The sequence below is a fragment of the Camellia sinensis genome, chromosome 4 (assembly GCF_055761805.1).
Source record: "Camellia sinensis isolate YWXY chromosome 4, ASM5576180v1, whole genome shotgun sequence".
Taxonomy (NCBI): Eukaryota; Viridiplantae; Streptophyta; class Magnoliopsida; order Ericales; family Theaceae; genus Camellia; species Camellia sinensis.
In genome coordinates, this window is record NC_138964.1 from 215,190,297 (window position 1) to 215,262,385 (window position 72,089).

The following is a 72,089-nucleotide window of genomic DNA, read 5'->3' on the forward strand; positions in this document are numbered from 1 at the left end:
AAATTGCTTGCATTTGTTCAAAATAGGTTGCATATACGTATCACCAATGGATCACTAAAATTAAATGATGCTAGCTCTACAATGAGAACGAATGAAGGTAGTGAAAATGTCTTTCAAGCGAAGGGACTGAAGAAAAAGATTGACCCCATTCGTGGAAGGAAACAAATTAGCTTGGAAAAGGCACTGGAGACTTCAAGAAAGAAAAAGCAACGCGTTCAGGTATTATTTAATTTTTTTTGTGATCTTTACATTCTTTAATTTTTTCAATTTTTGCTACTTGGCTTCATCTAAGTTCTTATCTTTATAAGATGTACAAACATCTTCAAATATTCTTCCGCATATGATGCCACGATATATTTAAGTACCAACTTCAATGTAGGTAATATTTAATTTTTTGTGTTCTTATCTTTACATTTTAAAATTTATTCGAGTTCTTTTGAAGAAATTTTAATTGATAGGATGTACATATATCTTTGAATATACTCCCACATATGAGGCAACAATATGCTAAAGTACCAAATTCAATGCCTTGGACATGGAATGGAGAGCCTCAATATACCAACTTCCAAGCCTTACTTTAAGGATCTACTTTGCTTAAGTCATTGCAATGCTCGACTAGCACACATTACAATCAGGTATGTAACATGAATTATGGTGGGTATCCTTCAATTCTATGCTTTGAACTCATTCTGATTATGTTTTTTACTTCATAGGTTCCCAATCTAAACATTATTTGAAATTCCCCTACACCAATATATCTAGAAATTCTTAGAGACCGATGAAGATTGTTGCAAGTGAAAGATTTTTGTTAACATTAAATTTGGGAATGTTTATTGTCAACACTAAATTTGGGAATGTTTATTGTCAATTTGGATTGTGAATTTTTCTATTGCTATATGGTCGATTGAATCGTAGAAGTGATTTTTTTTTGGTATGGAATTTTATTTTTGGGACAATGAGGAATATCTCGCAAGAGTTGATTTTGTAGATATTGTTGTTGATAAGCATATTTGATGAGGTGGGTATGAGATTGTTTACAGGGATGTATTGCAGGACAACACTAATGTGGTTGAGTTAAATTCACTAGGATTGTGCAGTTGGATTGTGCAGTTGGATTGTTTACAAGGGTTATTTACAGGGATGTGTTGTTTACAAGGATATATTGATAAGCATTTATGTCTGAATATATGGCTTCCAAATTTTAATAACAAAGGAGCATCTAACTTACATATCACTGGATCCAACATAAAAAGAGTTATCAGCCACAAGTGAAACAGAGCAAAAATAATTTTTTCATTTGTAAAATACCATATTGAAAATCCCTCCAATGCTTAAATCATTTGAAGACTTCTTCCTTAGAACAAACAGTTTACAAAATAGTTTGGCATCTTAAAATTAGAAAGCTGGATAAATGAGCCATTTATAATAAACAAGTAACAAAATATGAAACATTAACACCACCAAGGGGACACCCCATTGACTTGGGTCATATAAGCTGAGTATAGAATTCATTAATGTTATACAAATAAATTTTAGATATATATATATATATATGTATATAAAGTTTAGAGTGACTAATAACAGTGGTTCGTTCATTCATTCGTCAACCATTCTATAAAACCATCCGTCCATTCCAAAACCAAATGTATAAGTTTACAACATTCACTTGAACATTAAACAAATTAACACCATTAGCATGTTAAAACCAACACACACTATGCTTGTCATTGAAAGCAATTTCATTGCTCCTTGGTTTGCCTCAAGCAGCTCTAATCTTTGCTCCAATTTATCCAAAGCTTCCTTGTTTCTTTTAGAATCATTCCTCCTCTCATCTTCATTCCTCCCCACATTTGCAACTTCGATTTTCGAAAAGGCGAACATTGTTGCTTAAACTAATGGAGGTGTAAGCCATTGACATGTTACTCCTACTAGTAGCATTTTATCAAATAATTAGTATATAAAAAAAAAACAATGTCAATGTGTAAATTAATGCTCTACTTAGAAATGGAGGACCCTACTTGTCACACCCTAAACCTAGGCATAACCGGCCGTGGCCCCCAGGGCCTTAGCCCAAGGCACACGTAAGCCTAAATATGAATCCATAATCACATTAAACAACTAAACAATAGTCCAATAATAAATAACCAAACTCAATCCAGTGACATACCACAAGTATAAACGGCAAAACCAACCGTAATCAATACCATCCAAACATATGGGATATAAACAGTCCACATATCAAAATAATCCTAAATGAACCTCAATAAAAATAAAAATAAATATGCACAACCTTGACATGACAATCTAAAACAAAATAAATGAATGTCCTACAGGTCCATGCAATTGAGTCCCCACTATGCCATGAGTCCACTTTAAGTCCTTCTAACGCCTGGAAATGATAAACAACTAAGTCAGCTGATAGCTTAGTGAGTAGCAACATGGATAGTAAATACAGTTTTGAAAACAAGGTTCAATTCCAAAATAAGATATATGTCATAGAAACTAGATTGACATACAGTTTGGTAAAGACAATCTGTTTCAAAAAGAAAGTTTCACAGTTCAACAGTTAAAATACTCATGTCTCTCAAGAACATGATAAATGATATTTTTCACTTAAAACAGATTACAACATGAACACCAATAATTTTCTGGGTACCAAAAAATAACAAATAATATGCCACACAGTTCTCAAAGCTATAAGCCCCGTTGGATCCAATACCGAACTAAAAGTCATCCTCAGGGTGGTAACCTGGGCCTTTTCTCTAAGACGACCCGATTGAAGGTCACCTAGCTTAACCTAGGTCTTTTCCTTACAATCGTTGAGCACTAGAGTCATTACGGTCTAACCTGGATCTGTTCCCTAGTGGCTAGAGTCACCACATACAGTGGAATAATTTTCCTGGACTAAATACACAGATGGTCCCAATAATCAATACACATCAGTTTCGCAAAACATGGTAGTTCATCATTATAAACATGAGACCAAAAAAAAATAGTTTACAGTATGCCAAGTTCACATATGTTTCAGAAATAATTTGATTCTATTGATAATATAATAATTTATCAAAACAGTTTAATCCTGAAACAATAATTTAATTTTTCAACAGTTCAGGATAGGGGAACATTTATAAAAATATGTAGCATGAAACTACTCACCTGAAAATGAAATAATATAATCCTCGAATAGAGTATGAAAGTCCAACTGGTGCCCTGAACCAAGTATGAAAACTACATGTCACTACTAATTTAAAAATATTAAAGAATAAGAACTAAGTAACCCCAAACTAAAGCGCACTAACACAACTCAATTCAACTCACCGTTACTCTTAAATATTACCTAAGTTCATGTTCTTCAAGGTCTAAAATCACCCAAGACATGGGTTCCGATCGAAACTTAACTAAAAGTGACTTTGAGATAAAATAGAGTTTTAAATAAGTTTTTTCAATCTATTCGCTAACTTTGAAAATTAAAAACCCACTCCACGTTGTTCAAAAAATTCTAAAACCCTCCAGATATCAACTAATATATCCTGAGTTTCAAACCCAAATGGTTTCACTTGATTTGCTTATCAAAATAATTATCTACAATTAATTATATCTAAATAGGTTATTTTCTGCAGCACTTTAAAGAAATTAATGGTTCTCTTAGTATACATGAGCAATCAATGCAAGGCCAAAAAGGTACGAAACTAGACTTGTAACCGGTTCTAATGACGCTCATTTGATAATTTTTGGATTTATACCCAAAGAGAACAACACTCCCGAATTTACTGTTTAAACCAGTTTTCTGGACAGATTTGAACACATCAGTTTATATGGATTTTGACTCCCAAAAATTATGAAAAAATTCATATATGCAATTCAATATGTAATTGATCTACTGTAAAAAAAATTCATTCGTTTGATATGGTTTCTTGATTTTTAAAGTTCGTGATTATGTACAGAATTTTTGAACTAAGAATAATACCTATTCTTTTTACATGAATTTAACTCCTCAGATTTCTTAACAGTATATATATATATATAGACACAAAATATATACACCTACAACTTCTCCATCAATGAATTATACAGCAATAGAATAAGGACAAAGAACAAAGAAAGAAGAGAAGAAAATCTAAGAGGCCACAAGGCACAACACACACAAAGTTCTCCTTCTTGGCTACAACAATAATCTTGATGATTGAATCATCCCTCACTTTCCTTCATAACCCACGGCTGCTAGGGCATCTAGTGTTGTGGAAAACAATTATAACAAGAGTTAGAGTTTTTGTTATCCTTATATACATATGTATCTAACCAAAAGGCTCTAATTTACTATCTCTTTATATTATTTTAATTTTTATCTCCATTAAAATATAAATATTATTAGATCAAAATATGCTTACTAATTTGACACTTAAATTTATTTATTTATTTTTTAAATAATAAATCTTACATCTAAATTAAAGACTTTTACTATAAATTTATTTAGGTTTAAAAATTAATTAAAAGACCTTCCAAATATTTAATTTACACTTTAGGATTCACCACCAAAATATTTTGAGAACGTAATATTATTATTATTTAATTATTTACTTGATTTGTATATTCGGTTTTTCACACTACTAAGGATGGAGAATCTCTCTATATTAATAATGTCAAATTGCCCATAGAATGAAAAAGAAACCAAGAAAATGGAAAATGGAGGACTCTAATATTCAGTCATAAGCATTTCACAGAGGCATAAGTACTAAGTTCCCCAGTCAATAGGCATTTCATCACACACAATTCATTTTTCAAAATCATAAAGTATTTCATTGGGACATTTTATCATACACTTGTAATGCAAAATGTGAGTATAGACAGAATCACACATTTTTCAATTTAAATAACATTTTTCAAAATCACAACACATTTCAACAAGTCTATTTTCATAATCACACAGGTTTTTATCATGGTGATTAAATAGAGAGGATTTATAAAAATAAAAAACATAAACTTATTGAAATGCCTACCACTAAACAACTTGTTTCATAGTCACACAGGTTTTCATCATGGCGTGGACAGTTATAACACCAAAAACAAAAACAAAAAAAAATTACTGAAATGCCTACCCACCAAATAGCTTGTTTCATAATCACACAGATTTCTTCATGGGGATTAAACGTAAACGGATAGTTATAAAATTTAAAAAAAAAAAAACCTTATTGAAATGCCTACCCATCAAACAACTTGTTTCATAATCATGGGGAATGGAGAGGGTTTATATATATATAAAAAAAAAAAAAAAACAAAGAAAACAAAAAAATCTGTCCTTTTCTTGGTTGTTATTGGAGGAGATTTGGGGACTTAGGACTTCTAGAGAGAGAGAGAGAGAGAGAGAGGGGGTTCAGTTTTCGATCTGGTCTACAGAAAAAGAGTGTATATGAAGGGTTCCAGTTACTTACACTCTATTTGGCCAAAATGACAAAAATTAGCGTCATTTTGTTTGTCTCTTGAGCTTCAAAGATATGGCTCCCTTCTCACTCGTCGGATCTATTGTCGTCACGCGTCTCCATTTAGTAGATATGGCTAGAGGGTGTCGGATTGTAAAGGACTGGAGAGGAGGTGAATCCCAAAAAACTACTTTTAATCTCTTTGTCAAAAGAAACCTAAGTGAATGTCTCAGTCATATCAATTAGGGTATGATAATGGGTCAGATAATTTTAGGTTTTGTGTGCAAATTTATAATTTCAAATATAACTAATTTTGTGATACAATTTCATATTTTAGTCTAATCTTAACAATTTTGACTTATCTAGTTATATATTAGAAATTAATTTTACCCCTTTTAATATTTCCTCAAATCTTTTCTTTTAAAATTAAATTAAAATAAATATAATTGAATTGAGTATTTTGACATCCCTAAGTGGGGTCCTGAAATTTCAAAACCTCACATGATAATGGTCGAGAGAGACAAATGGATGGGGGTTTTAATTACATTGCCTCTCTCTCTTATTAATAGGAAAGTCTCTTTCCCATATAAATGTACCAGATTTTGGACACGACACGTGCCCTGTCTGGCAAGGCACGTGACATGGGAGATTCTTAAGTCAGTGATGGTTGTGACACTCTCGTGGTCATGTCCCTGCCACGGAGGAAATTACACACAATTATTTGAGTTTGTGACTCCACCCTATACATTATTAATTTTTCCAAAGTCACCACACTCACAAAATATATTATATATTAAAATAATTTTTTTTAGATAAATTACATTCACTTTTTTAAAAATTTGATAATATTATTTTTTTAAATGTATATTTATTTTGTTTATTTCAGTATCTAAACACCATATGTATTAATTTTATCTATTTTAGTTTTACAAAAAAAAAAAAAATAGTATAATTACATCAAAAATATAAAACAAATTGTATTTTTTTTAAATTTCAAAAACACTTCACGTAAATTAATTTATCCTAATTTCTCAAAGATTTATTAAAATTTGGTCCAACTTGATTTGTAGCTTGAACTTACTTGCATAAGCCCAAACTCAATTTTTGCTCCATTTTTTTTGAGATTTACCAAAATTCAATACCCACCCCCCCCCCCCCCCCCCCAAAAAAAAAAAAAACTTTTTGTCCTAAATTAATGTATTGAATTTGTTTTTATAAAAAATATCTCATAAAATTACAAATATAGAACATAATAAGAAAATTTGTTCAGGTATGCCTACCAAACAATAAAATATATTACATTGCAAGATGGTTTAATCTAATGAAAAGTTAATTAGTATTTTATATGTATATTTCATGTTTATTATATTAATATTATACTTAAAAGTTGGGTTGTTTGAATTATGAGAATTTGAGCTAAAATTTTGAATTTGATTCGGGTCAGAAAAATTTAACCAAAGTTTTGATCAAATTTTAAATTCTGCAATTCAAATCTTAAAATTTTGCAATTTAGACTTCAGTAGTTTAGATTGTGTCCACTCAATTTGCATCCTTAAATAATAACAAGAGATACCTAAAATTAAAAATACTCAAAACATGAAATGTATAGATGAAATTTAAATATATATATATATATATATATAACCCATGTGGGATAACATAAAAGAACATGATCTTGATGTTAACATAAATTTCAGAACTTCATGTTTCGGATCATTTACCATGTGTATTATCAAGAGATCAAGACAAAATGACATACCTGAATCCATTGATGAACGGTTAAACGGAAGCGTCTGATTGTCAATAAAACCTTAATATTGACTTTGTTAGAGCCTTCTAATCCTTTCCCTTATGTGCCTTATGTTTCTCCTTGAGAGGATTTAGAAAACAAAACAGTATTCTTGTTTTTTTCACTCTTGGGAAGGAATAGGGACCATAACCTTTTAAAGGTTGTAATTGGTTTTCATAACTGAAAGGTAATGAAAACCAATAAATTAACCATTATTGGTTTCATAACTGAAAGGTAATAAAAACTAATAAATTAACCATTAGTTTCATAACTGAAAGGTAATAAAAACTAATAAATTAACCATTATTATTATTGGTTTTAAAACTGAAAGGTAATGAAAACCAACTTTAACCAATATGTTTTAATTTCTATTTCTGCCCCTCATAGAAATAGAAATTATACAACTAGTATCTACACATTAGGTCCATAACACATATATACCCTTAAGCCTATTAACTAAATTGAATCACTTAAATTGTAGGCTTCTTATAAATGATAACACCACATTTAATTATGTGGTCCCATTGAGACATTATCTAACAATCTCCCACTGGACCACATATGTATCCTGAAAAATGTGCTTAACTTTAGTGAGCTCAGAAATTTGTTATCATAACTTGAGGGTATCCAAACAATCTTGTCCATTAACTATATTAATATAGGATCAAAGCGGTTTTCGTTACATTAATCGTAACTCGACCCACCAATGGTCACGTATACGAATACAGCTAAATGACATAGATCAATCATGGATGCGTAGCATGGAAATTACATGTGATGTGATCCGTACATGCCTATTTCCAACTGGTCCTACTTAACTTTATTAAGATCAATACTTCACAGTACGTAACAGAGTGTAATAAACTGAATACCTCATTTCTGCAGAAATTAATCTAATTACATAGATAAAACTCAAGGCTGACATAAAGCAGTAATATAAATACAAACTCCCACTAAACCAGAATGTTCTCAAATAGAACAACACCCATATGAGCAGTGTGCTCATGAAAGACCTTGGGTGGTAGTCCCTTCGTAAGTGGATCTGCTATCATGGAGTTTGTCCCAATGTGCTCTATGGAAATCTGTCCACTCTGCACTCTTTCTTTTACAACTAGGAACTTGATATCAATATGCTTTGATTTTGTCGAGCTCCTGTTGTTATTGGAATATAAAACTGCAGACTTATTGTCACAATATATCTTAAGTGGTCTATCAGTGCCTTCCAAAATACGCAACCCAGTGACAAAATTCCGCAGCCATATCCCTTGGTTTGATGCCTCATAACATGCTACAAATTCTGCAGCCATGGTGGATGAAGCTATGAGCGTCTGCTTTGCAGACCTCCAAGAAATTGCTCCGCCAGCTAACAGATAAATATAGCCTGATGTGGATTTCCTACTGTCTTGGCATCCAGCAAAATCGGAGTCGGAATATCCAATGACCTCTAACTTATCTGATCTCCTATATGTGAGCATATATTCCTTTGTTCTCTGTAAATATCGCATAACACGCTTGACTGCTTTCCAATGATCCATGCCAGGATTACTTAAATATCTGCCTAACATGCCAACTATAAACGCAATATCCGGACGCGTACATACTTGAGCATACATTAGACTCCCTACAGCCGAGGCATAAGGAATCTTCTGCATTTCTTGAATTTCAAGACTGTTCTTCGGGCATTGGCTGAGACTAAACTTGTCTCCCTTAGCAACCGGGGTTTCACCTGATTTACAATTTTGCATGCCAAATCTAATGAGTATTTTTTCTATATAGCTCCTTTGTGATAATCCCAGAATACCTCGAGAACGATCTCGGAGTATTTCGATTCCTAATACAAAGGAAGCATCACCAAGATCTTTCATTTCAAAATTCTTAGATAGAAATCTCTTGGTGTCATGCAATAAGTTTATATCGTTTGTGGCAAGCAATATGTCGTCAACATATAAAACCAAAAATATGTGTTTACTCCCACTGAACTTGTGATACACACATTCATCAACAACGTTAGTTTCAAAACCATACGAAGTGAGAACTTGATGAAATTTGAAGTACCACTGACGAGAAGCTTGTTTGAGTCCATAGATGGATTTAGTCAATTTGCAAACCATATTCTTTGGGTCTCCTGACACAAAGTTTTCTGGCTGCACCATATAAATTGTTTCTTTAATGTCACCATTAAGAAAAGCTGTTTTGACATCCATCTGATGCAACTCAAGATCAAAATATGCAACAAGCGCCATAATTGTCCTAAAAGAATCTTTCGAAGAAACTGGAGAGAAAGTTTCTTTAAAGTCAATTCCTTCTTTTTGAGTAAAGCCTTTGGCTACAAGACGTGCCTTATACCTCTCCACATTACCATTTGAATCCCTTTTGGTTTTAAATATCCATTTACAACCTACGGGTTTCGCACCAACTGGTAATGAGACAAGTTCCCAAACTTTATTGTCTTGCATAGACTTATATTCTTCATTCATGGCTTCTATCCACTTATGAGAGTTGGAACTTTCCATGGCTTGACGAAAGTTGATTGGATCATCTTTCGACATTCCATTTTTTACCTCATGTTCCTGGAGATATACAATATAATCATCTGAAAATGCAAATCTCCTTTCTCTGGTGGATCGCCTTAATGGCACAGATTCTTGAGGTTGAGGTTGTAGAGTTTGTTCCTCAGGAACAATTACCTCATCTTGAATGGGGGTTTGAACTATATTATCTTGAACAACATTGTCTGGTTGAGGATCCGAAATTACTTCTCGAGCAATGACAGGTATAGGAATAGGAACCTGTGATTGGTCAAAAGTAGTAGGAAGTGGGATTACTCCTGCTTCCTCCTCAAAGACAATATCTCTAACTGGATTTCTCCCCCCAAACTCAACATCCTCAAAAAATGTTGCAATTCCCGTCTCAAATATTGACCTATTTGTGGGATCATAAAACTTGTAACCCCGTAAATAAAAGGAATAAATAATTATGCTCACATTAAGTTACCAAACAGATAATCTCTAAATAAATTAATTTAATGACAACATCTCAAGATACCTAGCACAACATTAATACCAAGCCTTTGGGCAGTGATATTAACTGTAAGTGGTATTCTTGTTGTAATGATCAAACATTGACAATAAGTTATGTCAAATAACAAATCTATCTTTTGATGGATTTATTATTCACATTAGGTTTCCTTGACAATTGGCACATGTTTATCACCACAAAATGTGTGTGTAATTCTGCCAAGTATTAATCATGTCTTTGGACTGATAAATACCCGCATGAGATACACAGACATGAACTTCAAAACATTCCATATAAAACAATCAAGACAAGAGAGATCACTTTTGTGACATCTTGTTTGAATTGACTTATATTGAGAATGTTAGAAAATTAAATTTCTGTAGACGTTGTATGAAATTACATTAAATTTAAAGATTTCTAAATTTGTTACCCCGTATATGTTATATAATCTGCAGCAATCCCAATTATATATATATACATATATAAAAAAAAACTGCCCACCGAATCATTTTACAATTCCAGAAAACAGATTGCCATTTTCACAGAACAAAATAGGAAAAAACAGAATTTACATCCATAAGAAAATTCAGAATCTGATTCTAGGAAACTAAATAGAATGAATAAAGCATATCAATTCTGACAATACACATGATATAACCGCTCTGATACCACTTGTTAACATAAATTTCAGAACTTCATGTTTCGGATCATTTACCATGTGTATTATCAAGAGATCAAGACAAAATGACATACCTGAATCCATTGATGAACGGTTAAACGGAAGCGTCTGATTGTCAATAAAACCTTAATATTGACTTTGTTAGAGCCTTCTAATCCTTTCCCTTATGTGCCTTATGTTTCTCCTTGAGAGGATTTAGAAAACAAAACAGTATTCTTGTTTTTTTCACTCTTGGGAAGGAATAGGGACCATAACCTTTTAAAGGTTGTAATTGGTTTTCATAACTGAAAGGTAATGAAAACCAATAAATTAACCATTATTGGTTTCATAACTGAAAGGTAATAAAAACTAATAAATTAACCATTAGTTTCATAACTGAAAGGTAATAAAAACTAATAAATTAACCATTATTATTATTGGTTTTAAAACTGAAAGGTAATGAAAACCAACTTTAACCAATATGTTTTAATTTCTATTTCTGCCCCTCATAGAAATAGAAATTATACAACTAGTATCTACACATTAGGTCCATAACACATATATACCCTTAAGCCTATTAACTAAATTGAATCACTTAAATTGTAGGCTTCTTATAAATGATAACACCACATTTAATTATGTGGTTCCATTGAGACATTATCTAACACTTGAACCCCACACATTATGGGATTCATACCCATGTTTTTTAAAAACAAAAATTTTTTAGGCAGTTAGAATTGTAAAATTGCTGAGAGATTTCTTATTTGGTGACGAAGCTTCGACAGGTAATAGTGTTGTCGCTGTTTTAATGCATGTTTAGGGTTTGTATAATACAACATAATCATGAAATGTTATATTATTAGATCATGTTTACGACAAACAGAATAATATTAATATATGGTGTTAGATTTGTTGTTGTGGGTAATTTATTATGTGAAAGTGCCAGTTGCGATTTCAACTGTCATTGTGTACAACAAGGAACAACATGACATGTGATCTAGATTTATGACTAGTCTAAAGTCCATGCAATTTGCACATATGAAATTAATTGACATCCGAAGCCAATTTGGCATATTCTCATTTGGGGATCAAAAAGTAGCAAAGAATTAACCACATAAATATATAGATAAAGTAATTTGAGTGAAATTATATATTTTATGATATGTCTCATTTTGTGATACTGCCAGATGATATAATCGTTATATTTAATATTTATTTTTTTAGACTACGGATGAGAAAGCGTCCCGCACCTCTTCACTCCATGTTGTTTTCTTGCCTTGATGAGACAGCAGAAAAATTTGCATATCTATCCAGTCTCATTCTAATTATATATATATATATATATATATTTCTCATCTTAAATATTTTTTCAAAAATCTTTACTACTCTGCCTATCTTTTAAAATTTATTACCATTTTTCATTGACCAACTTCATCGTATAAAAAATGTTGTTACCATTCCCCATAGTATTTTGTTTAAATTGGGAGAAGAAGTTAACTAGTACCCAATGATCACATGGTCATGTATATTGAAAGAAATACACGAAGGCCCACTTTGCTATCACTCGAACAAACACTCTCACTTCAAATCTAACCCCAACTTGGGAGCACACAGGAAAAAAGAAGTTATGCTTCTCCCTCTCTCTCTCTCTCACACAAACATAACAAGTGTAGTCCACTGCTTTCTCCCATGCAATTGTCTTCTTCACATCCAACATCACTGTCTACGTTATGTACTCTCTCTTTCTCTCTTCCCCCTCCCCTCTCTCTCTCTTCTCTTCTTGTGGTCCTTCCTCTTTATATTTCTCTCTCTTAATTATCATTTTTTCATGTCATTCCATATCTAACACTAGTTCTTCTTTCTTCCTACAAGCCAGTGAAGATTCCTTTCTCTCCATATTAAACTACATAGGGTCAATTTTTGACACAGCCAAATACTCCCTATATTGCAAACAAACTATGTCTAGCAGAAGATCAAGGCAGTCCTCAGGTGGGACTTCGAGGATCACAGATGATCAGATCGTTGATCTTGTCTCCAAGTTACAACAACTTCTTCCCGAGATTCGCAACCGGCGCGCCAACAAGGTTCGCTCTCTCTCCTCTCTCTCTCTCTCTCTCTCTCTAAATGTATATACAAGTTTGTGTATGCATGTGTTTTAGTGTTTGTACGTGCGTGTATTTATATATATATATATATATATATGCGTGTCTTAGAGTTAAAATTCTTTTATGGAGCAATTTCAAAACAGTAGTATAGACACACAAAAAAAAAAAAAAAAAAATTACAAAAACATGTGGGGGTGCGATGGGGGCGTAAGTGAAAATTGTGAGAGTGCAGTGTGACTTGTATCCTTTTATATTTGTGTAATTTTTTTTTTCCTGATTGGGATGTAATTTCATTTTCTTTTATTTCTTGTAAATACAGTAATATTAAACATACAAATGTATATTAATACTATTTAAAAAAAATATATATATACCATTTATCTTCTTAAACACATATTAATGTATATTAATTGGTTATTATTCTTTTTTATATTGATCATTTACCATATATGTAGTTATGTAATTTTTGACCGTAGGCAACAAGAAAGTACACATGAGGTTAAGGGTCTTTATTACAGTCGCGTATATGGTTGGTCCATGGAGTGGGTGCCAACTCATGTTATGTCAAAAGAATTCACACGTAGCGCATCTTGACCATGTTCTCAACATAATCATATTAAAATTCAGGATCAAAAAATAAAAAATAAAAAGGAAAAGAAAAGAGAATCATATTAAAATCACTAATTATATGAATTTTAAGATATGCTTATATAGTTAGGGTGCAAAATTTCATACTTACAAGAAATGATTATCCTAAAAGGTAAGTCTAATTTTTCTTGTCATAATTTTTTTACAGTGATTTTGTGATACTTTTTTATTATTATTATTTTTTTTATCACATATGTTAGTAAAACACATAATTCGATTGCTCCACTTAAAATACTAGTTTAATGACTTTAAAATCACACAACCTAATCCTAACTACATAACTTTAAGCATAAGCCATCTAAAATCATATTCATCGTCTATTTTTTAAGATTGGGTTCTCTACAATGATATGATAATTCTAAACATTATTGCACAATTAGGTAAGTATATCAAGAAAAGGCCAAGATCCCCACCCCCTCCTCCCTGCCCTCTGTCTCTCTCTCTCTCAATACTGTTGAATCATATTAAAATATCCAATTACATGAATTTTAAGACATGATCAAATGATTATGTTGCATTAGGATAAGAGACATATGTTTGTAATTAAGTTGATTATTCTCATTATTGCCTATATCACACATTTTCCATTTAAATTGTTCTTATTATGTCTACTCAAATTTCAAATTTTAAATTTCATCTCCTTAATTCATCTACATTCAAAATTTTCTTTTTCTAGATGAGGGTTCTAACCTTCAACTATTTCTGTACATGCGATGCAGATATGCTTATAGTTTACATATATATGTGTGTATGTAGGTTTCAGCTCCAAAGGTGTTACAGGAGACATGCAACTACATAAGGAACTTGCACAAAGAGGTGGATGATCTAAGCGACCGACTCTCTCAATTGTTGGCAACCATTGATGCTAATAGTCCTGAAGCTGCCATTATTAGGAGTTTGATTATTCAATGAACTTTTCTACATTGCTCTATAGCTAGCTTGTTCTTCTTTCAAGGATTTAGTTAGTACTAGGCCAATCATGGGTTAGAAATTTAATTATTATACATGTATGATATGGGGTGATAAGGAAAAAGGTTGAGACCCCTTTTTTCTTGAGATTGATCAAATTTTTGTTTTTTGTTTTTTTTTTCCTCCTATCACTCACTGACATGTGTCTGTGGGAGTTGTGGGGTCAAGAAAAAAAAGGAGTCTATCATTTCTGAGGTGATAATAATATGAGTAGTGTTCCCTTTGAATACATGTAGTAACAATAAAAGGCTTTTGTACTTGCAAATTCTTCAATATATAAAGTTTAATTCAGTTATTGCTAGATTTAACTTTAATTTTTGATAAAGGCTATGAGGTGTTTTGTAAAATATAACTAACATTTTGCCATATTGAACAAGAGGGGCCACTGGACATCTTTTTGCGAAATTGATAGAAACCTTTACAAGTAACAGACACACACATCAATCTTGGCAAGGAGTACAAAAAATAGGTACAATCATATTGAAGAAGAGAGGAAAAAAAAGCTTGGTTGTCATTAATTAAAAACATAACTCAATTTACATGAAAAAAATATTGACAGTAATACTTTTTTAACTTCTAAAAAATTCAAAAGCTAAAAAAACTAATGTCAAGCTCACTTGTTAGACTTTTGACTCATTTTGTTCACCTAATTTTTATATACATATATTTTACATTTTTTTTTTCCTGCTAGGATGTATAACATGGTCAACATTAATCTAAATCTCTAACATCAAGGTTAACCCAAAGACTAATACGTGAAGTCCTACTTAATCAGTCTTGTTACATATTTAGAAAATTTATTTACAATTATACCTCCAATTAAAATATGTGAATAAAATTTATTCTAAATATGACCAACAGCACATTACCTTTAAATTTAAAAGTCAATTTTTTGATTTTTTTAGGTCATATTACATGGCTATTTTTTTACATATTTTTTCTTAAAAAAAAAACCAAAAAGCTAACTTTAACGAAGTATTGTCTACTTAATTGTCATGGCTAACTGATTTTTTTTAATTTTTTTTTCTCTCTCTCTTTATTTTTTGCATCCCTTTTTTATTTCATTTAAATTGTCAAGATTGAGAATCTGACACCTAAGGCCAACTTCACTCCACCCGATAGCCCAGGTGTGGTGGTGATTGCTTTAATTTGTTTGAATTATCATTTTCCAAATATACACACTATCATATTTGTGTTTGAATCAATAAATAGAGCGTCAGGATCCTCTGGAGTTTCAATCCTAGAGTCATCTCCTAAAGTGATCCATCCAACGGTTGAAATTAAATCTCACCAAAACGACGTCGTTTTGGTGAGTAATTTAAAAAAAAAAAAAAAAAAATCAGATCTACTTCTTCGTTCCTGTGATTGTGAAGCAGAGCATTAGAGAGACAGAAAGAGGGAAAGAGAAGGGTTGAGAGAAGAGGAGGATCCAAACAGGTATTGGTTTGTATGCATTGATTGAATACAAATAAACGATTGACAAACCTAACAAAAATTCAAACAGGTATTGGTTTGTATGCATTGATTGAATACCTTACCAGAAAAACTTGGTTTTCGATTCCATTGAGGGAATGCTTTTGTGTATACAAAAATATATATATATATATATATATATTTTCTTCACTACCCATACAAACCTCCATAGCCCAACAACAAAGTGAATATTTTTGTGTATACATATATATATATATATATATATCAGAATAGGTATCTATAGAATTAGTCAAACCTCACAACCCACAAAGACAACAATAATGTTTCAGGAATTGAACTTGGGTAGATGGGTTTGAGATTGAGAGATCTCTCAAAGTCCCAAAGAAGAGAGAGAGAGAGAGAGAGAGAGACTCTGTAACTCAAACCTTACAACCCACACACAAGTGAGATAGAAAGGAATAATAAACCTTAAATAAAGTCAGGTACTTCACCTTCTTGCCCTGCTGTCTGGTTAGTCGATTCCGATGCGAAATCGGATGGTTCGATCGAAAAAGAGAGAGAACAACGATGATTTCCGGCGAAGAAATATTTTTTCTTTCTGTCTCTCTAATACTCTGCTTCACAATCACAAGAACAAGAAATAGATCTGATTTTTTTTTTCCAAATTACTCACCAAAACGACGTCGTTTTGGTGAGGTTTAATTTCGACCGTCGGATGAATCACTTTAGGAGATTACTTCAGGATTTAAACTTCAGACGATCCTGACGCATCTATTTATGCGTCAGGATCGTCTGAAGTTTAAATCCTGAAGTAATCTCCTAAAGTGATTCATCCGACGGTCGAAATTAAACCTCACCAAAACGACGTCGACTTTTAGGCGAAACCAAACGGTGAACATTTATAGTAATTAATTTTTTCTTTTTTTTGTCTGGGTCTTCACAGGCAATGACAAAGGAGTTGACTAAGACACCTGTTGAGTTAAATTGTCGAATTCAGTAAAATGTTATAAGAATATATATATATTTTCTAGGTCAGGTTCTTAAATGCAATTAAAAAAAAAAAATTTATTCCCAACACAGCCTTGTTGAGTTTAGCATTTTAAACAGTTTTTCTTTTTCTTTTTTAATATGTTTTAGTTTTAACTTTTGGAAAAAAAAAAAAAAACTAAAAATTAAACCCACCCCAAAAGCTAATTGAAAAATGATAATAACCACCAAAAAAAAAAAAAAAAAAAAAAAAAAACCTCATTACAAACATGACTTTTTAAGCTGAGAAATTTCCGAGACCATATATGATTATGTTGGGTCGTAACCAATCACATTAAATAATAATTCAACTTTTGACGTAACAAAAGGAAAAATGTTGATTAGGTGTGATTATGCCTCATACATCCTTTTAAGAGATATTCATTTTATTAAATACGTACTAATTAGTCAAATCTTGATATGTCACTTAGTACATTTGGATTGAAACTTTTTTGTGTGATCAAAACTCGCTTTTTGTGTTTAAATCTCATTTTTGAAGTCTCTCTCTTGCTAAACATCAATTCTACCTAAATTTTGTACAATCAAGAATTGCTATCAGATTGAATACAAACCCTTTTTTTTTGGGTGTTTCCTGTCGATTTTGTTGCACATCTGCATTTGCATTTCTAGAGACATGAATAAGAAAAGAAAGGGACTACGCTTTTCACTCAAAACGTAAGGTCTTAATCCAAATACAACATCTAGATATTAAACATGAGGTGTTCATTGCTAGAAAATTTCTTGGTTTGTGTAGCAAGTAGACCATACAACAGTGAAAATTACAGTATGCGAAACAATTGACAACGAGACTCAACATTGGGACAACATTAACAAAGCAAACCTTTTTGAAAAAATAAAATAAAATTAAAGAAATCTCAGTATTTATTGACTTCTCCCAACTCACAAATAATTTGAAATTAATATGGAAAAAAAATAAAAAGAAAGATAACACAACAAATTTGGATAAATTAGGTATCAAGTTTCAGCTGTTATTTTGATAGGTCACACTACACTACAAGAAATAACACTTTTGGCAACAAAAAAATTGGTCGCTAAAAGTCTATTTTTGATCGGCAAAAGTTATCTGCGACCAATTTTTTTGGTCGCTACTTTGGTCGCCAATTGAGGGTCGGCAAAAGTAATTCGCGACCAAAATTTTAGTTGGTCGGCAAAAGTTGGATTTGCCGACTAAATTTTTGGTCGCTAATTATTTAATTACCGCAACTAATTTATTTTGTCGCTAAAACACTTTGGTCGCAAAAAGTCACCTTTTGCCGACCAAATTTCTTAGTCGCCAATTGATACATTTCGCGACCAAAAAGTTTGGTCGCCAATTATCACATTCAACGATCAAAAAGTTTGGTCGCCAATTGTGACATTCCACAACCAAAAAATTTGGTCGCCATTTGTTACTTTTCGCGACCAAAACTTTTGGTCAGCAAAAGTGAGTTTCCACGACCAAGAGCTGTTTTAGTCGGCAATAGATGTATTTTTTGCGACCAAAACTCTTGGTCGGCAATTGTCATTTTTTGCGAAAAAAAAATTATTTATTTGTCGCGACTAATAAATTGGTCGCCAAAGCAGGAAAACAATACACCTGTAATTCCTAAGAATTCATTTAATCCATAATAAACCTATAATTTTAATGCATCATTCAAATTAACTGAATCATTAACATTCGACACAATACAATTATTCTAAGTTTTCATTCACAAGTCACATCCATCTAGCATAACAATTTGAAACATAACTATTTGTTATCCATGCGCAGCTATCAACAAATAAAATTATTAATATTTGTTATCCATACACATCCATCCAAAAATATTTAATCCTCTCAAAAATGCTTATACTGCCAAGTAGTCTTGTACAATTTAGCTTCGTGAACTTGTTAAGAAATATGTTGGGGAGGGTGCTCGTCTAGTTCGTGAACTTTTGATCCACTTTTCCCAACTTTTGATCCACTTTTCAATGATGGCCCCATCGATATTGTTTTAGCCACTTCAAATGTTTCTGGGAACAAAAGGCCAACAGAGTGGTTCAATGTCCTTATATCAGGTGAATATCCAGGTAATAGTCTTGCAAGCAAAGGTGAAACAGCAGTCCTTGCTGTAACAGTGTCAGAACTCAGAATACGAGAAGCCGAATTCACCTGTGCACAAAGTTTAATAAGTTCAAATGGAGAGCTTACAACTGATTCCACGGCACCAGCTGCAATTCCTGCCATAAAGGCCTCAGACATGCACATAATTGTCTTCTCGACCATCTGCAAGGACAATATGCATATTACCACTTAAGGGGTTGAAAACGAAAGGTTGAATGTTTAGCAAGAGGACAATCAACTATCCTTATTAATTGGATGTTCAGCAAGTGTATAATCCACTATCCCTATAAACAGCAGTCCTTGCTGATTTTTCCTATATATAAATACAAAACCAAGCAATTAAATAAAGTGATAAAAAAAATGGAGAGCCATCTGTCAAGAGAGTGTAAAGCAAAGTTCCCAGCATCAAAAAACCCAGAGCAGTGAAGATCATTCTTGTAGTTATAACAGAAAACCTCCTCGTGTTCCATTCTATCCCTAAAATAACAAAATTACTTAATGCAGGAGAAAATCACATTATATGAGAATGAGTGCCAAAAAAGAAAGAGGAAACATGTAAATATCAGGATGTTGCCCAGCGATAAAACAGAAAGGGGGATGTTCACACAATAATATGCAGTCATCTTATTCATTTTTAAAATCCTTGCATATATTCCTCTCATAAGTTCATAACCAAACAAGGGACTTTTGAGGCAATATGACCGAAAAAGGTAACTAAGAAACGAGTTACCTTGATATGCTTGAAAGATTACCAAATGCAGCAAACAACATTGTCTCTAGCGTTGATGATATATTTCCAACTTCCATGATTACATCTAACAATATGTTTATACAACACTGTTCAAACTGATGCAAATACACATATAGAAATAGATTCAGAACATAAAATTTTCTCACTTTCTTAACTCAATGTGGTAGAGAATTGTTTGTGGATTATTTATGAAATTTGGGCAGCAAATTAACCCAAAATGTGATTCGACTTCAAAAATATAACAATCCACATTTCTCTATTCTCATTCACTGATAGCAAGATAATTCCTACATTCAACCAGTCAGGACCAATGTTACTAGAAAGATGATTGTTTTGGTATGTGGAATTCTAATAACCATGGCTAAACCTCAACAAGCAGGTCAATATACCCAATGAGGATATTACATCATGTTTCTCCTACTCAATGCAAATAACTAAATACGGTCTATTGAAAGATAACGGAGAAAAGCTTCACTCTCAAATACTATGAAAGACAATAGAAGAGAAATCAATAATTGAATCCCAAACCCTGCTGCAAAGCAGGAGTCTTGTGCTGAGTACGACCTTTATTTAATTGACAATAAGCTATGATCTAAATATGAATCAACCACTAATTTTCGTTTTTTCATTATTAATCAAAGTTTTTGGTACTTACTTGTTAGGGCGTCGCATTAAAACGTAATATATTGGATCTTCTGAAGATTCTCCATTTGACAATTTCAGCAATTGCAAAACAATGTAACAACATGTTGTAATGCTGTAAAAAAACAAGCAACTTCACATCAAATCTGTAACAAAGATCTAGATGTCACTCTGCAAGGAATATTACAGAAGTATACGATGAGGCAACATTGGTCTATTGCATTGACTATCTCAAAAATAAAATACGGTAATAATCAAAATTTATAAGTTGTGGGCAACTTAGAACAACATCATTTGGGAAATGAAAGATTTATTAATGCATGTTTAATAGTGAAAATGAAAATGTAATGTCAAATCAATTCAAATTAAAGATAGAAGATTTCTATATTAGCACCATATCAGAACATTTAGCACCATATCAGAACATTTACTAGGGGGAAAAAAGGATAGAACATAACATAAAATTGAAACTAATTTCTAATAATTGGAACAAATCGATGACTGAAAAATGCTGAAACAGAAGTGAGCATTTACCTCATGTTGGGGTGTGTTTCTGATTTGGGAAATGAAACGCTGCTTCTTCCTATGAATTTGTTGGACCTATTTAGTCAGTCATAGATTCTTTTGTAAATTTTTTATGTTTTAAATGTAATTTAAAGAACTTATATATGAGGAATCTAGTTGGACAAAACTGGTGTAGTTTGTCAACTTAAGTAAATTTTGTTCCAGTGTCTTTTATCCAGTTTAGTTCTCTTGGCACAAACAACACAATTGGGGAAGAATCAGATAGATAAATATTATAAAAGCAAATACCTTTTTCTTCTCTTCTTTGTCAAAAGGCTGTAAAGCCTTGAACACTCGGCAAAAAGAACCATCCTATATATAAATGCAAAACCAAGCAATTAAATAAAGTGATAAAAAAAATGATGAGTTATTTGCCCTGAAATTATTTTTCTGAAAATTTCAAATTTTTTAACTTGGGCACATTACAAGCATAATCCTCCGCTGCCAATTTTTTAACTTTACTTCACATGTATGCACCAGAAGGTATACCTCACCATAGTTCAGGAGATCGTTCTTCAAATTATTCCACCACTTCACAAATTCACATTAAATCAAGAGACCACCAGAGGGTAAAGTAACCAAACGTTATATTCAGGGGTATTTTGTTAAAGATGGCACAAATTCAGGTGGTTGCATTAGCACTACTACACAAGTTCAATTGTGATAACACTCGAAGGCAAGCAGCTCCATGAATCATTCAATATGCAAAATGAAGATGTGTTCACCTGGTACATAATTCGGCTCCTTAGATTGTAACGTATAAGTTTGATATGCAACTACTTTTTTTAAGTAAGAATGTATGTATTATTATAATAAAAAAGGAGCACCGAGGAGGTGTCCATGTACAAAAAGTGAACCTACACATCAAACTACAGTAAAAGCTTTACAAAGTCCAAAAATTGGTCCAAGAATGTATCATCCCCACCTGAAAACCAACTAATTCAAGATGGCAAAAATTCTACTTTTCAAAACTTACATATGAAACTATAAATAGACTACTCAAGATTTTAACTTAAAAAAAATAATATATTCATGATTTAACCCTAAAATAGTGTTATCTAAAATTATGAATCCACCTAAATCAGGAGCAAAACAAATATAATTTCAAGCATAAGTTACACTTTTACTCCTTTAATTCTTTTTATCAGCATTTTCACTCCTTAATTCACTTATAAATGTTTAAGAATAATGGCATACAGCCAAAAGGAAGAAAAGCATAGGTAATGGAAGAAATTGCAAAACTACCACCCATTGTATCATATGAGATGCAAAGGGAAGATATTTCTTAAAGGACGATGGACATTGGTCACTAAGAAAGGAGAACATGGAACTCACCATGTCACGCATACTGAAAATGGAGATTGTTCACTGAATCACCTCTACCAAGTTCTTCATTCATCCCATAAGAAATAAAAATCTTAGGGCCCACATCATTCTGCAGGGAATAATGAGGCAATTTGGCAGCAACATTTAATAGACCCCACTTGGAATGGATGTACTCAAGCAATGGTAGTTTACTAATGAAATTGGGTCTCTGATACAACAAAAAATCTTCAGGAGCAGTTGGGGAAGGCCAGTCCTTCAACTTTAACATTTGTGGCCAACCATTTTCATGGATTCGACCCTTTGAGTATCCCATGATAAACTGACCAAGCTCAATATTTACCTACTAACACATCAAGCACAACAGGCAGATATCAGAGCATTTGGCATAGCATAATAGGAAATTATCAACCCAACCCAATAATATGAAGAGAAAAAATAAAAAAATAAAACACAATAAATGAGATCCAGATACAATAGATGAAACAATATACAAAATATAAACAATCAGGGGTCAGTTTTATCCATTCCATAATTGGGAGTTTGATGAAGGCTACCTCAAACCAGTCTAAGAAATCTGTAGCCTTCACATTTCTGCTATCATCCTTCATTTTCTCTTCTGTTGTCTCTCGAATTCTTTTCCATATAACCATTGGATCCCAGCTTGACATTAACAAGCCATCACAAACCTCCTTGACAATAACAGGTTCACCCCGGATCCAACGCTTTCTAAAATCTGCAATCCCATCAACTTTTATATCTTCAGAAGTTGGACAGTACAAGAAATTGTCATTGCAGTTCTCTCTATTTGCATATTCGAAGAGCCTAGAGTTAAACCCAATTTCTCGTGAACTACCAGTAACATAAACCTTACAGCCAATAACCATTTCTTCGTAATTTTTTACCAGTTTTGCAACCCAATTCATTTTAAAATTTCGTTTTAAGGTGAATGACAGGCAACCACAACTGCCATACTCCTTTGGTGGGCACGGAATACTGCCATTGATGTTGGCTTTCCAATTAAAGAACTTGTCTAATAACTTCAACCAAAGTTTTGATTGTTTAACTTGCTCTATTACAGTTATTTTATACTCTATTCTCCCATTAAGCTGATTTTCCAACTCTCCTTTAACACCATGGATAGATGCTTCCCTAAGATCTTGGCAGCAACTACTTACAAAATAATGACAGCCAAAGAATCCAACAACACCTTTCTAAACTGTCAAACAACCTACTTCTAAAATTTATTAAATTTCCCAAAACATAAAAAGTATGAAGACCTGTAGTCTGTAAATCCTATTAAATTCTACCAAAAAATTATCCACAAACCTAAAAATGACCAAACAATGTCACTAATGGAACAGTATAAAATCTATCTAGATATCTCTATAAATTGAATGCACAAACTGTAAAATTCAATCAAGTTCTATATCCTAAAAACCATTATCATATATATGATAAACTCAAACACAAAACCCACAAGTTCTCTCCTTTAAAGTCGTGAGTGAATTTGGGGAATGAGAGATCGATTTCAAATTTCCCTTGCATCCCTCCGATTCAAAGCAATGATAAAAACTCATAAGTGCACACTCAGATTATCTCAAATCGTGACAAATCAAACATGATATAGAAAGAAATAAAGATGCCATTGATTGAAGATCCGAGAGAGACTCCGAATGATTATTTCTCAACAACCAAACATGTGAAAAATCAAGAACGAAATAAAGAGCAAGATATTGATTACCAGATCAAGACGCCATTGATTGAAGATCCAAGAGAGACTCCGAATGATTGATTCAATGTGCCTAGGGTTCGAATCGAACGCAAAGACGAGAGAGAGAGAAAGTGGTTCGGTGTTGTTTGTTGGCTTGTGTCGCACCTATTTCAAAGAGAGATGAGAGAGGAGAAAATGAAAATGTGTGAGCTAACAGATTGCTAAAGATAAAAAATTTCAATTCCCGCCCCACGTTTCAAATTTCCCCCCGAACTTTTGGCGACCAAACTCTCAAATTAGTCGCAAAAACAGGTTCTTTCGCTGACAAATTTTTTTAGTCGCCAAATCTCAATCAACGGCGACTAAAATATTAGTCGGCAAAAGTACTAATTTGGCGACTAATTTTTTTTGATCGCTGAAAATAAGTTTTTCGCGACCAAATTTTTGGTCGCCAAAAAATATGTGACCTTCCGCGACCAAATTTGTTGTTGGTCGGCAAAAGTATACCCCTTTTTACAACCAACATATTTTTTGGTCGCCAAAATATAACCTTCTGCGACCAATAATATTTGGTCGCCAAAAATAATGATCATTCGTGACTAATTAATATTTGGTCGCCAAATGTCATTTTTTTGCGACCAAAATTTTTTTGGTCGGCAAATGTGTGAATTCTTGTAGTGCTATTGCATTGGTTTAATTATATCTCTCTCACCTTTATTGACATTTAATAATATATATTGGTGATATTTTAAATGATATTTAAAATTCAGTAACCATACCATATTCAAAGTAAAAAATTAGAATACTTTGTTAAATGGGTGAGATTGGAGTAGGGTAGTTTTTTTTTTTTTCATAATTTGAAGAAAAATTAAAAAATATGATTAATCAAATACATCAGTTTTATTTACTTTTTTCAACAAAAATATTAGAGTATGTTGTAGGCCACATTATTTTGTATAAATTATAATTAAATTAAATGCTATACAAATTAAAAGAAAAAAAATTAAAATTATAAGTCTAACTATGGCCACATTATTTTTATGGCTATTTATTTTGGGAGGACTCACATATGATGTGAGCTCACCACACCCATTGTGAATGCGCTAGAAATATAGTAATAGAAAATAGTGTGTACCTAATTTTTCTTTAAAATTATGTACAAAATATTGGGTTAAGAATTTAACACTTAAAACACAGTATCAGACTCATCTATGTGATCCCGATTCAGGCCCATGATCAATCGGCCCCACTTGGCCCTACTTGGATGGTAGATCACCCAACTCACTTTTAAATGAATTGTTGGCCCACCATCTAAAACAATATTGGACCATTGACAGTTAGCCCACCTGAGGACATACAACTATAAAACCTCCAATGAACAAGCGAAACAAACTAAACAATTAACTAGTTTGATTTAAAATTTTAATGAGTTAATTTTTTTAAGTTTAATTTGTAAAATTTTTAGGTTAATTTCAAATAATTTTTTGTTTAGCCAAAAATTTTAATATTTTTATATAAATTTAGACTTATTAAATCAAGTAAAATAAGTAATTAATTATTTAAATTTAAGTAATTAATTATTTAAATTTAATTTATTTACTTACTATTGCAAATAAGTGAAATAGAAATCAATTCGAGTTTGTTTATCCGTAATGGGTGATTATTTAGTATTTTCGGAGTATGGATATGTGGTGTTTTATAAAATTTTGATTGGTGAAAAGATACAACAATTTATATTGATAATAGAAGAATAACATGAGATTAAATTATTGATGATTAACTTAGAGTAGGGACACACAAGAATATTGAATAATTTTCCCGTAATGCCTACATGCGAGTCATTCGGTTACACACTCACATAGTCTCATCTCATTGGTCTGTGTTTAATAATCTTTGCGCGCGCGCGAGTCACTCGATGGGTAGATTGTTAAGATCAGTATTGTGAGAGAGTAAGGATCCTCTAAAGTGATTTTTTTTTAAAATTTCTTAGAGTGCTACATTGTGTGGTTAAAATTTATTGACAAGTTACATTAATTTTTCTGATGTAACTTGTCAATAAATCTCAACCACACAATATAACTCTAGAAAACTTTAGAAAAATTTTAACCACACAATATAACTCTAGGAAACTTTAGACAAATTTTACTCAACAGTATCCTTGGTGATTGTGAGAAAGGTTATCGGAAAGTAATTGGTCCTCAAGCACGATATTCCAACTAGCCACACACCCACTCTCTCTCTCTCTCTCTCTTCTCTGCTTCGTCAAAGCGATTCAAGCTCCGATCAGAGACAGGTCGTACGTTGTGTTTTGTTGTTAATTTTTCTATAATTAGACTATTCAAATCGTCTTTTTGAGTTAGATTTTCTGGGGGAAATGTTTGTTTTGATTGAAATTCATTGAATTGATAGGTTGCAAACTGGTTTATGTTTATCTTTCAATCGTTTGGTTCATGAATTGCTTCTTGAAAACTGCATGGATCAGTTTGTAGATTTCTTTCGTTGTACACATATTTATCTCAGATTTTACCTAGTTTTTTATATGACCAAGGCTCGAAATATAGGTTACCACGGAAAAATGTTTGAGGAATTGGGATTCTCTCTTTGTAATATATACCGAATTTCACATAATTGCACTAACTAAACACTAACCGAATTTCATAGTTATGCCATGTTCTAGTTGAAGTACCAAATTCTGTATATCATAGTGAAACCGTAACAACCGTGGATGTAATTCTATTATGAGGTGAACCATGTATATCTTTGTGTTTTTGTTGATTCTTGTTTGTGTTTCATGTCTCATCGATCCTGATCCTGATCCTGATCCTGATTAGGTGTGTCAATTCCAAACAATGACAACAAACACAATTGTAGCCCCATTGAGTCTTTCTTATGAAATACAAGGGTAACTTCTTGTAAAATGCATCCTCAATTGTAGTTGAAATTTTTTTTACTTATTCAATGAGAAAAAGTAAGAACCAAAAACAGTGGCACCACAAAATGTGGCTTAATGTCTTTTAAAAATGAAAAAAATAAATATAATAATTAAAAACAACATTTATATAGAAGCCATTTACGCACTCATATACATACATATATGTACAGAGAGAGAGAGAGAGAGAGAGAGAGAGAGAGAGATTTATTTGGTGTGCGAGTTTTCTACTATTGCATCATGAAAACATTGTACTGAAGGAAAATTTAGAGGGACTGAACTTCTAATCTAAAGCTAAACGAGAAAAAAATTACTATGTTAATGGTGGAAGATACATGATGCATTTAAGGTTTGTGTGTTATGTTAGGTTATTTTGATTGTTTCAATTTGTCATTGAAATGGAATTTGATAGATTAAGACCACTTGGGACATTGATCTTAGAATCATGGGCTTGCACAAAGATGATGATGTTTGCTATCTCTTTCTGACATATGTGTTACCTCTTCTGTTTCCTCCAAAACTGGTCTTATTCGAGCAAGAAATTAAATTTTATAGTCTTATTCATAGGACGAAGTATCTAATGGTCAAGTATGATTCTTAAATGATTTTAATACCTTTGTGTGTATGATTTTTTGACATTTTCTATTTTTCATCAAACAGGTTCAACAGTTGGGCAACTTTTTCTTGGTTGAACTTTGAAACAATGTACCCCGGTGGCTATACTGCAGAAGTAACGTGTCTATCTCCTAGAGCAACGGAGAAGGATGTTTATGATTTTTTTGCTCACTGTGGTGTAGTTGAACATGTGGAAATCATCAGGTAGTTTTCAACAAATTAGTTTTTGGTTACTGGATTTGAATCTGCTATGTAGTTCTTGTCATAATTTGATCTGTTTTCCATTTTATTCTTCAAACTCTTTGGAAAATGGTTTGTTGTGAAAAGTCAAAATTTGGATCTTTGCTTTATGTACTTTTGGCTGTCTGGTTTGAAAGCAGATGTTGCACAAATTCCAGTTGCTTAATAAAAGGTGGGTTTAGGCACAGATTCATTTCAAAATTTGTGCCTTTTCAGGCAAAGTTCATGCTTTAATACAAGGCCATTTGAGCATTGTGAGGCATTGCACAATTTTTGATGTGAGATCTGTCATAGGATATTACTGAAGGGTATGAAGTTAATGTTCTGCTTTCATTTGTGTTTATAGATGGGAAAAGCTATAGTTGATGCGTTAAAGATGTTGAATTTCTCCACAAAATGATATATAGAATGTTGAAAAATTAAATTGCCACCTGACAACTAAGTGCACTCTTAACCGCAAAATGTGTCTTGTTTTGATCTGTTGTATAGTTTAATTAATTGAGAAGATTTTAAGAAAGCATATATCAGCTGGTGTTTGTCATTAATTGTAAATTATAATTTCTTTTCTTTTATCTCCTTGGTCATAAAATTAAGCATTTCATATTTACAACTGGGAGAAAAAAAAAAAAAAAAAAAAACGAGGTACTTTTATTAGAGAACAGGATGCCCTACTGGCTTTCCTTGTTTATCTATATGCTCAACTATTTGGTTGTGTCAAGTTTCTGATTGGAGAATTTCTATTTTGCTAAAATCAGATCTGGCGAGTATTCTTGCACTGCCTATGTGACATTTAAAGATGCCTATGCTCTGGAAACTGCTGTCTTGCTCAGTGTAAGTTTCTTACACTCCCCTCCCCTGGATATGGGAAAGTAAGGGTAACTTTAGAAGGAATTGATTTTCAAGATGTTTTTCAGCCTCAGCAGTTTCAATATTACAAGTCATTGATCTGCTCTTTGTTTTGTCCTTTTGTTCCTTAGATAAAAAGGTGATTGTAGAACTTATGGTATTAGCTCATTGGATCTGCTAAATATATAGCATTAATGAAGAATCTTTTTCATGTTGTGTTTGGAAGCTCTAGTTGTTATGAAGTGATGTTCCTATAATCTAGATATCTAGTGTGATATTTGAATTTTGATTTGATGATTCGTCCTGCTCAGGGAGCTAAAATTGCAGATCAACATGTATGCATATCATGCTGGGGGACATATATTGATGAATCAGATCCTTGGAATAACCCGTCATGGAAGCTTGGAGATGAAAATAGCTCAATGGTATGAACCTTCTCTTTCCCCTATTGGTACGTAAAGTCATGAATTGTCTAGTCTTGCTTAAAAGAGTTCCATTAAAGAGGTAAAGCAAGTATCTTTGGCCATCTTTTACAACATAGTGAATAAACATTCAATATTTGGGAATCACTAGATATTATGAAATTTGGAAATTAATCCGCAAATAGTAGCTTGTAGAAGTAGCTAACATAATTCTTATATCACTAAGTAAAAAGAGGTTATTTTTTCATTATTGAGCTATGTTACATAAGTTCAAAAAAAAAAAGAAAAAAAGCCATGTTACATGGAGCATACGAGTATTGCGTGCACATGCATGTCTAAGTATCAAATCTTCCTAAACCTAAATCTTAGGAGATTAGAATATGCATCCAAAAGTTGGGTGTGGGTACTGGGACACATCTTAAACACTTATATATATATATATGTATTACATATTGTGTAATATTCTTAGATAAAATGTAAATTATTTAGAAATGTACTTTGAATTAAATAGGATTTAGAGAGAACATGAAATTTCTAACTCCCATTCGTGTAACAAGCTAGAAAATTTTCTTTACTTGCAAATGTGAGTGTCTTCTCTTCAAGTGTCTAAAATGGGTACGGGTGTCGGACACCTATATCATACACTTACTCATCATATTTGGTGGACACAGATATACTGGAGGAAGTAGAAGAGTCCATGCAACATAGTTATTGAGTCAGTTCTCGCATAAAAATCAGTCAAGTTCATAAACTCCTTTTTCCTTTTTTTTTTTTTTTTCTTTTGTGGGTTGCCTTGTTACATTTCTGTGCCACTTTACCTGGGTAGGGCACTCAAATCAATCAGTTTGCTTCCACTCCTGCGGAAGCCATAACTGTGGCACAAGAAGTAGTCAAGACCATGGTAGCAAAGGGATATGTATTGGGAAAAGATGCATTAACCAAAGCCAAAGCTTTGGATGAGTCCTATCAAGTCTCATCTACTGCAGCCTCCAAAGTTGTGGAGCTTAGCAACAGAATCGGGCTCACTGAAAAGATTTATTCAGGCATGGAGGCTGTTAAATCCATGGATGGAAAATACCACGTTTCAGAGACCACCATGACAGCTGCGTCATATACAGGGAGAACAGCAGTAGCAGCTGCAAATGCTGTAGTCAACAGCAGTTACTTTGCCAAGGGAGCTCTTTGGGTTTCAGATGTTCTCACTCGTGCAGCCAGTGTTGCAGCTGATTTGGGTAGTCACGGTGTTAAAAAGTGAACTTTTTTGGTCAAGAAAACCCGTTTTCCGGTAATGATTCTTGACTTCTTTAAATTGTTCATGTTAGATAGATTTACATATAAATCAGGAGAGTTTTGTTGTACATCAACAAAGTATTTTGTTTGATAATGAGTTACTAATTGTGCTTAATGTGATATGATCATTTGGGTTCATTTGCAGCACTACAAGAAGCAATCCTTTTGCTACATTCATAACTTTAGAATTGTTATATCACAAGGGTGGTGGCCTGGTGGGTAGTAGGCGGCATATTTGTCCTGTTGTTATTGTGACCTCTGGTTCCTTATGAAAATGCCCTTTATGGGGTTGGGTTATGTTATGATTTGTTGTGAGGTGTCTCGTATTTATTGTGCACTAAAAGATTATCGTAAGAGAGCTTTTATTGAGGCCGAGGCCAGGAGATTAGGTGATATAGATTGTAATTTTTTGGTAAGGTTTTAGAGTGTGTTCTAGGAAAGAGGGCCGAGGCCAGGAGATTAGGTGATATAGATTGTAATTTTTTGGTAGGGTTTTAGAGTGTGTTCTAGGAAAGAGAGCTGCTTCAAAAGGTTTAGATTTTTTTTGTAAGCCTTATTGAGCATAGTGAATTTGTTCTCCCTCTTTGCTGTAGAAGTAGGCAAAACCCACCGAACCATGTATATTTATGTTATTGTTTTTATGTGTGCAATTGTTCTATTATTTATTACTCTATTGTCCGGTTGGAACCATGGTTAAAATCGAGATCCTACGTGGGATCAATGAGAGGATCTCTTAGATCAAATGGAGAATCTGAAGTTTCTGCTTTTTATAATAAAAAAAAAGAAAAAAAAGAAGGTAAAATTACCAATAAGAATAATGTATATTAAAAGTAAGGTGAAAAATCACCTGCCCAAAGATCGTAACTATGATCTTACCTACTTACGTGATCATACTTATATGATCCTGCTATAATATCAATTTTACAATGATTTAGATTGTTTTGATAATTTAAGATTGTAGGACTCTGATCACAATTTGGATAACCTTAATTGAAACCATGATTCTGCACAACATAACTCAAACTCGATTTGAGTGAGCAATTATGGATGCCCGTGTCTGCAGCCTCCCATACAGCTTGTCTATGGGTAGGGGGCCACTAGGGTCTGCCATGCTTTGCTAACCCCCAAAGTGTATAAAGTGGTTTATGGGCTGGTGATGTACAATCCTATAGTTGGCAAAGAGGGGCCTATTTTGGTTCAAGAGGAAGAGTTTAGTGTGAAATGAGGGCTTGTGCCTCTTGACCTGAATTTTTCAGGACAAGACAACGGGACATAATGGTCTGCATATGACAGACGGGTGATAGTTCAGTAGGTAAATTAATGCCCTAGTTCACTCTGAAAAGAACAACCATTGTTAATCACAAAAATATAAGTTTCAATATCAAATTGTATGTAATACAGTCGAACCATGAAGGGATTGAGCACCTGTCAACTTGAAGTCTAGATGCAGGGTGGTACTCTTTCTTCCACTATGTTGTAAATGGTCCAAGCATATGTTTGGAGGGTCAGGTTGTGCATACTCTTCCATGACTGACAGGTCTCTCTCATGGGCTGAGGGAGAGGAACCAGCTACGGTCTTGGCCTCCAAAATTCTTAAAAACCCTTACATTTTAGGAGAGTTTTATTGAAATCTTAATGGTTTTGCTTGGCTCTCTCAACACCAGAATTCTAGTTTCATCTCTGGTTTCCCTGTCTAACATGTATGACCATATATATTTTCTGTGATCGATTCTTTGCATTACTAGAATTACTAACTATATATCTATCTACCAATTGACTTGAAACGTGCATTTTTACTAGTAGAGCAAGTTGATTTCAAATTAAAAAGAAGCGGTGATAGTTTTTTGTCATTTGCGATTTAATATTAGGGCAAACTTCACTATACTCCTTTGTGATTTGGGCCGGGTGCAGATTACTTCCTTGATATTTGAAAATCACCACATAACTCTCATGTGGTTTATAAATTAAAGCGCACACTAACTTCTGTTAACAGAATGTGTAAATTTACCCTTATGCCCCTATCTTCTTCCTCTTATCTCTTTTAAATTAAACGTGAAAATATACATACATACATATATACACACACACTTATTTTCTTTCTTCTTCCTTCTTCCTTTCATGCTACCAACTCTAACATATTTCATTCCAACTTGTATAAGAAATCCAAGAAGCACACACATCTCCACACCAAAAAACCAATCACTTATTCTCACCATCAACAGTAAATGCATATATATTATTCAATTTATATAATAAAGTAAGATGGTTTTTAAATTTGTCCTACACACATTTTTCCTACTAGGATATTTGGACGGCTCAAATTTATTCAAATTATAAAACAACGGTTGAGATATATTTTTAAAAAAATATCCTACATGTACATTTTCTATTTTCTTACTTTTCTCTCTTAATTTTTCCTTTTCTCACCCATCATTTTGTGATCACATGATCCCCTGTTCCTCTCTCTTTTCTTTTTCTTTTTTTATTTTCTCTCATTTTTATTTTTCTCTTTATTTGTTTTTTTTTCTGCTTTTTGTTCACTTATTTTTATTCATATTATATGAAAAAGTCTGTGATCTCAGAATTAAGAGCCAAATTTTACTGTGCGTAATAAAGATTATATTAATGAATTTTATAGTCTACAAATTAAATGAATTTGAACAATTAATTATTATTTTTAAATATATTGAATATCTGATGACTTTATAAATTTAGACCTCATATGAATCTTCAACATATTTTAATAAAGCAGGACAGTTTTTGAATCTTCAACATATGTTTGTCCTATTAGGACATTTGGATGACTTAGATCTGTTCAAATTATAAAACAATGGTTAAGATATATTTTTCAAAAAATGTCGTACATATACATTTTTTACTCCCTGCTTCTCTCTCTCTTACTTTTTCTTTTTCTGATCCATCTTTCCAGGATCCCATGATCCCGTCTTCCTTCCTCTTTTACTTTTATTTTTTTATTTTCTCCTGTTTTTATTTTTCTCTCTATTTTTTTAATCTTTTTATTCAATATATTTTACACATATTTCCATACAATATATGTATGTTCGTAATACACTAGGACATCACGGGCATACATACAATTTTTATATAATTATATAAGCAAAAGTAGTATTGTATGTATGCTCGTGAAAATTGTATGCATACTAGGCACATCTATCTATCTAACTATATATTATATAAGTAAAAGCGAGTTTTCGTGAGGAGTTTTGTAAGAACTCCAAAATTTTATAATAAATTTGTGATTTTATCAAATTAAAAAATAAATTTAAATAATGTTGGGATTACAATGATATTCTAATCCTAATATTATTTATACCGTGCCTTCAGATACAGGCATACGCTAGTCATTCAATATTTTACAAATCAATTTAAAATCTAAATACGAAGGCATTGTTTGTCATAACCTAAAAAAGTCAAAAAGTCACTTTCCTATTTAAGTCACATCATTTTATTTAAGTCACATCACCTCTCTATCACATCACTTCAAATCCAACCCATACCTAATTTATATTTCATAAAAAGTTAAAAAATATGTTTATTTATATCATCCCAAACCAATCCTAAATTCCTAAAATCATTCATAGTAGCTATCCATTATATTGGCACAAATCATTCACAGTAACTATTTCTCAAAAAAAAAAAAAAAAGTTTATGAATATATACTTTTTCATCCTAAAAGACTTTATCTCATCCATTACCACTCAACTACCCAAATTTCATTCATATATGCCTATATAATGTAAATATATACACGGAACATAAGGTCCCTTCAAAAGACAGATCCGTTAGTCAGTGGATATTAATTTTTAGCTTCAAAAAATTTTAATTGATGCAAACTTAACATTTTCTTCCAAGTTTTATTATTTTTCTTATTTGAAGTGGCCATAGAGTTGTAGAGAAGGACGGTGGTATGGCCATGTAAATGGAAGGAAAATATAAAGAGAGGGAAGATTGGTGAGGGGAGAGGAAGTTGGTGTGGTATAGTAGATTGGAGTTAAGAAATATAAAGAGAAATAGTAGATAGAGAAGGATGGCATACCTTTGCAAATTTAAAGATGTTCAAGGGTATTTTGGTTTAAAAATGTAGCTTACTCTTTTTATGGGCGTTTGAACTACATAGTCAATTATCAGTTAATTTGGATGGAAAAGTGAACGGTGCGTTTTAGTTCACAAACCACATGGAGATTATATGATGATTTCTGAATGTCAAGAATAATCCGCGCCTAACCCAAGCCACAGAGTTAAACTGAAGTTTGTCCATAATATTATTACTATTATTTTAGTTTTAAAAAATCTTAAAAGCTTTTTATTGTCTGCCAACCACATATGTAAAATAGTTACTGAGCCGCTCACAACTAACAACCACTGCTTAGCAAACCTTTGTTAAAAAGTTCCACAATCCAACTTCAACTTCAAATTTGCAACGGCCAGAGTTCTACGCGAACAACACTATGCAATTAATTCATTAATTAATTATTTATGTTTCTGGTTGTTATATTATATATATCATCTATTCATTTATGCGGCGACAATGCTAGGTAGCTCAAATTTTTGTGGCTCAAATGGCTCAAATCTGTCAAAACGACGTCGTTTTGACAGATTTTGAGTGTAAAACGACGTCGTTTTAACAGATTTGAGCCATTTGAGCCACAAAAATTTGAACTACCAAACATTTTCCTTTATCCGGCTATGTGTTGTTCCCTGACCCACTGTTGAATCTTTTTTTCCACCTGTCTCGAAAACTCTCTGATATTGTCCATCTGCACAATGTGATACTGATACATACATATATATATATATATATATATATATATTTTTTTTTTGATTTAAAATAATTATTTAGATACATTGTTCAGTTGAGGGTAGGGTTGAGACACAGAGACGTGGGAATTTTCAGATCACAGAGGTGGTTTTGAGTGTTCACAGCAAATTCACTTCTTTTTTGCTTTTGCTTTTGTTTGTTTGATTACACTAAACGAACCCAGTTGTGGCATGAATCTCGTGCACATTAATGCTATGTTTGGTTGAGAGATTTGAGAAGGGATTTGAAAAAAGAAAGAGAAAAAGTGTGTGAAATTAGGTGTAATATAGGTATATTTTATTCACATTTAATCTATTTTTTTTCTTTCTTTCTTTCTTTTTTTTTTCCCTTCAAATTTCTTCTTAAATCCCTCAATTAAACACAGCATAATAGTACATTTTTCATTTGTTTCATTAGTTAGGAAAAAAAATTCTCGTTTTGTGATTTTCTGGGTTCAAATGCCCCATTAGGTAATAGAGTATTGTTTAAAAAATATTCGATGATTTCTTGATGAGCAGGTAAATATAGACAGGTGGCTCTACCTTATGTCCTTGACTTACAATTAAGGCTGCAAACGAACTGAACTGAGCCAAGCTTTCGTTTATTTATCGAGCTCATTTATTGAGCTCGAACTCGGCTCAATAAGAAATTAGACTTGAGTTTGGCTCGGCTCGTTAACATTAATAGTACTCAAGCTCGGCTCGATAATTTTTTTTTAATATTATTTAATATATAAATAATGTATTTGTACTATTATTTATATATATATATATATATATTTATATATAATTTAAATAAACATAAACGAGCTGAACTTGACGAGCCAAGCTTATGTGAGTTTGAATTAGGTTCGTTTATTAAACGAGCTTAATATTTGAATTTGAGTTCGAGCTCGGCTCGTTTACTAAACGAACCGAGCCGAGCTTTTAATGAGCCAAACCAAGCTTATTCATGAACAATTTGATTCATTTACAGCCTTATTTACAATACTAGTAACCTTTTTTTTGGGTGCTAATACTTGTACCATTTGAATGTCCCTCAATGACACCACTTTCCTCAGTTCACACCAACTTTTATCAATGTCAATTATGTACTAAATGCTTTAAGGTGAGGCAATTTAATTTTTTATATATTTTTTTTAATAATCAAATGAGTAATTGAACATGGGGTTGGAGATATTTTTAATGCCTTCAAATGAAGTGGTCGTTTGGTTAAAACTTTGAAGGATTGAGAGCTACTCCACACCTTTGCCCCATCTTTGTTTACTCTGAAAATTTCAGAGAAAACAATATTTGACCATATTACCATATCAATATATTATGGTGATCAAATTTGAATATTAAAATTTTGATATTATCTAATATCTCATTTATTTATTATAAGACTTCATAAAACTCAAATTTTTTTTTACCTAAATTTAATCTTTGTAATCTCTGTAGCATTATTGCTCTTTTATTTGGTCACAAAACCTGGGTTGACTGGAACCTTTCTCCACCTAATTTTCTTGGAGAGGACTTTATTGACCCTATTTTTTATTTATTTATTTATTTTCATTAACAAAAAGTTATTAATACTAATTAAATGGTATAGTGTTATTCTATTAAAAATGAATCGGCCTGGCACCGGCGCAAGCATAATTGAGCTGAACTGCTCTCCTTAAAAAAAGAAACTGCTTTTTCTCCGTCGAATAAACTATTGACTTTTTCATTCTTTCTAATTTGTTTTCTTCCTCTTCTTTTGTGTGCAAAAGTCGCCTCATAATTCAAGGCTCATTATCATGACCAATGAGTTTGTCGGGTCTACCCTTGCTTTTTGGGTTTAATTTTTTCTTATGTGAGATTCAATTTTTATAAAAACGAGTTTAAATTGTTAATGATTTGTTTGATGCAATATTTTTTATATTTATAATTATTTTTTTATCAACTAACTAAAAAGTATAAATTTTAACCCAAAAGTATTCACCCAAAAAAAAAAAAAAAAAAACTAACAAAAAAGTACAAATTTTAATTTTTTTAAAGAATTTTTGAAAAAAAAGAAAGAAAAAGAAAAGAATTTATGAAAAAGAATACTTTCTATTTTATTCACAAACCCCTTCTTTTCTTTTCTTATTTTAAATTTTATACAAATTTAAAATCTAAATACAAGTCTTAAATCTTAATAGTGACAATTCTCTTGCCGACCCAATTTGACTATGAGTTTGTTTTTTGTTATCATTTTTATGAGTTCATGACAATAAGAGCTTAACTGATTTACAAAGTTAGGAAACAACTATCATGCTACTTCCATGGGGTAATTGATGTTAAAGTTTCAACCATCAAGTATCAATTATGTCTGTTTAAAGATAATAGTTGACATTAAAGGCTCTTAACTTAGGGATTGTTTGGGATGTCTTAAATAAGTATATTTTTTGACTTTTTTGACTAAAAAGTTGAGAAAAAAAATATGGTTGTTTCGGTTAACTTTTTGACTTTTTATGAAAAAATGTGTAATAAAAAATTGTATAAATTAGTATGTAAGGGAAAATTAAGATTGAGAATTGTACAGCCATACTTTTTGACCTTTAGTGAATAATGATAACTTTTTAACTTTTTGAGTAACGTTTTGACTTTTTGGGCACATGCCAAACTTGGCCTAAAAATAAAAGAATATGAGAGAATTCAAACAGAGATTTTAAGTTTATATTACATTTCTCATATGGTGATTCAAATCGATGGTATAGTAAAAAATTTTACAAGTGTAACATGATGATCTATTTAGTGTGAATTGTGATTGTAGACAAATACATATATGGTGGTGCTACATACACTAATTAATGTACACACTAGTATACCAACTAGTGTTATATTATTGTTACTGACCTTACATATTATATAAATTACAAATACTCAAAACCTCTAAAGTTATATCATATCATCTGTTAATATACTAGTTAATACATTAATTAGTACATCTAGCATTATTCATACACATAATATAATTTTGCTCTCGATAATCTTCTCTTCTGACTCTCTCTTATCTTGTTCGTGACCTGAACTATGTGCTATGCGAGATGGACTAAAACTTGCTCTTGACCTGAATCTCTTAGGAATAGAAGTGGAAACAAATGCAACCATCATGAAAAATCTCATTCTTAGTAACTCCAACTATTGTCATCAACTTAATAATCTAATTTATGACTGCAGATACCTCTTGAATCAGCTCGGAACCTTGACTATTAGCCATACTTATCGCGAGGAAAACAAATGTGCGGACTTGCTTGCCAACGAATGATTTAATCATGAGGGTCTATTTGTTTTTTCTTCTATTCCTAACTGTATTTCCTTTTAAGTATTTGAAGATGATAGGGGTACCTTTTACCCTAGAAATGTAACCGCTTAATTCTTTATTTACCTAAGTTCGATCTTCATTACCAAAAAAAAAAAAAAAGAGAGACGACAGTAAGCAAACTAAAAACAGAATACAACCCTTGTTTATGAGGCACCAATATCAAATAGACAACTACTTCCTATAATTCATGTGTTGCAGAAACCACATTGGCAGAAATTAGCTTCAAAACCTAACTACAACACGCTAATCACCATTTTCACCATCAGTTAGTTAATAAATCTCCTTTTAATTTTGAATACATACAATCAATTATAAAAAATAATTCAATTTATACATATCAAGGTCCTTCATGAAAAAAATTATTTTACTCTGTGTCATGTCTATTCGTATCATCTTTTCATAAATCACCACTTGAAGAAAACAAAAGAAGTAGAAGCGAAAAAATAAAAAAATTGTTAATACGTTATGAAATTAATCACAACAAACTGGGCAACGAGTGATCCCATTCTCATTGCAATCAGGACATCTATGAAATCCACAATCACTCTCATCACCAAATTCTTGATCATCGTCATCATAATCAACTTCATGGTAAATCTTGCAACTCCCTGAACATGTCTCACATGGCACAAACCTAATATCCCCACAAGCTTCACAAACACCACCACCACCACCACCACCACCAACCACCCATTCACAACCATCTAATACCTTCTCCAGCCTCCCTTCTTCATGCAGCCGCCGTATTTCCTCCGCCCCACCGATATACTTCTTCCCTACAAATACCCTTGGCAATCCACCACCATAGAATCCATCTCCCAGTAGCTCTCTCAGCTCCTCTTTGAAGCCCGAATGCATCGAAACGTCTCTCTCGTCGACACGAACACCAATTCCCTTCAAAATGACTCGAACATGGCAACAATCTTCATATGTCTTCCTCACACCTCTTAGGCTTGTGAAGTATAAGACTACTCTGTCTTTGAAACCCTTGTAGTCCGGGAAATCAACATCAATTTTCTTCACATCTGTGCAATCCAATGGGTTGAGGTGAATTGGGTTCTCCGGAGGGAGATCTTCAAGTGCTTCCCGGAATTTGGAAATGACATCGGGATCAAACTCGGAGATTATAGATGTTGCATTCGAATTATCAGCGATCTGGAGCCACATTGGCTTTGATTCCTCAGTTTCTTGTAGTTTTGAATCGGGAATTGAATTCACTGGAAATGAAAAGCTACGGTGGTGATGATGAACAGGTCGAAGAGGGCTTGTATCTTCAAGACCCGCCATTAATTCCCAAATATTGATCGTCTCTGGCTCTCCAGGCGGCGTTGTGATCGGAGTTTTGGGGACAATTTTGGGTATCTTTCGGTTGATCATCTGAGACCATGTCTTCGCCTCAATCACTCCCATTGAGAACTCGGTTTTTCTCTTGTAATCTTCATCATCCTTCAATGGAGCTATAGCTTCTTCTTCTTCTTCTTCGCAGGTAAGGTGTTTGCGATTGAGCTTGAGAGAACCCAATGTTGTGGAAGTGAGAGCTACGACATGGTAACTGTCTCCTTCTTGCTGCGGCGGATGGTGGACGTTTATTGAGTAGCTTCGTTGTGGCACCGGCGGAGGTGGCTCGCAGTTCCGGCAGACCCGTGGCTTTGAAGTGGCACAACCCATCGAGAAACAAAGAAGACCAAATTAAAAACAACCCAATAAACAAGAGATGAATTTTGTATATATGTTTATAGGAATTGAGGAGGAATAAGAGATTAAAAGAACATTCCCAAGGGAATTGGGTAGAGATTCCAAGATTAAAATATATGTATATGAAATTGAGGGATTAAAAAAACGGAATTATGCCAGTTATGCCTGAATTGCATAGACTTAATTATGAAAACAACAATGGTATGGATGAATTAGAAAGAGAATTGGGTTGAAGAGAGGTTCTTGAACAAAATAGAATAACTCGTTTTCAACAGAAAACCCAGATGGATATAGAACGAAAGAAAAAAGAAAAAAGAAAAAAACACTCTTTTGAGTGAAGAAGAATGGTTCAAAAAAGATTAAATTAAAAGGAAAGAGAAGGGAATTGGAGATGATGGAATTTCCAAAGTCAAAGAATGAGGGGGGTGAAGAGAAGAAGACTAATTCCTTTGTTCTGAAGTGCCTGTAGAGGAGGGGAGTTGATTGAGTCCACCACCTCCACTATTCGGTCTGTGAATCTATGTATGTTAGATTTTACTCTTTAGAAATACACTTTACACAGTATACAGATGGGATCATCAAAGTCACAACCAACAACCGAAGTGAACAGGGGATGAGAGTGAGACTCAAAATTCAAAACAACACAACTGTTATAGGAATGTGTTTGATATATGTGATGTGTTGAAAGAGTGGAGAAGGATCGGCGAAACCGAGAATTATGAATGTTATTTGTTTTCTGCGGTGACCACCCCACTCCAACCCAATAACACAAAGACAAATAGAAGAAATGGGTGGTGATGCTCGTGTCCTTGGTGTGTGGTGTGCTCAATTTTGATTGCCTGTCTTTTTTTAAGATCAAGACCCCCGCCAGCCACCTAGGCGCGTCAGTGACGCAAATGAACTTCGACGCGCTTACGAAGGGGTCCGGGTTGTGGGACCCGTTCTTGGATCTTCTGTCTTTTTCTTTAAAAAAAAAAATTTAGAAAAATTTACCCATAAGTCTTAATTTTTGAAAAGTTGAACTATTTAGTCTTAAAAGTTTTCTTATACTCCATTTAGTCCCATTTGCACATCAATCTAATATTTGAAACATTAATCTGATGTTCGAAATCTAATGTTCGAAACATTAATATGATGTTTGAAACATTGTAATGGGACCTTTTAGTCTATAAGAAAATTTTTAGGACTAAACCATGTATAAGTTATTAATTTGGGATTTATTGGTGCATTCCCCAAAAATTTATTTAATAAATTATAAATATGTTATTACATTTGTTCAAAATATGAAGTGCATCTGGTTATAGAAATTATGGTGAATTAAATTGGCACTCTTGATGTTTATATTTATTATATTTTTTTTTTATATTTGAAAAATTACATTAATTCTTCTTGTTCATTTAATATTATGTATGATGATCATTACTGTGAAGGGGAGAATTGTTATAAAACTTTAAATATCAGGGAGCAATCTGTAATGAGACTTTAAACCTCAGGGAGGGGATGTAATTTTGAAAAGATGAGGGGAGAACTGTAATAAATATAAATCTCAGGGAGTGTCAATGTAATTTACCCTAGAAATTATATCACGTCTCTTTTATTAATAAGTTATTAAATTAATTAATAATTTTTAATCATATCATAAAATTATGAGTTAATTATTTAAAAATATTATGGTAATTTAGGTGCTATTTAAAAAATTTGGAATCAATAAGTCATATTTAATAAAACTGAGAATATTATCAGTGTGTTTGGTTTGAATTTTTCGAATTAAGTTTTTTTTAAAATTGAGTTTTTTGTTTTTAGTGAATATTTTTAAAATTTTAAGTATTTTTTTTTTTTTTTGCTTTTTTAGATATATCTTACTTAGATGTATCTAAAAAGTAAAGTATTTGTGAAAAAATATTTTAAAAAATTAATAAATACACAAAAAATATGAAAAATATATTAAATTTTTGTATTTTTTTTTATATTTTTGGTATTTAGCGAATTGTTTAAAGACTTTTTTCATAAAAATTATACTTTTTAAGTGTATTTATGTTAGGTGTGCCTAAAAATTAAAAAGTTGCTTAAAAAATTAAAAAAATCAATAAAAACAAAAAAATACAAAAAACAAGAAAGCAGAATTTTCTTAAAATCGTTTTTGGAAAACTCAAACCAAACAAAGTGAGCTTTTGTCCAATTTTTAAAATTAAGAACATTATCAATTTTGTATAGTAATGTTTCAGATAATTGTGTTTACTAACTGATTAAAAAAACTAGAGCATAAGAGATTAAACGTTTTTGCTTTTCTACTTATTGGTTTGATTCAACTATCCAATAAAATCAAGAACATTATCAGTTTTTTCATTAAATTTTTTTTTTCTTTTAATTTTGCATATCAATGTTCCATCATCATGGTACTTTATTATAGACACAAAATTTTCAGTTTTGCACAAAAAAATAATTCAGTTTTATTTATTTATTTAAATAATTAGTTTTTTTTTTCTTTTGCACATAATTTTTTTTTTTTCGATTTTCAAGTTGATATTTTAAAATTTTGAAAATCAAAATAAATGTCAAATCATTATATTCCTTTATGGATAATCATAAATGATGAATAATCAATATTTGAAAATGTTGGCTATATATTTTGTAAAAGTTAATCATAGCTTGACACGTGGTACATGAGAGGCAATTCGGTGAGTTAATACAAGTCTCTAGTCAACGACAGACACGTGACAAGTCATATTGGTTATAATGGATCTACGCAACGTTGGAATAGCTAGAAAGCGCAAGATGACATGACACAATGATTACCGACGAATTCAAATTCAAATCCAAGAGGGAAGCCTAACTGTAAGAATGGCATAGTGGGACTGACTGTGAGAGAGCATGATCAGCAATCATGGGAGAACATTTCGACGACTGGAAACCCACTTCGATGGTTACCCTTGAAGAGTATAAATAGTATGGAAGGTGCCAAATTGAGGGACCCAGACTCAGATTCAGAAACCAGTTTATTTACTTCGTATTTTTTTCCAGTTCTTTACATTTCAGCATTTCAATTCCTATACTGCACTTTATTTCTTAGGAGTATTTTCAACTAATCGTTGTTGTGAACCTCTGCGAGGCTGGGTCATTGTAACTTCATTGTAAGTTTTCATTTGCTTAATGAAATTTAATTTCTGAATTGTTCTGTACTTGTTTTTTCTTATCGATTTCTCCTAAAATAAGCCACTAGTAAAAGTCCTTTACATTAAGGCTGAAAAAATTTCAACACAACCGTCTGATAATTGGTTGACAATTAAAATTCTGTAAAGACTGATTGATCCTTACTGGCATGCTTAAATTTACATTATTAACCCTCGAAAGCCAACATATATTTTTGGCACGCCCAGTGAGACATATTAAAAATGGCTAGACGTAGAGCAAGAGGAGAAAATGAATGTCTGGAAGAGGGTGTAGAAAGAGAGGTAGAAATACCTAACCTAGAGGAGAATGTAATGGATGCACATGTCCCATCAGATCCTCCACAAATGGTTAAACAGGCCAGCACTTCAGATTATACAACACATGTCCAACACACTGGACAGGGCGATGAGACTGGACCTTCGAATATCCCTTCTACCCACCCAATAAATCCATGGGGAGATTTAGTAGATGCTATGGGGCAACAATTAATGTATACAATGAAAAGATGGGCAACATTTTTTTGGATCGAGTAAACTCCCATCAACCAATGATCGAACGACAGGCTGAAGAAAACATGAATTCCCTTCAGCATAGATTGGATCGAGACAAATAGCCTATGCAAAATAATGAACAAACCAATGGTCAGACTAGCAATCATAGTCATGGAAGGTCACCGCCTGTGCTTCAGTCATGGTATAAAGCTCCTTCAAGACCACCAACAAACCAAAATGTACCATTGCCCACCAGCAAAACCATACAAATTTGTGGATCTAGGCCAACACAAGAGAATGGTATGAGGATGTTTCCAAATCCTGTGTTCAAAGCCATACCTGGCACACGGGATTTCATTAATCCTATGTTTGAATTTACACCTGGGGGGCTGGAGGGATTTCCTATTGCTGGAAGAGAAACAACACATGTTCCTCCTCTTGTAGTATCTTTCATAGGACCTTTCCCAGGACAGATTCCAAGAGGTTAGCCATACCTCCAACAGCAACCAGTGTAACAAGGACAACCAGCCTTGAATGCACCCACATATAGACCAAGAGGTCCTCAAGCACATGGAATTCCTTCAAACCCTGTGTTTGTTCCTCCAATAATGGTTCAAGCAGCACAAAATATAGTTCCAAGGGACCAAATTGCTGATATAATTAGGGAATGTGTGGACCTATGGCTCAAGGGGTCCAGACACCAGTGTACAGAAAACCTTACCCAAAGTGGGTGGATCGGGTATATAAGTATCCTAGGAGGTTTAGAATACCAGACTTTGCTCTTTTTTATAGGAATAAGAATCAGTCAACGGTGGAGCACATTGCTAGATTTACAAGCCAGTGTAGTGAGTTTGCCAATAATGATTACGTGAAACTGAAACTCTTTCCAAACTCTTTAACTGGAGCAGCCTTCGTATGGTAGATAAACCTTACACTTGGCTCTATCCAAACTTGGTAGGAAATTGAGGAAGTTTTTCATGCCCCATTTTTCCAAACAGAACCTGAAGTTTCTATAGCAGACTTGGCAAGATTGAGCCAAAGGCCTGATGAGAAGGTTGCTCAATTTATTTCCAGATTTAAAAGGGCACGAAACAAATGCATGGTCATGCTACCAGAGCCTGAATTTGTAAGATTGGCTCAAAATGGCTTGGAATTTAGGCTTCGAAAGAAATTTGATTCAACTGAGTTTTGAGACTTAGTAGAGTTAACCTATAAGGTGTCTAGATATGAAACTTACACAAGGAAGAACAAGATCGAAGTAATGCATCATATAAGGCTTACTATAGGGACCCTAATTATAAAATTGATAGAGTAGAGAGAGTAGGAAAAAAACCTATGACTTATGAGGCATTAATTCAGAAAGACAATACAATAGACCAGCAGTTTTCAAAGAAAGACCTGTATAGGACGTATTCTTTTGACTTAACAAAAACATATGACATTTTTGATCATTTGTTTGCAGCAAATTTCCTAAAGATACCAAAGGACGTCAAGATTCCTACCCTTAAAGAACTTAAAGGAAAATTGTATTGTAAATGGCATAATTCTTAGTTTTATTCAACTAAAAAGTGTATTGTTTTTCGAGATAGGATCCAAGAATAGATTCGGAATGGGAGGCTATAGTTTCCAGCCAAGTCTGAGAAAGCTATGGGAATTGACACCAACCCGTTCCCAAAGATTGGGGAGGCTGCAGCCAATGTTGGCATGCCAGATTTCCAAAACCTATCATTGAAAAAATTTGAGGAAGTTACTGTACAGATGCATGTGGCTAGCCAGGTAACTTTCAGAAAGAACACAAAAAGTTCACCAGCTGATAGACAAAGCTCTACAGGCCTAAAAGAAGGCTCTGGTGAAGAGATATTGGATGATGACTCTCTTGAAGCTGCTACAGTGCAGAGGATGTGTCCTAGGTGCATGATGTGTTACAAGTGGCAGAAAGGGCTCCAAGTTGATGGAAAACAACATTACAAAGAGGTGTAGAGGGACCGAATAACCAGCACCCATAACAAGAGGCCATACCTAACTGGCCCTAGACATCATTCATCCTTTGTAGCCCCCACCAGACACTAGGATGCAATCAAAAGGAAAGAGGCCTCTGTATGAAACTAGGCCACCCAATTATTACAGAGTAGACAACTAGCTTGAAAGGAAGCATGGATTCAGTGCAAGGCATGGGACCACGATTGATAATTAGCCCCCGAAGACTACTTCAAAGAGTGGGACAACAGATCTAACAGCCAGACCAATGGGCTCATGGGTCCTAGGAGTTCTAGATTGGTTTGTCATGCAGAATAAACCTAAGGAAATGCTTACTCAAAGAAAGGTTTTTGGAGACCGGGGAAAAATGATCAAACCTCCCTTGGTGGCTCCAAATAACTGGGTGTTATTAAAGAATCCAAAAACAAGAGAGCCAGATGTGGTTCTTATTAGTTCTAGGTCTCAAAGGAGGAAGATCCAACGAAAATACATCCAATATCAAAGAGATCTGAAGGAAAGTGAAGAGAGCACTTTCATGGCACAAGCAAAAGACCAAACAGATAGAGGGGTAGGTTTGAAGCCTGCTCCCAAGATCAAGAGAAGTGCAAGCATGAAGCAGTTGGCTAAAGTTCATGCTAAACTAAGAACCAAAGAAAAATCCAGTTTAGCAGGCCTCGAGAAAGCTTTAACGGAAAGTGATGATGTAACGGATGAAAGGACTAAGCTAGGCCAAGAGAGAACATTGGCTGAAGATGGAATGTTTGAGGCTTTCATGGCTGAACAAACCTTTTTGGTTGACAAGCCAATAGAGATAAATCACTAATAGGCTGCTTTAAAGGAACCTGCTAGCACAGAGGTACCAGAGTGCAGCATGGAAGACGCTTCCAAAACAACAGAACAAACTAGTTTGGAAAGGAAACAAGTACAGCCAGCAGTTCAGTTGCACTGCGGAAGCGTAGTGAGTGTTCGATCAAATCAATAAGGCAATTTATATGTCAATGATTAAGTGGGATGTGTGTTATCGGTTATTATTTTTGGATTGACAGTTACCTGTGGGAAACGATGACAACATGATTGTGTTTCCTAGCATCTGTTTAGATAGATTGATTACACTCTAAATGCTGAATATTCCTAAGATCTAGTTACTAAACAAAATGATATATGCGATGTTTTAACTTTTATAACATAGCCACATCTTCCTTGCTATAGCAATGTTTACCCCTGTGAATTTGAGAAGTTACTGTGTTTAGATATTTTGATAAGATGTGTTTGGCATGATAGTTTGAATTGTGTTGAGTATGACTGGCTGTGATAAGAAGTTATGCATATAGTGACCCCTCTTAGAATTGTGTAAGGAGTTAATTGATTGTGATTTTGTTTCCTACTGATTGTTTAAATGGGGGAATGGATTATACATTAGCTATGTTTGGAAGTTAATTATTGACCTTGAAACAACATATAATTAATATGGTTTCGTGAGCCGAGAAAATTACCGACGACTTCTGATAATGAACCGAGGGAATTATTGATGGCGTTTAATGAGTATTGTTTATGTGTAATCGGGACTTGTTTATGGGAATCTGTGATCCTAACTGTGTCTGCTAACTGTGTCTGCTCATAATTAAGGAATCTGTAATCTGTAACTGTAATCTGTAATCTGTTTTGTTTATGTGTAATCTGTAATCTGTAATCGGGATTTCTTATAGGGAATGGTTGAACAACATGAAGGACCCCACCCATATTACGTGTCTGCTCATATGACACTTGTAAAAGAGATAGGTAATTATTGACTAATTTGGAATCGAAACTAAATGATTGGTAATATGATTATTTACCACAAGAACTAAAATCCTGTCTATGTATATTCATGACTTAAGATTGAGAAATCATTTTTGTGATATATTTCCATGTAAAAATGTAAACGTGGGATATTGAAAATCAGTCGTCTATTGCCTATTTGGAGGCTATAACGTGAACTGTTCTGCATGACATTGTGAACTTTGGTAGACACAGATAGACGTGGGGATATTCCATATTGGTAATGGGTTAACGATATGTACTGGGCATTTACCTCCTCTTGCATGTTTATACTGATTTTTACAATACGCACTATGTGGTTACGAATTGATTTACTATCATATTGAACTAACCTTGCTGAGAATTACTAACTTTGATATTAGTTGGTCAAATTATTCTTTTGCTATATCATTGCATATTTTGTTTGACATTATGGAATCCGGATGGATATGATTATTATGATTGTTGTATATTTAATGGGATTCATGACCCTATGAACAGACCTAGTAGAACCTATGCGCAAGGAGTAATTGGATACTCTGCTTATGTTAAATGACTAAGCCGCATGACTGGTCTATGATTTCTGTATGGTTGTGTGTTGATGCACTACACTTCTAAATTGTGGATACGGAACAATATAGTTGACCTTCTGCCTTACAGTTGGAAAATGAAGAATTATCTGCACAATAGAATACTGAAGTGATGAAAAAAAAAGGGGGGGAATTGAATTACTTTTACCGTAACAAGAGGAAATGCTTAATAAGGGAGGATGTGGTACCTTATTGTTATGACTGATTAACTAAATACGATTGTGAATTTGATTTCTGACTTTATCTTTGGATGACTCCATTTGCTCAAAATGATGGCTGTTATACTTGTATCTATTGCTCAGATTCGAACTTATGATGGTATAACTAAGTGTCTATAATGGTATGTCTACATGAATTCGCAAAACTGTATGGTACTTACTTTGATATTACCGTAACTGTTCAATTCTCTTTGTGTTACTGTACTTAGAAGTAATGCTATGAGGAATTAACGATGTTTATTGGGATTCTTCTTCCTATCGCTCTGACCTTGTCAAGAACTATTACATATGATTTTGAAGCAATATAATGGTATGACTTTGATATGCTTTCGGAAATAGAGGAATACTAGGAAGAAATTATGAGTATAAACCCCGCCCACTAGGGATTTGATGTCTTGAATGTCCTATACGGGACTCCTATAGCCTTACCTTAATCGATACATGATTCTATGAAGTAGATGTGTAGTGTTGATTTTGTTTACTATACATGCCTAAAATGAATCGCCAAAAATGAAAAATTGAATAAAACTATGGGTTGCTTTATATGTTGACAACTGTTGAGTAACTGTGATAATTATCGGATTAACCTGTGTATTGCTCAAACTGAAGAATGATTTAAAAATTTATAACAGAATTGAACGATGATACAAGACTGAGATGTCTAATCTTATTACATGGTAAAACAAGTTTGAGGGACCAAACTTATTTAAGAGGGGGAAAGTGTAATAACCCGACCCTCGTATATGTTTTCTGGTATGTTTTCGGTCCCTTACTCTGTACATTTACGTGTTTACTGTGAAATTCAATGTGAAATTAAGTTTAATTGAGTGAATCTTATGGTTATAGGTTTATATCTGTTAAGTAAAAGAAATATCTATTACAATTGTGATGTTTGGACCTGAAATTGGAAGCTTTAGGAGCTTGATAATCTGAAATTGGCTTTATATTTAAGATCAGCATAATTTTTAAGTCATAATAAGCATTTTTGTGAAAATCTGATTCGGGACGATTAAACTGATTAGTTTTTATTTTAATAAACTTATATATATATATATATATATATATCTTTAAATCATTGAGTTGGGAAGGGTGTCAAAATATCTCTGAGAGAGTGTAGAGAAGTTGAGAGAAAGAGCTAAAAGGAAAGAAGCTCATTAAAGAAGGAGTAGATTGGGAAATTTGAGAGGATTTGTAGAAATTTGAGTTTAAGGTAAGTTCAATCCATCCATAATAATCCCTTATTTGGACTTGAACAAGGCTCTCTTGGTATTTATATGGTTAGGGTTTGTAATTGAATCAATTGTAAGGAGGTTGTATCATTTTGACCATTTTGGGTTAATTGAGCTTTATGGAGATGAATTACATTCTATTCCTTCCTTTTTCATGCTTGAATTTGTGTATGTATTTAGATGATTACATATTTGAGAAACTAAATATGGTTAGAAACTCAAAGTGATTAAATTGTGTTTATGAGTATAAAGCTTTCAAGGATCAAATTGAGTTTGTGAATTACGTTTGTGGTAATAATACATCCTAAAAATTACATTGTTGTGCCTATTTTTCTACTATTCCATGTGTTGGCTTTGTTGCATCTGTGGCTTGGTTCGGAATGTCTGATTTTTCCCAGACCGTACGATCGGCCACAGGCACTGCACGAGCGGAACATGAAGAAAAAAAGAGGTTTTCATTCTGCTCTTTGGGCGCTCGAGCGGCCGGTTTTTCCGCTCGAGCAGATTTGGGCCACACGAGTGGTCCAATTGGGCGCACGTGCGGCCAACCCTGTTTCAGCTTATACCTGGTGACTTTGAATAAGCATATCTTTTGCATTCGGACTCCGTTTTGAGTGATTCTTCAGCCTAAAATCAAGCCCTAGAAGTTTAGTTTCCAATGGTGGTGGTCTCACTCCCAAATTCTAAGTACAGAAATAGTTATGACGACTGTTCACTTTCTGTTTACCGGGTTTGTACCATTTCTTCGTCTGAACCTTTTTCCTATCGATTCCTCCTATCTTCTGAGTCATAGATTATAACTTATTAAGGAATAATGGGCTTGGGACCACTATGGCTAAGTGATTAATTGATCGAAGAGAATAAGTAAAGGATCGGTTATAATCTCATATTATGTGTTGTGCATTGTGTTTGTAGGTCGAGACGAGGACATTGTCCCATTACTACCGGAAGCCGATCACTGTGAGTAATAGTACTATAGTAGTACGTTTTGCTTACTGTTAATAGTTAATATTAACGTTCTGTTACCTGCAAGTTAACTTTATTGATTCATGGTGAACGAATGGAGCATATGTACATTATGGAACAATGATATCTTTGCGTATCTGGAATCATTCTGCTTCGCCAATGATGGGCCCGAGGCCGTTAGAATGTGAATTGTTCTGTCCTTATTAAGCGTACTATAATGATACATGTGCCTTTTATTAATAGCTATTATTACTATTCTGTTATACGCAAGACAACTATGTCGCCTTGTAATAAACCATAGGAAATTTATGTGCACTATTGTGTAATGGTATTCTTATGAATCTGGGATTATTCTGTTTTGCTAATACTGGGCCGGAGGCCATTCTGTATTATCTGTGGGCCAGAGGCCAATCTGTTGATATCTGGGCCCGAGGCCAATCTGTAAGATATGTTGGGCCTGAGGCCGTTCTGCATGATATTGGGCTTGAAGCCTCTCTGTATAAAAACCGAGCCCAAGGCCATTCTGAAAATGCTTACAAGATAAGATTAATTATATGACCTCTGCACTTATAAGCCTTATAAATATTACAATTCAAGTTTAATCATTAAATTGTTTGAGTGCTATTATTCACTGAGCCTTGCTCACTTTGTGTTATGTCTGTTTCTGTAGGCAATCAACTGGAGGTCGGTCTTAGTTTAGCTTTGGTCACCCCTTCTTGGTCAAGCCATGTAGAGAAGCTTATGCATTTTGTGCGGTTCCCTTAATGACCCCTAGTTTGGTTCTTAATCTTTTGTCTAATGTAATCAGTCGTGTATAATCTCCTTTACCAATATTTTTGCTGTATGCCCACGTGTGGGGCTGGTTCTGTATATATGCCCATATATGTTATTGTGTGAATGCAAATATCTGCTTCTTGTATATTTGTCCATCATATGAGGAACTGTTTAATGGCACATCGAGACCCTGGCATATAGGTGTGAGCTCGATGGATGTTGATTTATATTATTTTATGTTATTAAATGCTTCCGTTCAGGCCCCATATGTTGTATATATCGAATTAACTGTCTGTTTCTGAAGTGATCATGCCCAAACTTTTAGGGGCGGGTTTGGGGCGTGACATCGGGCATGAGGCGGCTGGCACTAATTTTCTTATTTTTTTTGCTTAGTTTTTTTTTGTTTAGTAGCATTAGCAGATGTATACCTTTAGGAAGTTTAATTTACTTTAAAATTTGTACTCCTCTTTTGTAAAAACCATGATCAAAATAAAACCTCGCAGTTTTTATAAAAAAATGTGTTATCATTTTTGCATCATAAGCACCATATTAGCATGAAATGGACATGGAATTGAAATGGCCAAGAGCACTTGATTGAAACAAAATTCTTAATCGGGTAATGAACCTACCAATAACCAAAATACAAAATGCAACATATAATTCGATAAACAAAACAACAACAACTCGGTAACGGACAATAGGCCTGAAAAGAAGGCAGCCGGCCAGAAAAGGAACTTATCGGCCACCTATCGGCCACAAAAGATGGCCTGCCGGCCACCTACCGGCCATTAATGTGCAGAACCTCTAGATTGTTGACAATTGGCTTCCACTCACTACCTTATCTTCTACAAAAGGTTCAACTTCGGGGATTCTTCATTTCTGCTGCAAATTCTTCACAAATGGAGCCATTTTTCGCCGAAAGACTCTCGAATTGGATAGCGACTTTAAACGGCTCGAAAAAGGTGAATTTCCAGAGTTTTGACATAAATGCACTTTTTCCATTGAGTCTGACTCACCTTTGTTTTCCATTCCTTTATGCCACGGCTAGGTGCTGAGACCCGATTACACACGTCTTTAGCTTTAGGGGACAAGAAATGTGCCAGACAATTGAAGAATTTCAGGCATTAATAGAATCCCGGTGCGACGAGGAAATCATGCTTAGCCTCGTTTTGATCACGTTCAAGCTTTAGGACAGATGTGTGGGCTCACTTTGCATGAGGCAATATCTGGTCCACAATGGAGAACTGGACATTCCCAGTCTGATTCATCAATTTTCCAATGCCAGTGACCGAGGCAACCTTCTCTGGTGGAATTTTCGGTAGCATGTCCTCTGCTTGTGCATGCTTGCACATTTTCTCCTTGCCTCTAGTTTTGGCAGATCTAGCATCCGATTGATTGAAGTGGCCCAAGGTTTGAAAGAAAGCAAGAGTTGTATTGGTTTGGTGTTGGCCAAGACTTTGATGGGTTTAGATTCCTTTCATCGGCGGGAGACTACTAGATTCGCAGGGAGTCCATTACTTCTTCAGGTAATGTTTCCCACCCTTACTCATATATGTTTCTCACATCTCTCGACATTCATGCTTTGTTTTTCTCTTAAAGCCCTTTTCTCACTTTTCTCTCAACATACATTTTTTTATTCTTTAATCTCTCTTTTCTTTCATTCCTTCCCAAGTGTGGCTTATGGATAAGTTGAATGTAGTGCACTCTTGCCCTGAGTACTCAGCTCAAGGCTATTTCTTTCGCCACCAACTAATGGATTTCCCGAATGAGGGGTAGTGGTGCCACTAGCTGTACAACAGGTCTGCTGCTGACATAGCTTGGCGTTGCCCCTGGTTTAACCTGACCGAGATGAGCTACAGCATAACTTGCCAGCGTGGTATTCAGTTGATCGGCCTGACAAACTATGTATTCTATTTGTCATTCCGGTTCAGACGTCAATTTGGGCATGATCAGACTCGCCTAGAAGAGGGGGTAGAGTACCCGGTTTCATTCTCCATCCGAGGTTCACATTTGGCTAGGTACCTCACTACTTGAAGGACAAGAGAGCTTCTGGCCCTGCCTCTAGCTTCAGTTACACCCTTTCTAGCGAGTGTCTAGCTTGGCTCGAGGATGAGGCACAAACCAAGCCTACATTGGCTTCAGAAGCTTCCACAAGCATGAGCGGGAGACGTAGGAACACCTGACTCATTTATGCCCCTAAATTATTGCTTCGACTTTTCTTTTCAAGTTTTTGATGTAATAAAAACAACTTTGATTTGTATAAGAGAGTTAGAGAACTTTTATGTTGAAATCAATGAAATTAAAGTTGTGAGCACTGAAAATTTTCCTTTTGATCCAAAAATGGTCTAAATTGTAAAAGGTAAAATTTGAACAAAATCAACTTTTATTAAAACTTTCCAAAACCATTTTCGAAAAAGATCACCACTTGACACGCATGGAATCAAACCTTGAGATGTACAACCCCGAATCCAAAAATCACAAATTGCCCCTTGATTGAACAGCACTGCTCATTATTCTAACCAGCTCTTCTCTCAGAGCAAAGATCACAACCGAACTCTCAAGTAAGGAACAAACAAAGATCACCTGATTAGACACATGGATAGGACAGTTGATTTGGAGGTATTTACAGTCGAACTTCAGGATGAAGTTGCCTATTGTAGACACCCCATTTTTTACCGTCCTCAAGACTTGGACGTCATCGTTTGAACACTCGATAATCATCCATGCTCATGTTCGTTTTGAGTTCTCGGAGGTCTCGGCTACGCACACCTTGCCTCAAGATCTCCCGGCTTATCTGTTTTGTGCTTGGTCATGCACAAAACACTTGTGTTTTTGCTTCTAAAGGAAGAGGATGTCTTGTTGACCATTTTCTCAACCCACCGGCCAGGACCTGAGGCCATCGGTCCCTTTTTCTTTCCATCGGCTAAGTGTGTTGGCCGATTGGCACTTTAGTTGGTCGGTCGGCCATTTATTTGGTCGGTCGACCACATTTTCTGGCCAAGACATTTTCTTTGCTTTTTTCAGGCATTGTGCATGCCAGCTGTGCCAGCTGGTGAGCACAGGCTCCATCCTCCATACACGTGTATGGAGGGATTTGAGCCTTGTTTAGCTTCCCTTGAAAGCTTTGTAAAGTTATTTTTCTATAAAAGGAGGGTCTCCCCTCCCTTTACAGAGGTTGATTCATCTGATATAGAAGTTAGATATACCTCTCTCTCTATATCTCCCACTCTCTCTAGTTGTATGTGTAATAGTGTTCAAAAGTGTGTTTTTGTTCTTATTTTTGCACTAAGGCCCCTAGTGTTACACCATAATTTGGTTAATGTGGTGTTGAAGGATTAATTTCAGAGTTTTTGAGTTGGTTTTGATCAGAAGAAGGTGCTGGAGTTGGTGTTCTTGAAGTGTTCTTCAAGGGTGAGAACTACCTCTTTTATTTTCCATTTTTTCTTAAGCTTTTAGCCTATCTTGCATGTTGTTTTAAGCTTAGTGTATAACTGATAAAAGTTCTTTATTTTCATGCTTGAGATGTTTCATTAAGGTCACTTTTGGGTTGGGGTTCGTTTACCCCCTCTTAGGCCTTGTTTGGCCTCTTTTTGTGCCTTCCTCTTTAGGCTTTGTAACCCTTTTGTTTTGGCTTTCTCACCACTAAAATCCTGAGGATTTTCAGTGGTAGAGAATTGGTTTTGAGGTCTTGTACGGGGGAGGGACACCCCTCTTCCCTTATGTCCCATTTGCTTGCATTGTTGACTTGTAAAGGTAGCATGTTGGCTTAATGTGTTTTAGCTTCATTTCACCAGGTATTTGGTGTTAGTTTATCATGTTATACCTCTGTTTCATGTTGGTTCTTTGGCTTATTGCATGCATCATACACTTGCCTTGCAATCCTCTCATTTTCCTTAACATGTATCATGCATTTAGACTTTCATGCTTGCATATTTTGGCCTAACCCCATGAAGTTTTTAGCCATGTTGTGACATGCTCAAGGTCTGTTTGGTGTTGTTTTGGTCGTGCTTGCATTGCCTTGTATGGCCACCATGTATTTTAGCTTGTTAGCTTTGGGTGTGTGAGTCATGAACATACTTTACTTGGGCTATTTCGGTGATTTGGAATCACTTGTCATGCTATTTCAGTCCATGTTCTATGCTTATGTGCTTGCATTTTCCATTCTCTCAATGCTTTGAAGAGTTGTTGTCTCATGCTCCATGTTTGGGCCATTGTGCATACCTCTAGACTTAAGTCATTTAGATGCTATCTAAGTGGGTATTCGAACTTATCTTGACATGCTATAGCTCTGTTTTTCATTGCATAACCCATGCCATGTTTGGTTGAGGTAGTTGTAGTAGAATGCTCTCTTTGTGGCCTTGAATGCCCCCCCTATTTTGCGCCCATTCCTTAGCATGTTTTGGCCTTGTTCCATGCATGCTCTGGCCTTATTTTGGTCTGCCCCAAGACTATTTTAAGTCATCTTGGCTCTTTGGAGCTTGGTTGGTAGGGCCATGGTTTGAACCCCTTTGTTAGCCTCAAGTTTTGGGCTTTATTGCGTGCCCTACTTGCATGGCATGGTTGATTTGGCATCATCCTTTGCACATTTTCAGAGCTTATCATACTTGTCATATGTCCACATTTGTCTCTTCTTAATGTGTCTAAGAGTCGACTCTTTTTATGCCTAAGTGTTGGACCTCTACATGTGCATGTTTGAGTGTGTTTTGTCCATCATTTCTTGGCACTTTGGCCACTGTTTTGGTATGGTTGAGGCCTATCCATCCTTAGTGTAAGTCCATAGATCATTCACTTGTGTATTGTTGTAGGCTTACTGCATTGCACGTTGTCGCATCCTTGTGGTTAGTATCATTGTTGCATGCCTATCACTCGATATACTTACATACCTAGGTTGCATTGTAGTATTGCATACTTATTGCATTACCATGTTGCTTACATTTTAAGTTGCATTGTTCATGTTGCATTGCATTAATTGCATGTTTCGCATTGCATTTGGAATACATACATTGCATTGTTGTTTGGTTTGGGGTGTCAAACCAAACATGAGGATCAAGGGACGTTTCATATTTAAAGTGACGAAACGTGCCTCAATTCTCAGTCACCGACATTCTTGACCCAACATGATAGAGTGTGTAGCATTCATTTGTTTGTTCTATTCATTCCATATTGATATGCACCTTTGACACCTTTGGCCATGCATTGAAATACGTGATTGGTGGCCCGAGGGTCGAGAGCCATACTCCCTTGAGTTCATAGCATGATAGGGAGGGTGGTCGTGCATACATTTGGCTTGCAAATTCCATGCCACGCACTGTCTGTCCTCTGTTGCAGCAAAACCAGTATTTTGCAAGAAGAAATGGCCGGTCGGCCACTTTCAGTGCCGGCCGACTACCAGTATCCAGCCGATGGCCCCATCTTTGGTCAATGACCATCTTTCCTTGGCCGGTAGTCCTGTCTCTTGGCCGGTGACCTCCCACAGTGCTCAGGGAGTGGTTCAGAAGCATCCTTGGAACTTGTGCAGCTTTCAGAGGCATGAAACAGTGCAAACAGAGGCAACAGTTTGCATGGCAACGGGTTTCCGAGCGAGGCGAATCGAGCATGCATCATCTAATCATTTCGAGGCGGAGCTGTGACGGCCTCTTTAATTTCATATTTAGATTGTTTTGTAATTAATTTGTTAATTACTTAAGGGCTTTGTAATATTTAATTAGCTAGGGTAGTTGATTAATTATTCGGTCTGTATTATTTATTCGGACCCTCCGAGAGAGGGCAATGTTGTAATAAGTGTGCGTGTGTGTGATGCATGTCTTCCAACCCCACGTCTTTCTCCATTTTATTTACCAACCTATGATGGTTAGTTTTAGGGCATGTTTCAATTAGCATCCTTATGCTCGCATGATTGCATTCATTCATTTGTCTTGCATGCACCGGGCTTGGCGGATCATACTAACTGCATCGTATTTCGATCCCAAGTTGAATACATGTATCAAGTTGCATTTCACATGACATCTTAGAATAACCGAGCCTATCTTAGTTGCATTCTTGCATGTGTTGCATTAGGCATCTCAACATAGTTAGGATTCATGCATGTTTTCTAATTAGTTTCTTTCTTTGACTCGGAGTACTCGGTAAGTGTTTATGCTTTAGCATCCTTGCATGCGTGTGAGTGACTGCCATGATAGCATGCTTACCATGAGACTATGTGCTTATGTGATATAACTGCCTGAATGCCTGTGGGTGAAGGTTGGGTTGCTTGAATTGGAATAATTCGTCGAAACCCGTGTTTTAGCCTACTTGCGAGTAGCAAACTTCAATCCATTTTCAAAACAAACGGATGTGCGATGCTTTGTTCTAACTTAGACAATCTAGTCTATACTTTGTATGTTGTGCGCATCACATAGTAATTCTAAGTTAATAACTGGAATAAGAACACATGTATTTTCAAAAAAAAAGATATTATGCTTAGTAGTGGCCGATCTTTGATCGAGCGAGCGGGGGTGCTCATGAAATGACCTTCCCCAATCGTACCCAAGTTCCCGAGCCAAGGCAACTTTGGTGATGACGGACACGTGGCCTTAGGCACAAGTTAGGGTTTCCTAAATTTTCCCAAAATAAAATATTTAGGTGGCGACTCTGTATCTGGCAAAGCAGTCCATGTTTGGCACTTCTTTCTAAAAATCAGTTTTTCAAAACGATTTGCCAGATTCAGACTCTTTGGTGATTTATCGATTTTGCATTGTACTTTGTGAGATTAGATTCAGAACCGTGACATCGAGTCCGAACTGTAGTGAACCCAATGAACAAAACGGGATTTTCCCGAGACGTTCGGGGACGTCTACACCTATGTATCCCAAAGATGGGAATCAGGCCTTACACAGTTCAGTTCAGATTCACTCGAGTATTAACACTCTCCTTTGCGTTCTAACTTTGCGGGATTAATTTTTCTTTATTTCTAATTTTTTATGCTCTAACTTTTGCCTAGGTCGCTCTTCCGAGTTTTCGACCTAACGAGCCTCTCAGGGATAGTTTTTCTTCAACTTATCCATGTTGATCGGTTAGAAAAATTCTAGGCCATCCAGGTCCATGAGAATAACAGCTTCACTTAACCAAATAGCTTTGATGATGTAAGGACCAGTCCAATTGGGTCTGAATTTGCCCCTAGGGTCATGGATGGGAGCTCGGTTGTCTTTCAGCACCAAATCCCCCTCTTTGAGATTCTGGGACTTAACCTTCTTGTTAAAAGCCCTAACAATCCTGCATTGATAGCCCTGAACGTGATACAATGCTTTCAGCCTTCTCTCATCAAACAATATCAGCTCTTCGAATCTGCTCTCTTGCCAGTCCGCCTCTGTTATCTGACACTCAACGATAACTCGTAGTGACAGGACTTCTATTTTGATTGGCAGAACAGCTTCCATCCCATAGACAAGAAAATAATGAGTTGCCCCTGTAGACGTTCGGATTGAAGTTCTATAACCCCAGAGTGCGAATGGAAATTTATCTAGCCAGTCCCTGTAGGTCTCAACCATCTTCTGCAAAATATTCTTAATGTTCTTGTTAGCGGCCTCAACAACTCCATTGGTTTGCGACCGATATATAGACAACTTATAAAAAGCCACATTGTATCTCTTCAACAAGTCTATCACCTCTTTCTTGAAATGGAAGCCATTATCTGAAATGATCTCGTTTGGAACTCCATATCAGCAAATGATGTTGTTTCTGATGAACTTAGCCACATGCGCTGCTTTCAACACTGTATAGGACTGAGCTTCCACCTACTTCATGAAATAATCAATTGCCACTAGAATGTATTCATACCCATTTGACCCTTTTGGTGTGACTGTGTCGATGACGTCGATTCCCCAGACTGAGAAAAGCCATGGCGAAATCATGTTGTATAGTTTTGACGGCGGGATGTTCATGCGATTAGCATGAATTTGGCATTTGTGGCATCGCCGAACAAAACGAATACAATCCTCCTCCATAATAGACCAGTAGTAACCCTGCTTGAGAATCTTACGGGCTAACATTACTCTGTTCATGTACGCTCCGCACTCCCCTCCATGGATGGCCTCCATCAGGCGCTTTGATTCCTCTTTTTCAACACACAGCTTGTGCATTCCCAGATGACTTCTTTTGTACAATTTAGCTCTGTAGATGATAAATTGGATGGTCATTCGTCGTATTTCCTTTTTTTCCTTGGCATTTGTCCCTGGTGGATAGACCTCCTTTTCCAAGAAGTTCCAGATATCATAGTACCAAGGGTTTTAATCTTGCGCTTCATCTATTGCGGTGATAGTCTCATAGACTGGCGTGTATCTCTGCTCAATGATAATCGAACGCATCTGGACTCCAAGCGGGATGTCTATCATGGAAGATAGAGTTAATAAGGCGTCAGCGAACCTATTGTTCTCTCTTAGTAGATGCGTGAAAGTCAGCTTTTCAAACCTAGGAATTAGAACATCTAGGGTCTGGAGATAAATCTTCATTTTTTCTTCCTTGACTTTCCAGTCTCCATTCACTTGCGAAACAACTAGGTTCGAGTCCCCGATGACGTCCAACCTTTTTGCCCCTAGTTCCAGGGTAGCTTCCAAACCAACGATACTTGCCTCATACTCTACTTCATTATTAGACACCTTGAACCGAAATTTGAAGGTTAAAGGTATATGGGAGTCGTCGGGTGCTATCAGCAACATGCCTATCCTATAACCATACTGATTGGATGCTCCGTCAAAGTACATTGTCCAAGTCTTTTCCTCGACTTGCAGAATGGCTTCATCTGGGAACAGGTATTCCATCGTTTCATCCCCTTTTACTGGGTGGTCTGCCAGGAACTTCACTACAGCTCTCCCCTTGACCGACTTGTGAGTAATATACTTGAGATCAAATTCGGAGAAGAAAAGCAACCAACGGGATAGTCTACCCGTAAGCGTTGGTTTCTCAAAAAGATATTTGATGGGATCTAATCTCGAAACCAGAATTATAGAGTGAGCTAACAAGTAGTGCCTCAACTTCCTGGTAGCCCATACTAAGGCTAGGCAAGCTTTCTCTAACGGAGTGTAGCGAGTCTCATAATCCAGCATTTTCTTGCTCAAGTAGTAGATGGCTTTCTCCACCCTATCCTCAGATTCCTAAGCAAGCATGCATCCCATTGTGGTGTCTGTCACTGACAGATATAGAATCAAAGGCTTCCCCAACGTTGGCAGCGATAATAGAGGCAGATTCTGAAGGTACTACTTGATCTGCTCAAAAGCAAATTGACATCGATCATCCCATTAGAATTTCTTTCCTTTCTTCAGATGACCAAATAGTGGTTCACAAGTCAAGGTTAATTTAGAAATAAACCGTATTATGAATTACACATTACCCAGAAAGCCTCGTACCTCATTTTCAGTCCTTAGTTGTGGCATTTCCAGGATGGCCTTAATTTTGGAAGGATCTACCTCGATGCCCCTCTGTGTGATCAAGAAACCCAGCGTTTTCCCTGCTGTTACACGGAAAGTACACTTCTACAAATTCAACCTCAGTCTGTATTCTCTAATCCGTTGAAAGAATTTCTTCAAGGCGGTGTAGTGGCCCTCTCTTTCTTTGGACTTAACAATCATGTCGTCCACGTACACCTCGATCTCTTTGTGGATCATATAGTGTAGAATAGTGGTTGCAGCCCTTTGATAGGTAGCCTCGGCATTCTTCAACCTAAATAGCATAACCTGATAGCTGTAGGTACCCCACGGCGTAGTAAATGCAGTTTTCTCTCTATCCTCGAGAGCCATCAAAATCTGGTTATACCCGAAAAATCCATCCATGAAGGAGAGCAAGGCATAACCTGCGGTGAAGTCTACCAACTCATCAATATGTGGCAAGGGAAAATCATCCTTCGGACTAGCCTTATTCAAATCCCTGAAGTCAACACAGACTCTGATACTGCCATCCTCCTTTGGGACTAGAACAATGTTGGCCAACCACGTTGGATACTCAGACACAAGCAAGAACCCTGCCTCAATCTGTTTGGTAACTTCTTCCTTAATCTTCAAAACCCAATTCGGACGTATTCTTCGTAACTTCTGCTTGATGGGTTGGGCCTCGAGGTCAAGAGAGATTCGATGCTATACAATCTCAAGATCGATTCCAGGCATATCTTCGTAGGACCACGCGAAAACATCTTTGAAATCTTTTAATAAAGCGACTAAGTGCTCACGCTTCTCCGAAGACAACATGGACCCGATCTGGACCAAACGCAGATCCTTCTCAGTATCCATATTAATAGCAATGATTTCATCAGCAAGGGGTTTTGTAAACCTTTCCTCCTCTTGATTAACCAAATTTTTCAAAATCAGAGGAATTCCTTGCTCATCATTTTCATTAAAATTCTGAAAATCTTGGTCAATGCAATAAACAAGCGGCACAAAGAAATGCTCAGAATCAGCAGCATTCTCATTCATAAGGTCCAGCTCATCCAGCTCTTCGGTTACAACCGACTCAAAAGCAAAAGAAAAAGAGGACCTGGACAAGACCTTGGCATCTAGGTTGTCACCCCCAAGAATACCGGACTCAGACTTAGAAGAACCAAAATTTGATTCTGACTCCATAGACTCTGTAGAATCAAATTCAGGCTCACTACCTAACTCAGAACTAGCTAGGTAGCCCTCCTCCAGCTGTCAGACAAGAGATGGTGCTTCAGATGCATCCAAAATGTTGCTAGACGAATTCACACCTAGTTAGTCCCCGATCATGGAGATAGTAAGGTTATCCCCTAAGCTCTCTGAGTCGGTTGGAGGATTTGTAAGGAGACATGCTAGTGTTGCCTCTACTCCGAGCTTGCTGTTGTCCGAGTCTCTTTCCATGCTCTGATTAGCTCCAACACTTGGTTCGAATTTTTCCTCGGTATCACTATCTTGCAACTGCAGGTCGAAGAAGATTTCAAAGCCGGGGACACGCTGCTTTGCAGAATTTAACCAAGGCTCGGGAAAGCCACAAAAAAGGAAGTCTTCACCCTCTTGAACAAAGTGGCCATTCAGTGTTCCGCGGATCGGCGTGTGAATGAGCTCATTGTGTTTCCCGGCCTTCTTGGCTCTGGCTCTGCCTGTCATCGCTTCCCTTTTCCTAACCCAGTCCCCTTTGGTGGGTACATATCCCAGACCAAAGACATATGGATTATGCGGCACATCGGCCACTGCTGTGACACCCCTCCGGCCACTTCTTCCCAATCCCATTCCTGGTACATACTGGAGCTTGTTCATAAAATAGATTGACTGGGCACTGACATACATGCCCTCATCAGCAGCCAAGATGTTCTGCACCGCCCAGGCCTCAGCTAGAATAAACCCTGAGAGGAACACATCCTCCTCGCCATGGTCAATTTCCAACACTGGTGTAGTTACCTTTGGCGAAGGATAAATGAATGAATTCTCAAAAAAAATCGTCACTCCCTTCCCGTGAGAGTATTTCAGCATTTTGTAGAGGGTGGAGGAGACAACTTTCACCTGATGCAACCAAGGCCTCCCTAACAATAAGTTGAAAGTGACTAGCACATCCAGGACATGGAACTCAACATCCTGTTAAGCTGGGTCCACCTAAACTCTGATTTGTATCGTGCCTATCACCTCCCTGCTAGTATTATCATATGTCCGGATCACTTAGGCTGTAGGCACGAAATCTGCTAGTTTAAGGCCGATGGCATAATCTGTGCGAGAAGGATAGACATTGATATCTGAACCGGTGTTGACCAACACCACCAGTACCCACTTCTCCTTGCACTCAACGGATATAAAAAGGGGGTTTGCTATGTGCTGAGCCTCCCGGCGGTATTTCTTTATCAGAAAAGGTTAGGGTTGGGCTGGCACCACCTGGGAAAACTAATCCCACAAACTGTTCAGGAAGCAGTGTTAATGGGAGTTTGGCTTTGTCCATTGCTGATAATACAGCCTGTCGATATATCCAAGAAGCCATGAGCAAACCCCAAATTGAGATGTCGGCTTGGATCTTTTTCAGTTGCTTCAACACTACCTCTTCTTCTAACTGCTTCTCTTTCTGTTTTTCAACTTCTCTATCTTTCCTAGAGGCCTCGGCTTAGTCTAAGTGCGGTGGCTTGAAATACCGCCCACTTCTTTTCATGTGGCCAATCTCTTCAGTGTACCAGGTATTGTCTAGCAGACACCCACCCCAGTCCTCGTCAGTGTGAGCCAAAAGTAGATCGTCATCATCCCACCACATACCTCTGGCAGTCGACAAACAATTGTCCGGCTCTGTTTGAACCACTTTTACATCACCAATATCCCCCGCAAGAGGTTGGGCCATCACAGCTTTCTGTTTCTCTTTAACCCTCTCTTGAGCAAATTACTTCAATGCAGCTTCCTGTTCTGTGTCCACAGTATTCACAGTGCCCAATTCCTGAGCTAGATCATTCACGCTGGTGTTCTCCGGCAGTTTTCCCTTTTCATCGACTATTCCAGCCACTGTAGCAAATTCTATTTTCTCTTTCTCAGGCTTTGTTTCAGTTCCTTCCTCCCTATCCAGTTCGTCATTCAACCACCCAGAATTGTCCGTCGACCCATTCAAATTGAACCAGTTAATATGCAAATCCCCTTGATCCTATTCATCGAAGAACTGTAGGTTGTCTAAGTCCTCCTCAAGTTCTGCTAGCTCATCAAAACCTTGCCTCAGGCCGTCCTCCCTAACCACATTGACCTCCACTACTGTTCACAATAGCACTTCTGGATTAACTTGCTCAATTGGCACAATGTAACAGCTTGGATCATACTCTCTGTGAAGCCCTGAAAAATGTTTTTTCTTTAAAAACAAAAAAAAAAGGTTTTAATTATTTGCTTAAAGCCCCTCAGTTATGAGAATTATTTTGAATCTTGTTGATTAATATTGTTTTTGTTGTTTTATCAAAACAGGAATATCCTTAATAGTGGCCATTCATATTCCAACTAGTGTCCATTCATAGTCTAACTAGTGTTCATTTAATTCTAGTTAGTGTTCATTTAATATCAATTAGTGTTTAGTGTTCATTTAATATCAATTAGTGTTCATTTAAATCTCAAAGTAGTGGTTCATTCATAACCTAACTAGTGGGCTAGGGTCCTTTCATTTTTCAAGTAGTGGTTCCTTCATATCCTAACTAGTAAGCTATAATGACAACCTTTCAATACCAACTACACCAAGGTTGCCTATAAATATCACCAAGCAACACTCTCACACTTCCACATTTGACCTAAGAAGAGGAAAGAGAACAAGAGAGGAATTTTGAGAGGAAGAGGAAGGGAGAAGAGAGCCATCTTGTTCAAAGCTTAGCATGTAAGCCACAACACAACCTTTTCTTTCATTTTCCCTTTTTCAAATACATGTCTTAGGGTTCTAGATAATGTTTCAGATTTGTTATTTATTAGCTACTTGTGTTAAAAATGCTAAGAGTTGAGTATTGATTCTATCTCTTTTGTATTTTCCCATCTCGGTGCAAAACCATCTTTTTCTCCATATCAATCTCTCAACTTTCCAAGGACACACCTTCAAGCAAACTTTCTGAGTTAAATATATGCTGGTTAGCATGTTTTCTTCACAAAAGAAATGAAAACTTTCCTTTGGGTGGAACCCTTTTCTTATAAATCTTCTTGTTTTGGACATCTACCCTAGAAACTGTTTTAGCAGCCCACTTTCAAAAATTCCAGAAAAATGTATAAAATTATTCTTGACCTCTATTTTAGGTCAAAATTTTCCTTAAGGAGTTAGCTTTCAAATAAAATTAGTTTCATTGAAAAACATTAAGCAATTTGCAAGAAAATCAAATTTTCGTAACGATTGACGGGTCTGGACAGAATCTGGACAGCGCTGGAATGTTTTCTAAATAACTTAAAATCTGAAAAAGCAAACCCATTTCTGAAAAATGTTCTAGAAACTAGATCAAATTCTCTACGAATCATAGGAAGACCGAGTCCGATGAAGGATCTAAACTAGCCTTTCATTTTAATCTTCATGTGATATTAAATCTGGAAATATTTGTTATGTATGGATGTTTTATGTCCTGGTATTCATGAAAATGTGTTATGATCATATCTTGGCAAGGTATTTTATATGTTATGTTATGTTATTTATCTTTCTCATCTTAAGGATGCATGTTTATGTGGATATTATTATCTTGTAAGTTGGACTAACCTTGACTTAAAACTTTTAACTCAACGGGAAACCTAATTGGGAGGGTATTGGGTTTTCGAGCAGTTGAGTAATGGAAAGATGAGAAAATTTGTTATATGGTTGTTGGGATGCGTCCCTAATTGGAAGTTAAAGTCTTGCGTAAGTGGTTTTCGGAACCCTTAAACGGAGCGGTTGTATTCGGACCCTAGGTGGTTTGGTGTGAGGAGGGTTTTGGGCAAGGCCCTATTTCACCGTCTCTTTTGAGGCCCTGCGGTTGGTGGTACGCGGTATATAACCGATGGTAGGCATCCGATGGTAGGCATCCGAGGTTAGTTCTGCAATAAAGCAGCAAAAGAGGGGGCATACCGACTAATCCGAGTCCGATTCTTGTGGTTGGGAGGACGAAATCTCTTTAGGGGATTTCTAATTTACTAACAGTTAACTTTTAACCATTTATTTATTTGTTGTGTTGTGTATCATGCTCTACTACTTGATGTTATATTTGTGATTGTGTATTGGACTCGGGTAAAAAGGTTGGGGTGTGTGTGTTTACTGGGTATTCAAAGCTCACGGCGTGTTATGCTAGGTGCCGAAGAGGAACATATAGCTGGAGACGCCGAGCTTGAAACATTCGAAGACCTTTGGCTATCTTAGAAAAGTTAAAAATTTCTCTTTTGATATTTTGTAAGACTCGTATGAAGATTTAAATTTTCTTTGGGATGTAATGTAATGGAACAAGCTTTTGAAATTAATATTATTATGGTTGTTATGTATTGGTATTCTATAGAAGTAGACGTATACACCTTAACAGTGACTCTCCCTTGGCTACAATCAATAGTGTAGTATCAGGGCATTACAACTTGATATCAGAACCTAGGTTCAACCCTTAACCCACGCAACCCAATATGCGACTCTAGAAGCCCTTACCCCTTTATCTTATTTTATCTATCACGCTACTATATTTAAGGTAGACTGACAAATAAAAATCTTTTTCCACCTTAGGATGTTAACAGGAGACTATCCAGGACACGATATCAGTCTCGACTCGTGGGGTACTTTCCGTATGCAAGGAAGAAGGGCCATGTCTGTCAACCCTAACTTTAGTCGCCGACGCTGTGTGAGTGTCGCCGAGGAAATGATCAGAACGGAGATTTGTAAGGTGGAAATGGAGTACTCCCGCTATACGTGGGAGCAGAAGAGGTCTCTGGTGCGGCGGCGCCTACAATTTTTGAGCCGAGTAGCGAAGAAGGCGGTCCAAATGGAGCAAGATGATCAGAGGATAGACTCCTTGATACACCGACCTTTGACCACCATAGTATACCACCGACCACCGACTCAGGCTGAAAGCTACGCATCTTGTTATCAGGGGCCAAGCAATAATCAACCAAGGAATATAGAGCAACCACCAGAACAGAATGGAGTAACCCCAGCCTAGCCTATAGAGGTGTCGTCTGAACACAATCCCCCCTCACCAACGTACACCCCCCGCTCTCCGAACCAAGCCATTGACTCCGCCGAGGAAGATCCAGAAAAAGACTGTGATTGGTCAGGAAACGAGAACTAGTTCGAGAAATAGTAAAGCTAGACTTTTGTAAGATCCGCTGATGGGATCCTTAGAATAAGACAGCCTGAACTTTGTAATGCGTAGATGCCCTTTAAATGTAACTCCGATTAGGAGCCCTTTTAGAATGATGTCTATTATAATATACGAATGATGTGTTGATCTATGTTGTTGATTGTTATTTGTTTTAGTACACTCTAAAGAAACTGAACTTTCATTTCAAATCTAAATAGTAAGATTTTCTAAAATTGGAACCAACTCACCACGTGCCATGAACAGAATGGTGGACACGCGCGCTAATGACTATGCCGGAACCAGCAACAACGCACGAAACCGCCCTAGAAACCAACGCGGACCCGTCCCTACAGGGGCTGACATTCCCAATAATCCAGGACATCAAATTTTGGAGGGATTAGGGCAAGTAAGGAACAATCAGTAGAATGAGAGGACTCGACTCTTTTCTGAGTTTCGAAAGCAAAGGCCCCCAAAGTTCATTGGTGTGCCGGACCCAAAGGTAGCTGAAAACTGGCTTCGGCAGATAGAGAAAATGCTAGACACCATGGGCATAACCGAGGCTGCTGATAGAATAGCTTTGGCAGTATTCGAGCTTAATGATGAGGCTGACCACTGGTGGGAGTTAATCAAGAACACTCGTGACGTAGCGAGCCTATCATGGAACGAGTTTAGGGAACTGTTCCTAAATAAATATTTTCCAAATACAGTCCATCGAGAGCGAGTCAAGGAATTCCAAAACCTGGAACAAGGAAACATGACCGTGACCCAGTATGCTGCAAAATTTGAAGAACTAGCCCGTTACGCAACTAGATTTGTAGCAAATGATGAAGAGAAGGCAAGGACGTTCGAGTGGGGGTTGGAGCTTACAATCAGGGAAAGAGTTCTTCCGCAACGACTCCCCACATTTGCTGAGGTGCTGGATACGGCGTTAGAGTCTAAGAGAGAAGTAACAGACGCTAGAAAGGCTTGGAACAAGAGGAGAGGGAGTCAGACGTCTGTTGAACCTTAGAGAAACCAAAAAGGAAACATGACGCCAAAGCCCTACTCTAGACCACAACCACAACAGCAACAGATCTAGAGAGGAGGCTATCAACAAAGGCCGACGGGACAAATCCAGTGCTTTCATTGCCAACAATTAGGGCACAAAAAGAGCGAATGCCTCCAACTCCATCCATCTAGGTACCAAGGAGAAGGTTCCGGAGGAAATGCCCAGGCATTAGGTGGGCAGAAGCCTTGGACGAACAAGACAGGGTTGACTGGACTGCAGCACCAGAAGAATGGGAGAACTCAAAACACCATGACCAGTGGCAACCAGAAGGCAACCGGCAGAGTCTTTGCCTTGTAAGAGGAAGAAGCAGACCCGTCTATAATTGAGGGTAATTTAGTATTACACAATTCTTGGGTGCATGTTTTATTTGATACTGGTGCATATCATTCCTTTATATCCTCTGCTTGCGCTCAGTCATTAGGACTTGTATGTGAACCCTTAGAAACTGCCTTAAATGTAATGTCACCTATGGGACGATGCATTCGGATAGGATTGATCTGTAAGGACTGTAAGATAGGAATGTCAAACCTACACTTAACCTGCGACCTTCGTGTCATGGAAATGTCAGACTTCGATATTATTTTGGGCATGGACTGGTTGTCTGCCCAACGAGCAGTGATCAACTGTCATCAGAGGAAAGTGGTAGCTCACACACTAGATGGAACTCGTTTCCAGTTTAAGGGGGATAGACAAGACCCCATGGTTTCAACAAAACATAGGACGCAGTGGTGCGATCAAATTGCGGGTAGGATAGCAAATCTGATTTTGAATGAGGAAAGCCAAGGAGAATTAGAACTTCCGCGAATAGTATGTGAATATGCAAATGTATTTCCTACGGAGTTAACGAGATTGCCACCAACCCGGGAAGTAGATTTGAGCATCGAGCTACAACCTGGAACCACCCCAATATCCATGGCCCCGTATCGTATGGCACCAGCAGAATTACGAGAATTGAAGACACAACTACAGGAATTGCTCGAGAGAGGATTCATTAGGCTAAGTATTTCGCCATGGGGAGCACCCGTGTTCTTCGTTAAGAAGAAGGATGGGTCGTTGAGGCTATGCATAGATTACCGTCGACTTAATCGGGTCACGATTAAAAATCGATACCCACTCCCAAGAATTGATGACCTTTTTGACCAACTTAGAGGCTCAGGGTGCTATTCAAAGATCGATCTCAGGTCAGGTTACCATTAACTACGAGTCAAGGAGGAGGACATACCAAAAACTACCTTTCGTACTAGATATGGCCACTATGAGTTCGTAGTAATGCCCTTCGGACTAACCAATGCACCGGCAGTATTCATAAGCCTAATGAATAAGATCTTTAGACCATACCTCAATCAGTTTGTGGTAGTATTTATTGATGACATCTTGGTATATTCAAGATCTAAAGAAGAGCATGAGCAACGTTTAAGGACTGTCCTTCAAGTTCTTAGGGATAATCGGTTATATACCAAGGTAAGCAAATGTGAGTTCTGGTTGAATGAAATAAAATTATTAGGGCATGTAGTATCAGAGAATGGGATTGCGGTGGATCCAAACAAGGTGGAGGCAGTATTAGACTGGAAACAACCAAAAACTGTGTCAGAAATTCGCAGTTTCTTAGGATTGGCTGGTTATTACCGGAAGTTCATCCAAGATTTCTCCAAACTAGCCAAACCAATGACTCGTTTGATGCAAAAATGAGTAAAGTATGAGTGGGACGAAGCTTGCGAAAAATCCTTTCAAGAGTTAAAGAAGAGGTTAACTAGTGCACCAATTTTGACCATCCCAGAACAAAAAGTGTGGTATACTGTGTATTGCGATGCGTCTAAAGAAGGGTTAGGGTGCATGCTCATGCAGAATGGAAAGGTAGTCGCGTATGGATCCAGGCAGTTGAAACCTCATGAGTGTAATTACCCAACATATGACCTGGAGTTAGCAGCCGTAGTTTTTTCCCTAAAGCAATGGCGACATTACCTATATGGGGAACAATTCGAGATTTTCACAGATCACAAGAGTTTGAAGTATCTATTTACACAGAAGGACCTCAACTTGAGACAGAGACGATGGATGAAGTATCTTGAGGATTTCCAGTTCACTCTCTCATATTATTCTGGTAAAGCCAATGTAGTAGCAGATGCTCTCAGTCGTAAGAGTAGAGGGATGATGGCTAGGATCTCCATCAAAGAGTGGGATATGGTTAAGACACTCAATGAGTTCAGGATCCAAATAGAATCTCAAGATGCAAACGCATATCTTAGTGCACAGAAGGTGATGCCTAAGTTGATGAATGAGATCATGGAGGCCCAGAAGCACGATCAAGAGGTAGCCTATATCAAGGGACGTCTGGAATTAGGAGAACCCATGCTCAACTGGAAAATTCACCCCGATGGGAGTTTACGATACCGAGGTAGATTGTTTGTACCAGGTGACGAGTTACTTCGAGAAAGGGTACTTAAGGAATGTCATCATTCTGCATTGGCAGTACATCCAGGAGGGACTAAAATGTACCAAGATTTAAAGAGGCAGTATTGGTGGAATGGAATAAAGAAGGAGGTGGCTAAATTCGTGGCAAAATGTCTAACATGCCAACAAGTGAAGGCGGAGCATAAAAAACCAGGGGAAATGTTGCAACCTCTACCAATAGCCGAATGGAAGTGGGAGTACGTGACAATGGACTTTGTGATAGGTTTGCCTAAGTCTCCTAGAGGGCGCAATGCTATATGGGTAATAGTGGATCGCCTCACCAAGTCAGCACATTTCTTACCTTATAGGATGACCGACACTTTAGAATCCATGTGCAGGCTCTACATTGGAAAGATCATTCGACTACATGGAATTCCAGTATCTATTGTGTCAGACCGTGATCCTCGGTTCACTTCTCGATTCTGGGGAAGCTTACAGGAAGCTCTTGGTATTGAGTTATGTTTTAGCACCGCCTTTCACCCGCAAACGGATGGACAATCTGAACGCACCATCCAGACACTCGAAGATATGTTGAGAGCGTGTGCAATGGATTTTCAAGGAAGTTGGGAACGACACCTACCCCTAACTGAGTTCGCCTATAACAATAGCTTCCAAGCTAGCATTGGTATGGCACCCTTTGAAGCATTATATGGACGACCATGTAGATCGCCGATTTGTTGGGCAGAAGTGGGGGATGCAAATCTGATAGGACCCGAACTTGTTCTAGAAACTACTGAGAAGGTCAAATTGATCCGACAACGGTTAAAGACTACTCAAGACCGTCAGAAGAACTATGCAGATAGGAGGAGAAGGCCATTGATATTTGAAGTAGGCAATCACGTCTTCCTAAAGGTGCAACCTAGGCGTGGAGTAGTACGTTTCAGGAAAAAACGAAAACTGTCACCACGATATATTGGGCCTTTTGAGGTATTGGAAAGAGTGGGTGAAGTAGCATATAGACTAGCTCTACCTCCGCAGTTAGCAGGGATACACGACGTCTTCCATGTATCTATGTTAAGAAAATACATCGCCGACTCATCACACGTCCTCAAATGGGACGAAATCAGTCTTGACAAAGATGCTACATTTAAAGAAGGACCGGTAGCAATACAGGATAGCCGAGAGAAGAACCTTAGAGGCAAAACGGTTCACTTGGTAAAAGTGCTATGGTGTCATCGGGGAATTGAGGAATCTACTTGGGAACGCCAGGATTGGGTGAAGGCAAACTACCCCGAGCTTTTCGAAGGCAGTATGTAGTTGAATTTCGGGGACGAAATTATTTTAAGGGGGATAGGTTGTGAAGCCTTAAAAAATGTTTTTTCTTTA

At 35.8% G+C, this 72,089-nt stretch overlaps 4 protein-coding genes, 2 long non-coding RNA genes and 1 pseudogene across 16 annotated transcripts; 3 read left to right on the forward strand and 4 right to left on the reverse strand.

Annotated features, from left to right (window-relative positions):
* Positions 1–1,942: 1,942 nt before the first annotated feature.
* Positions 1,943–5,642, reverse strand: LOC114296402 (uncharacterized). Its single transcript, XR_003641184.2, has 3 exons — positions 5,430–5,642; positions 3,157–3,210; positions 1,943–2,389 (listed from the first exon to the last, which is right to left on the reverse strand). It is a non-coding gene; the product is annotated as an uncharacterized LOC114296402 (long non-coding RNA).
* Positions 5,643–12,840: 7,198 nt separating this feature from the next.
* LOC114296400 (transcription factor PRE6) lies at positions 12,841–14,547 on the forward strand. The gene is made up of 2 exons (XM_028240690.2): positions 12,841–12,966; positions 14,392–14,547. The coding sequence occupies exons 1-2, from the start codon at positions 12,841–12,843 to the stop codon at positions 14,545–14,547; spliced, it is 282 nt and encodes a 93-aa protein (XP_028096491.2).
* A 5,842-nt stretch (positions 14,548–20,389) lies between these two features.
* Positions 20,390–21,438, reverse strand: LOC145789922 (uncharacterized). The gene is made up of 3 exons (XR_014328413.1): positions 21,375–21,438; positions 21,096–21,161; positions 20,390–20,676 (listed from the first exon to the last, which is right to left on the reverse strand). It is a non-coding gene; the product is annotated as an uncharacterized LOC145789922 (long non-coding RNA).
* A 768-nt stretch (positions 21,439–22,206) lies between these two features.
* LOC114296394 (E3 ubiquitin-protein ligase JMJ24 pseudogene) lies at positions 22,207–23,335 on the reverse strand (annotated as a pseudogene). The gene is made up of 2 exons (XR_014365967.1): positions 23,006–23,335; positions 22,207–22,791 (listed from the first exon to the last, which is right to left on the reverse strand). The product of XR_014365967.1 is annotated as an E3 ubiquitin-protein ligase JMJ24 pseudogene (transcript).
* Positions 23,336–26,310: 2,975 nt separating this feature from the next.
* On the forward strand, positions 26,311–38,717 carry LOC114296369 (binding partner of ACD11 1). 10 transcript variants are annotated; one of them, XM_082867558.1, is made up of 6 exons: positions 26,311–26,455; positions 27,752–27,910; positions 28,702–28,777; positions 29,104–29,217; positions 30,041–30,499; positions 38,506–38,717. In XM_082867558.1, exons 2-5 carry the CDS (start codon positions 27,795–27,797, stop codon positions 30,467–30,469), a joined length of 735 nt encoding a protein of 244 aa, XP_082723684.1. In that variant the 5' UTR covers positions 26,311–26,455; positions 27,752–27,794; the 3' UTR covers positions 30,470–30,499; positions 38,506–38,717. The 10 variants fall into 10 exon arrangements, with proteins under 10 accessions (XP_082723684.1, XP_082723683.1, XP_082723686.1 ...); XM_082867557.1 differs by lacking the exon at positions 38,506–38,717 and adding an exon at positions 30,650–31,172; XM_082867560.1 differs by lacking the exon at positions 38,506–38,717 and adding an exon at positions 30,650–31,172 and having other exon boundaries at positions 30,059–30,499.
* Positions 38,718–38,916: 199 nt separating this feature from the next.
* On the reverse strand, positions 38,917–41,166 carry LOC114296373 (Glutaredoxin family protein). Its single transcript, XM_082867550.1, has one exon. The coding sequence runs from the start codon at positions 40,316–40,318 to the stop codon at positions 39,122–39,124; it is 1,197 nt and encodes a 398-aa protein (XP_082723676.1). The 5' UTR covers positions 40,319–41,166; the 3' UTR covers positions 38,917–39,121.
* A 26,642-nt stretch (positions 41,167–67,808) lies between these two features.
* LOC114276287 (uncharacterized) lies at positions 67,809–68,273 on the forward strand. Its single transcript, XM_028218071.2, has one exon. The coding sequence runs from the start codon at positions 67,809–67,811 to the stop codon at positions 68,271–68,273; it is 465 nt and encodes a 154-aa protein (XP_028073872.2).
* Positions 68,274–72,089: the final 3,816 nt, after the last annotated feature.

Coding starts and splice junctions, on each gene's coding strand:
- LOC114296400 (XM_028240690.2), top strand. CDS start 12,841: ATGTCTAGCAGAAGATCAAGGCAGTCCTCAGGTGGGACTTCGAGGATC. Junction 12,967..14,391: donor GCAACCGGCGCGCCAACAAG/GTTCGCTCTCTC, acceptor GTGTGTATGTAG/GTTTCAGCTCCAAAGGTGTT.
- LOC114296369 (XM_082867553.1), top strand. CDS start 27,012: ATGACAACAAACACAATTGTAGCCCCATTGAGTCTTTCTTATGAAATA. Junction 27,911..28,701: donor GAACATGTGGAAATCATCAG/GTAGTTTTCAAC, acceptor TGCTAAAATCAG/ATCTGGCGAGTATTCTTGCA. Junction 29,218..30,040: donor GAGATGAAAATAGCTCAATG/GTATGAACCTTC, acceptor TTACCTGGGTAG/GGCACTCAAATCAATCAGTT.
- LOC114296373 (XM_082867550.1), bottom strand. CDS start 40,318: ATGGGTTGTGCCACTTCAAAGCCACGGGTCTGCCGGAACTGCGAGCCA.
- LOC114276287 (XM_028218071.2), top strand. CDS start 67,809: ATGGGCATAACCGAGGCTGCTGATAGAATAGCTTTGGCAGTATTCGAG.